At 41.4% G+C, this 72089-nt stretch overlaps 2 protein-coding genes and 1 long non-coding RNA gene across 3 annotated transcripts; all 3 read left to right on the forward strand.

Annotated features, from left to right (window-relative positions):
* Positions 1-21595: 21595 nt before the first annotated feature.
* On the forward strand, positions 21596-45420 carry LOC124265377 (thyrotropin-releasing hormone-degrading ectoenzyme-like). Its single transcript, XM_046700151.1, has 16 exons — positions 21596-21906; positions 22828-22989; positions 23331-23448; positions 25143-25263; positions 27280-27425; positions 29452-29565; positions 30541-30648; positions 30831-30896; positions 32084-32149; positions 32449-32627; positions 34034-34140; positions 36070-36215; positions 39275-39330; positions 40396-40543; positions 44630-44709; positions 45309-45420. Exons 1-16 carry the CDS (start codon positions 21596-21598, stop codon positions 45418-45420), a joined length of 2040 nt encoding a protein of 679 aa, XP_046556107.1.
* Positions 42659-43421, forward strand: LOC124265381. Its single transcript, XR_006895444.1, has 3 exons — positions 42659-42668; positions 42940-42992; positions 43367-43421. It is a non-coding gene; the product is annotated as an uncharacterized LOC124265381 (long non-coding RNA).
* Positions 45421-46506: 1086 nt separating the features above from the next.
* On the forward strand, positions 46507-53192 carry LOC124265380. Its single transcript, XM_046700153.1, has 4 exons — positions 46507-46675; positions 48004-48132; positions 50606-50678; positions 52620-53192. Exons 1-4 carry the CDS (start codon positions 46548-46550, stop codon positions 52773-52775), a joined length of 486 nt encoding a protein of 161 aa, XP_046556109.1. The 5' UTR covers positions 46507-46547; the 3' UTR covers positions 52776-53192.
* Positions 53193-72089: the final 18897 nt, after the last annotated feature.

Genomic DNA, 72089 nt, shown 5'->3' on the forward strand with positions numbered 1-72089 from the left:
TCTTACCTGCATCTTCACGAAGTATGACAAGCATGGGTTATTGAAGATCAATTCTTACCTACATCTTCACGAAGTACGACAAGCATGGGTTATTGAAGATCAATTCTTACCTGCATCTTCACGAAGTATGACAAGCATGGGTTATTGAAGATCAATTCTTACCTGCATCTTCACGAAGTACGACAAGCATGGGTTATTGAAGATCAATTCTTACCTACATCTTCACGAAGTACGACAAGCATGGGTTATTGAAGATCAATTCTTACCTGTATCTTCACGAAGTACGACAAGCATGGGTTATTGAAGATCAATTCTTACCTGGATCTTCACGAAGTACGACAAGCATGGGTTATTGAAGATCAATTCTTACCTGTATCTTCACGAAGTACGACAAGCATGGGTTATTGAAGATCAATTCTTACCTGGATCTTCACGAAGTACGACAAGCATGGGTTATTGAAGATCAATTCTTACCTGCATCTTCACGAAGTATGACAAGCATGGGTTATTGAAGATCAATTCTTACCTGTATCTTCACGAAGTATGACAAGCGTGGGTTATTGAAGATCAATTCTTACCTGTATCTTCACGAAGTACGACAAGCATGGGTTATTGAAGATCAATTCTTACCTGTATCTTCACGAAGTACGACAAGCATGGGTTATTGAAGATCAATTCTTACCTGCATCTTCACGAAGTACGACAAGCATGGGTTATTGAAGATCAATTCTTACCTGCATCTTCACGAAGTATGACAAGCATGGGTTATTGAAGATGAACCTGCATCTTCACGAAGTATGACAAGCATGGGTTATTGAAGATGAATTCTAACCCGTATCTTCACGAAGAACGACAAGCATGGGTTATTGAAGATCAATTCTAACCCGGATCTTCACGAAGTACGACAAGCATGGGTTATTGAAGATCAATTCTTACCTGCATCTTCACGAAGTACGACAAGCATGGGTTATTGAAGATCAATTCTTACCTGCATCTTCACGAAGTACGACAAGCATGGGTTATTGAAGATCAATTCTTACCTACATCTTCACGAAGTACGACAAGCATGGGTTATTGAAGATCAATTCTTACCTGCATCTTCACGAAGTACGACAAGCATGGGTTATTGAAGATCAATTCTTACCTGCATCTTCACGAAGTACGACAAGCATGGGTTATTGAAGATCAATTCTTACCTGCATCTTCACGAAGTACGACAAGCATGGGTTATTGAAGATCAATTCTTACCTGCATCTTCACGAAGTACGACAAGCATGGGTTATTGAAGATCAATTCTTACCTGTGTCTTCACGGATTATTTTGGGTACTAGTATTCATCCCACTTGGCATCAACATGCCATCTTTAGACTGACATATTTCATATTTTCATCATTCCTGATATTTATTGTCGGAGAATACGTAGATCAATTAAATAAAACGCGATAGAAGTCACAAAAACGTGCTCCTTTGTATTCCCAGTTGCAAAACGGCGTGTGCGTGTGTTTTTTTACATTACAACGTGACTATGTCGCAAGCAAACCACCTCCCAAGTTTACTTTTTTCTGTTTTAATCAGGGGCAACAGACTCTTCTTGATAACACTTAACGTACTTAAAGCAATCGATGGATGGATGGAAGGATGGATGGATGGATGGATGGAAGGATGGATGGATGGATGATGGATGGAAGGAAGGAAGGAAGGGTGGATGGATGGAAGGATGGAAGGATGGATGAATGGATGATGGAAAGATGGATGGAAGGAAGGGTGGATGGATGGATGGAGTGATGAATGGATGGAAGGAAGGAAGGAAGGAAGGGTGGATATATGGATGGATGGATGTATGGATGGAAGGATGGATGAAGGGATGATGGAAGGATGGATGGAAGGAAGGGTGGATGGATGGATGGATGGAAGGATGGATGGAAGGAAGGATTGAAGGGTGGATGGATGGATGGATGGAAGGAAGGAAGGAAGTTGTTGTCGTGTGTTGTTTTACATTACAACGTGACTATGTCGCAAGCAAACCACCTCCAAAGTTTACGTTTTTTTCTGTTTAAATCAGGGGCAACAGACTCTTCTTGATAACACTTAACGTACTTAAAGCAATGGATGGATGGGTGGAAGGATGAATGGAAGGATGGATAGAAGGAAGAATGGATGGATAGAAGGATGGATAGAAGGAAGAATGGATGGATGGACAGAAGGATGGAAGGATGGATGAATGGATGATGGAAGGATGGATGAATGGATGGATGGAAGGATGGATAGAAGGATGGACAGAAGGATGGACAGAAGGATGGATGGATGGATAGAAGGATGAATGGAAGGATGGATAGAATGATGGATAGAATGATGGATGGATAGAAGGATGGATAGAAGGATGGATGGATGGATAGAAGGATGGACAGAAGGATGGATGGATGGATGGATGGAAGGATGAATGGAAGGATGGATAGAAGGATGGATGGATGGATAGAAGGATGAATGGAAGGATGATGGAAGGATGAATAGAAGGATGGATAGAAGGATGGATTGATGGATGGATGGAAGGATGGATAGAAGGATGGATGGATGGATAGAAGGATGGATAGAAGGATGGATGGATGGAAGGATGGATGGATGGATGGAAGGATGATGCATGGAAGGATGGACGGACGGACGGATGGAAGGATGAATGGACGGATGGATGGATAGAAGGATGGATAGAAGGATGGATGGATGGATGGTTATTTTATGTGTATGGTATTTATGTGTGTACATTGTGTATGGCTGTATATGTTTGCATGTATAAATTATATTTATTATTTATGTATTATGTATAATGTGTGTGTTACTGATTACACAGTGTCACATAGGTCAACCTTGACCGTATGTTATACAATTGGTGTGTCATTTGTCCACGTCGTATGTACGTGTATATAACTGTCGACACTTTCACGGTAAACAATCGTCCCTCTATTGTCTCCCAATTGTCTCCCTCTCAGTATTAAATCTCCATTCGTATTTACAATCCCTACATGAACGACATCAGAGGTTATGAATCTACAATCAGTAAAGATTATGTCCTCATTTACAGACTCGAAAACGGAGGAAAGAGGTTGGGCAGTGAGTAGTTTACAATGTGAAATGTCCACGGAACAGTTTGTATAAATCACAAGAATTGCTGCCACGCCGCAATTCGATCTCCAGGAACAACAGAACCAGATTAACAGCTACAATAAAACCGACAGTCACCATAAGCGGCCCTCTTCACTGGCAGCGGCATATCCCTAATTTCTTTCTCAATAAAACAGGGCGACATGCCCATTGTGTCTCAATCGTTCTTTCTTCACAAACGTCACAGGGACGTCAACTGCATCGTCAACACTGGCTGATCATTGCGTCGTAAACTTCGCCGACTGGCGCTCGTCAAACGAGAGTTATTGCGTCTTGAAACTAGGAAAATGGGCTTGATAATTAGTTGCCTCCGAGAGACTATTATGTTGAAGGAGGTTTTGGCCGATTGCTTCCACTGGCCCCATCTGTTGGTATCTGAAAACACTAAAGACAAGTTTCAAAAATTACCTTCATTCTTAAAAGCTAGGAATAGACCAACGTTCTGGTTAAGCAGTTACGATTTGAGTCTTGCAAACAAAGCTGCTTTGGATGGGTGTATCGAACATTCTGGAAAAATAGATTAATTGGAGTGTATGTTGACATTTTTGAAACATCATTGTGATATACATGTTCACAAGACATGAGTCACAAGACAAATTATGCATGAGTGAGTGAGTTTAGTTTTACTCCGCTTTCAGCAGCAATATCCCAGCAATATCACGGCGGGGGGACACCAGAAATGGGCTTCATATGGGGAATCGAACCCGGGTCTTAGGCGTTACGAGCGAACGCTTTAACAACTAGGCTACCCAGCCGCCCAATATTTTGCACGGACGGTTTTATAAAATTTGTTAACTATTTTCAAAACCGTTTTGAAGAACCATATATACCGACATAAAGCTCAGGTTATGACAATATGCTTCTTTTCATTAATCACACTTATGTTCTGCAATACCTTATACATGTATATATAGGTCTTGTATTTCACATAAACATATTCAGTTCAGTTCACAATATGCCACGAAATCCTGATCTGTCCAAGAAAAGTTTCAGGAAAACATCTTAAAGGCACAATGTCCCACATTTTCGACAATATTTTGGCCTGTATTTGATATATTGGGGGCATATGCCCTCACTTTAGCTTCCTATTGATGCAATAAAAGACTTATTACCCCTTACGATTTGCCTGAAATCGATAATTGAAACTTCTAGGCGAACAGCTTCCAAACAGAAACACTTGCCATATATGGAATGTTGTGCGTAGGATATTCGTAAAGAGCGCTCTAAGGGACATAACTCTATGGGGTTCGCTTCAAATAATGTTCGCCCGGTAGAGGGTGCGAGAGTCGAGTTAATGCAACGTTGCATTAATTCATTCGAACTTATCAATTTAATATTGTATTCTAAATACGAATTTTTGTTTGGAATAAATTATATGGTAGCTTCGAGGGCTGATAGTTAGTATTATTGAGAGAAATGCATTTTGTATTTTTAGAGAAATGTGGTGTGACATTATGCCGTTAAAAGAACAGTCTCAGAAAACGAACATAATCAAGGAAGGGTCCCTCGAAAACATATCCAGAAAAAGGACTAAGTCCATATTTCCAGTAAGTTGGATATTTCACAATGTGTTGCCGCATCTTGTACCCTGGGAATACATCAAAAGTTCAATGTATGATTGAGTGAGTGAGTTTAGTTTTACGCCGCACTCAGCAATATTCCAGCTATATGGCGGCGGTCTGTAAATAATCGAGTCTGGACCAGACAATCCAGTGATCAACAGCATGAGCATCGATCTGCGCAATTGGGAACCGATGACATGTGTCAACCAAGTCAGCGAAACTGACCACCCGATCCCGTTAGTCGCCTCTTACGACAAGATAGTCGCCTTTTTATGGCAAGCACATGGGTTGCTGAAGACCTATTCTACCCCGGATCTTCACGGGTCCAATGTATGATTGAAACCCGTTCTTCTGAGACATTCCAATCGGTTTTCGACACAAAATCAGCAATGGAAACAAACTTCGCCATGATGTACAATAGTTGGTAGAGCTGCCCCATGTCTCTCTCTAGTTGTGGGGGCGGTGGGGTCGCCTAGTGGTTAAAGCGTTCGCTCGTCACGCTGAAGACCCGGGTTCGATTCCGCACATGGGTACAATATGTGAAGCCCTTTTCTGGCGTACTCCGCCTTGATATTGCTGGAATGTTGCTAAAAGCGTCGAAAGACCACACTCACTCACTCATACAACAAACTAGTGACTAAAACAATGAGCATCAATACGATGACATGCATCAAATAAGTCAGCGAGTCCGGTAGTCGCCTCTTGTGAAGATCATGGGTTGCTGACCAATCTTTACCCCGATCTTCAAGAAGGGACTGCTGCTTATATCTCGAATGAATGGCGTTCATTACATCAGGAATTGGCAATTTTATTCACTGATTTTGTCGTGTGGACAGTAGTGTTGGGAATTGGTTGAAATCTCACAATTGATGATTGCTTCATTACCAACGAACAATCATCTAAAAAAATTGGTTAGCGTCATTTTTCAGATTTTCCTATCCAGGTTGTTACTGCAGAAAAGTATAACATGCTGCAACTTGCTACATTAAAGTGATGACTAGTATATCATGAACATAAACTTCCTGGAGTCTTAGAGAAATATTCAGTCATGACTTTTCAGTTAGTGAAGTGAGTTTTCTAAGAAATAAACATGTTTCCAGGCCCTGACAACTTCTAAGATATGTCCATTGTCAAGTATTTCAAAGACTAAAACAGTAGTTCCAAAATCGTTTATGTTCGATTATGAGAAAATGTGATCAATTGCTTGGTCATTTGGTCACAGCGACCAATTTTCGATTACTTCAATTAATCGGAACACCACTAGTGGACAGTGCAGGCTATTGGTGCCAGTATGTTGGCCCGGTAGAGATGCCTAGTGATCCTTCTACAGACAACATGCAGTAGCGTTCTCAGTGATCAGTCATAGTGATCCTGTCTCAAAACATTAAAGTAAGTGAGTTAAGTTTTACGCCGCACTCAGCAATATTCCAGCTATATCGCAGCGGTCTGTAAATAATCGAGTCAGGACCAGACAATCCAGTGATCAGCCGCATGAAAACACAAACACACACACACACACACACACAAGTCAAAACATTGATTACACAACAGTCTCGTTTCCTGTTGACTGGGTTCGGTCCTATTGCGCAACTTAGTACAATAACCAGTCCAGACTTTTGAGACCAATTCATTTAACTAGATACATAATTATTAATCAGCAATATTTGATACATCTAAGCACTTGTATATTGCAACACTACGCTCCTTATAATACTTGCAGACATGTCGTGCAGCGTACTCTGTCGTACAGCGAGCACTGACAAACAGAAACCTGGAAATCGTGGAAATCTCAAAACGAGGCTCTGCCGCTGGAAATGTTTGGCTGTCTGGTACGGACTTGATATTATAGCAATCACATTGTGCGTTACAGAACTACGCTGAATAAGCGCAAAAACACATAAAAGGTGTAACCAGTGAGCCAGATGCATTGTGAATCATTTTACGACCTTATCAAACTGGGGCAGCCTGTAACGTCTTAGTTAAAGTCATGCTGCCTACACCTCGCCATAAAATATAGAAATACGATGTTATTAAAGTTTAAAATTAAAGTTCATTTGTAATTAACATTTTCTTATGAAACAAGAAATTACCATTCAGTGTAACCATAGTTGTTTGTAGTGTCTCTTTTCACTTTCACACGAGAAAATTCGGGATCGGCTGAAAAGTAGGTCATTGTCTGAATAGACTCATGTTTCGGTTGGACACACACACTGTCAAAAACGCAGTCTGTGAAGTTATCATGGCTGACTTGTTAAATGAGGTTGACTTCAGTATTCATTTTATTTCTGGAGACATAAATGTAAAAAAAATAATACTTAGCTATATCTGCTTCACTACGCAGATTTTCATGGTTTACTTATTGTGTACACGTTTATATGTCCCTAAATGAAAACAGCATTTAGGTCAACACACCAGATGACAATTAACAACTTCTGTTCTATTTCTGTAGGAAGATAATGGACAGAATATAATAACTCCTCAAGTGCGTTATAAAAAAAGACGATCTACTGCAAGCCGTCTTCGGTTGATTTAAATATTCAACTGTTTAATTTGATTTGATTTTAATATGCAACGCTTAACAGCATCAGCTGATACTGTGTAGGTCAAGAAATGTCAAGCTACTAGAAGATCATTATGTGTGAAGATCATTATACCTTGCCTAGGCCTATTTTCATAGTTTGTGTCTATAATGCTGTAATCACTGCTAATATTGTGTAGGTTCATACAGCATAAAAGACAATTGTAGTCACACTATTCACTTATAATGTATACCTTTTACATGAAAAGAAATCGATTCATTGTAAAAATGAGTTTGCAATGAAGAAACGATCTTGGCAAACACGATCGCCCTCTAACGAACCCTTTCTATTTCGTGTTTAGCAGTTATGCATGTTTTCAAAAATAACGTCAACAAGAAATCTTGAATCATTTGTTATGTGTCAGTATGTAACCATGTTACAATGTTACAAGTGTAATACATGGTATACATATAGAGAATCCCACCCGAGTGTCTTCTGATATCATATATATCAACGTGTTATGATATATTTGATATTAGGTGAGGTAAAATTGAGTATTACCTCGTGCTTGAGAATATTTCGCTCATATGACGACGTGCATGCGTGTGTATGTGTATGTGCGGCTGCTTGTACTAGCCCAGGCTGAAGCTGGTTTTATAGTGCTAGCCCACTGAGATACCATGCCGCAGTGAAGCATGAATACCCCACTCAGACACATTATACTGACTCTGAGCCGACCAGTCCTTGTTGTACCCATTAATGCCGAACGCCAGGCAGGGATCAACAAGTACCATATTTTAACGTCTTTTGGTATGACGCGGTCGGGGATCGAACCCGCGACCTTCCGCTCTCCGGGCGGACGCTCTAATCACTACACCACGGAGGTGGTCATATTTGATATTAGAAGACACGAGGGTGAGATTATAGTTATCATCCAAAATCATTCTTCATCAGTTATCAATAAAAGAATGAATTAATCTGAACACAAAAATGCCATTAGGCTTCTTAAGCAGTGATCTCAGTGACGTCATAGCATTGTGGTGTCATCATCTTTGTGACGTCATAGCATTGCCAGCTGTGTGTTCTTAGTGATGTCAAAGCATCGCGAGGTCATTAACTGATGATGTAATAACATTATTACAAATCAATTGTTGCGATATCTACAATGTAGATATCACTCTTAGATGTCGCTTGATCTCACCCAAGCGATATTGACTGTGAGAGCCAGTTTTGGATGATAAATAGAGAATCTCACCAGAGTGTCTTTTGATATCAAATATATCACCGTATATTTGATATCAGAAGACACGAGGGGGTGAGATTCTATTGATCACAAAAATCACTCTTCATTAGTTTTCAATGAAAAATGTACATCTCTGAACACGGTACTGCCATATTATAGCATTGTGACGTAATCAAGTTCATGACGTCATAGTATTGTCAGGGCATTGTACAAAATCTACTGTCAATGCGATATTCCCAGGAGCGGTACAAGCAATATCTCCTGTGGAACACAGTTTTGGATGATAAAAAGATAGTCAGTCAGCTATTTTTAGACTTGCATTTGTTTTAGAAAGAAAGGTCTGGAAAGTGCTACAAGGTGCTGATTCAACTGTCATAGAGAGTATTGTAGAATTTTATTCTGGCACTAAGTATATATTTTATATATATACATGAGGGGAGCTAACTCTTGCCTGTATTCACACATGACATATCAAGTTACCAGAAGACCAGGTTCCTGTGGGATGATGATTATACCCTGCTTAGGCCTAATTTCACCCGTGAAGATCCGGGCTAGAATTGATCTTCAGTAACCAATGCTTGTCGTAAGAGGCGACTAACGGGATCGGGTGGTCAGGCTCGCTGAGTGGGTTGACGCAAGTCATAGTATCCCAATTGCGTAGATCGATGTTGATCACTGGATTGTCTGGCCCAGATCCGATTATTTACAGACCACCGCTATCTATCTGGAATATAACGGAGTGCGGCGTAAAACTAAACTCACTCACTAGGCCTATTTTCCAAGTTGGATTATTGTTGTTGTGAGGTTAACATTACCATCGCTGTCTTTGTTGCTGTAATCAGGGGCGGTGGGGTAGCCTAGTGGTTAAAGCGTTGGCTCGTCACGCCGAACACCCGAGTTCGATTCCCCACATGAGCACAATGTGTTAAGCCCATTTCTGGTGTCCCCCGCCGTGATATTGCTGGAATATTGCTTAAAGCGGCGTAAAACTAAACTCAGTCAGTCAGTCAGTGCTATAATCACTGCTCTTGCATATATTGTATTACGTTTGAATTGGTACTACCATTCTATTGTGCACTGCAATTGGGATGCTTTGTAGTGATTTAGTTAGTTAGTTTTAGAATACAATACTTCTAAACTACGTCAGATTTCTTTGTTTTTTGTTGGTTCCACTTTTGGTTCTCGAAGGATTAATTCCCGGTCAACGTTTTTGTTTCAACTTGGGATTCCACACGTAGCACAATAGAGAAAATAATAGTTGTGATATCACTAGTTGAGTGAGTGAGTGAGTTTAGTTTTACTCCGCTTTTTAGCAATGTTCAAACAGTATCACGGCGGGAGACATAAGTTGAGTGAGTGAGTTTAGTTTTAAGCCGCACTCAGCAATATTCCAGCTATATGGCGGCGGTCTGTAAATAATAGAGTCTGGACCAGAAAATCCAGAGATCAACAGCATGAGCTTTGGTCTGCGCAATTTGGAACCGATGACATGTGTCAACCAAGTCAGCGAGCCTGACCACCCGATCCCGTTTGTCGCCTCTTACGACAAGCATGGGTTACTGAAGGTTCATTCTAACCTTGACCTTCACGGGTCACATAAGTTAAAACCTTCAGTTGAAATGATAATTTTCAAAGGCGCTTGGTGCTGTTCCTTTTAGATCCAATAGCCACTATAGTTACAAGATTATCTAGGGGTATATTTTTTTCACAATCACAGCCACAAAGAAAGAATCACATGGTTTGTACCGAGGCTGACAGACCACGAGGTAATTTGAATACTGTTAATTCATCGTTAAATCCCCGTCGTGATATAGCTGGAATATTGCTAAAAGCGGCGTAAAACCCAACTTGCTCACTCACTCGTTAACTCAGACACACGCTGGATTAAGATTTCGAAGTTGATAGGATTGGATAAGATGTCGCGGGTGCAGATTTTCCTAGTGCTTCGAACAGTTCAACACGTTCACCTCAAGTGTAAGTCATGTAGAGCACAAAGGGTAGCGTTGTTGAATCAGGTCAACTATCTTGTATGCAGACCTGTGTGTGTCATGTATTGTGTATAGTATCTGCCAACAGCCCTGTGTTTGTCATGCATTGTGTATACTATCTGCCAACAGATCTGTGTTTGTCATGCATTGTGTATACTATCTGCCAACAGATCTATGTTTGTCATGTATTGTTATAGTCATGTATTGTGTATAGTATCTGCCAACAGACCCGTGTCTGTCATGTATTGTGTATACTATCTGCCAACAGATCTGTGTTTGTCATGTATTGTGTATAGTATCTGCCAACAGCCCCGTGATTGTCATGCATTGTGTATAGTATCTGCCAACAGACCCGTGTTTGTCATGCATTGTGTATACTATCTGCCAACAGCCCTGTGTTTGTCATGCATTGTGTATAGTATCTGCCAACAGCCCTGTGTTTGTCATGCATTGTGTATAGTATCTGCCAACAGACCTGTGTGTGTGTCATACATTGTGTATAGTATCTGCCAACAGATTGTCATGTATTGTGGATAGTATCTGCCAACACCCCTGTGTTTGTCATGTATTGTGTATAGTATCTGCCAACAGCCCTGTGTTTGTCATGTATTGTGTATAGTATCTGCCAACAGACCTGTGTTTGTCATGTATTGTGTATAGTATCTGCCAACAGACCCGTGTCTGTCATGTATTGTGTATAGTATCTGCCAACAGCCCTGTGTTTGTCATGCATTGTGTATAGTATCTGCCAACAGACCCGTGTCTGTCATGTATTGTGTATAGTATCTGCCAACAGCCCTGTGTTTGTCATGTATTGTGTATAGTATCTGCCAACAGCCCCGTGTTTGTCATGCATTGTGTATAGTATCTGCCAACAGCCCTGTGTTTGCCATGTATTGTGTATAGTATCTGCCAACAGCCCTGTGTTTGTCATGTATTGTGTATACTATCTGCCAACAGATCTGTGTTTGTCATGTATTGTGTATAGTATCTGCCAACAGACCCGTGTCTGTCATGCATTGTGTATAGTATCTGCCAACAGCCCTGTGTTTGTCATGTATTGTGTATAGTATCTGCCAACAGACCAGTGTTTGTCATGTATTGTGTATAGTATCTGCCAACAGACCCGTGTTTATCATGTATTGGGTATAGTATCTGCCAACAGATCTGTGTTTCTCATGCATTGTGTATAGTATCTGCCAACAGACCCGTGTTTGTCATGTATTGTGTATAGTATCTGCCAACAGACCTGTGTGTGTGTCATGCATTGTGTATAGTATCTGCCAACAGACCCGTGTCTGTCATGTATTGTGTATAGTATCTGCCAACAGATCTGTGTTTGTCATGTATTGTGTATAGTATCTGCCAACAGACCCGTGTCTGTCATGTATTGTGTATAGTATCTGCCAACAGACCTGTGTTTGTCATGTATTGTGTATAGTATCTGCCAACAGCCCTGTGTTTGTCATGTATGGTGTATAGTATCTGCCAACAGATCTGTGTTTGTCATGCATTGTATATAGTATCTGCCAACAGACCCGTGTGTGTCATGCATTGTGTATAGTATCTGCCAACAGCCCTGTGTTTGTCATGTATTGTGTATAGTATCTGCCAACAGCCCTGTGTTTGTCATGCATTGTGTATAGTGTCTGCCAACAGACCTGTGTTTGTCATGCATTGTATATAGTATCTGCCAACAGACCCGTGTGTGTCATGTATTGCGTATAGTATCTGCCAACAGACCTGTGTTTGTCATGTATTGTGGATAGTATCTGCCAACAGACCTGTGCTTGTCATGTATTGTGTATAGTATCTGCCAGTAGACCTGTGTTTGTCATGTATTGTGTATAGTATCTGCCAGCAGCCCTGTGTTTGTCATGTATTGTGTATAGTATCTGCCAACAGACCTGTGTTTGTCATGTATTGTGTATAGTATCTGCCAACAGCCCTGTGTCTGTCATGTATTGTATATAGTATCTGCCAACAGACCTGTGTTTGTCATGTATTGTGTATAGTATCTGCCAACAGACCTGTGTCTGTCATGTATTGTGTATAGTATCTGCCAAAAGACCTGTGTTTGTCATGTATTGTGTATAGTATCTGCCAACAGACCTGTGTTTGTCATGCATTGTGTATAGTATCTGCCAACAGACCCGTGTCTGTCATGTATTGTGTATAGTATCTGCCAACAGCCCTGTGTTTGTCATGTATTGTGTATAGTATCTGCCAACAGCCCCGTGTTTGTCATGCATTGTGTATAGTATCTGCCAACAGCCCTGTGTTTGCCATGTATTGTGTATAGTATCTGCCAACAGCCCTGTGTTTGTCATGTATTGTGTATACTATCTGCCAACAGATCTGTGTTTGTCATGTATTGTGTATAGTATCTGCCAACAGACCCGTGTCTGTCATGCATTGTGTATAGTATCTGCCAACAGACCTGTGTTTGTCATGTATTGTGTATAGTATCTGCCAACAGACCAGTGTTTGTCATGTATTGTGTATAGTATCTGCCAACAGACCCGTGTTTGTCATGTATTGGGTATAGTATCTGCCAACAGATCTGTGTTTCTCATGCATTGTGTATAGTATCTGCCAACAGACCCGTGTTTGTCATGTATTGTGTATAGTATCTGCCAACAGACCTGTGTGTGTCATGCATTGTGTATAGTATCTGCCAACAGACCCGTGTCTGTCATGTATTGTGTATAGTATCTGCCAACAGATCTGTGTTTGTCATGTATTGTGTATAGTATCTGCCAACTGACCCGTGTCTGTCATGTATTGTGTATAGTATCTGCCAACAGACCTGTGTTTGTCATGTATTGTGTATAGTATCTGCCAACAGCCCTGTGTTTGTCATGTATGGTGTATAGTATCTGCCAACAGATCTGTGTTTGTCATGCATTGTATATAGTATCTGCCAACAGACCCATGTGTGTCATGCATTGTGTATAGTATCTGCCAACAGACCCCTGTGTTTGTCATGTATTGTGTATAGTATCTGCCAACAGCCCTGTGTTTGTCATGCATTGTGTATAGTGTCTGCCAACAGACCTGTGTTTGTCATGCATTGTATATAGTATCTGCCAACAGACCCGTGTGTGTCATGTATTGCGTATAGTATCTGCCAACAGACCTGTGTTTGTCATGTATTGTGGATAGTATCTGCCAACAGACCTGTGCTTGTCATGTATTGTGTATAGTATCTGCCAGTAGACCAGTGTTTGTCATGTATTGTGTATAGTACCTGCCAGCAGACCTGTGTTTGTCATGTATTGTGTATAGTATCTGCCAACAGACCTGTGTTTGTCATGTATTGTGTATAGTATCTGCCAACAGCCCTGTGTCTGTCATGTATTGTGTATAGTATCTGCCAAGAGACCTGTGTTTGTCATGTATTGTGTATAGTATCTGCCAACAGACCTGTGTCTGTCATGTATTGTGTATAGTATCTGCCAACAGACCTGTGTTTGTCATGTATTGTGTATAGTATCTGCCAACAGACCTGTGTTTGTCATGCATTGTGTATAGTATCTGCCAACAGACCCGTGTCTGTCATGTATTGTGTATAGTATCTGCCAACAGCCCTGTGTTTGTCATGTATTGTGTATAGTATCTGCCAACAGCCCCGTGTTTGTCATGCATTGTGTATAGTATCTGCCAACAGCCCTGTGTTTGCCATGTATTGTGTATAGTATCTGCCAACAGATCTGTGTTTGTCATGTATTGTGTATACTATCTGCCAACAGATCTGTGTTTGTCATGCATTGTGTATAGTATCTGCCAACAGACCCGTGTCTGTCATGCATTGTGTATAGTATCTGCCAACAGCCCTGTGTTTGTCATGTATTGTGTATAGTATCTGCCAACAGACCAGTGTTTGTCATGTATTGTGTATAGTATCTGCCAACAGACCCGTGTTTATCATGTATTGGGTATAGTATCTGCCAACAGATCTGTGTTTCTCATGCATTGTGTATAGTATCTGCCAACAGACCCGTGGCTGTCATGTATTGTGTATAGTATCTGCCAACAGACCCGTGGCTGTCATGTATTGTGTATAGTATCTGCCAACAGATCTGTGTTTGTCATGTATTGTGTATAGTATCTGCCAACAGACCCGTGTCTGTCATGTATTGTGTATAGTATCTGCCAACAGACCTGTGTTTGTCATGTATTGTGTATAGTATCTGCCAACAGCCCTGTGTTTGTCATGTATGGTGTATAGTATCTGCCAACAGATCTGTGTTTGTCATGCATTGTATATAGTATCTGCCAACAGACCCATGTGTGTCATGCATTGTGTATAGTATCTGCCAACAGCCCTGTGTTTGTCATGTATTGTGTATAGTATCTGCCAACAGCCCTGTGTTTGTCATGCATTGTGTATAGTGTCTGCCAACAGACCTGTGTTTGTCATGCATTGTATATAGTATCTGCCAACAGACCCGTGTGTGTCATGTATTGCGTATAGTATCTGCCAACAGACCTGTGTTTGTCATGTATTGTGGATAGTATCTGCCAACAGACCTGTGCTTGTCATGTATTGTGTATAGTATCTGCCAGTAGACCTGTGTTTGTCATGTATTGTGTATAGTACCTGCCAGCAGACCTGTGTTTGTCATGTATTGTGTATAGTATCTGCCAACAGACCTGTGTTTGTCATGTATTGTGTATAGTATCTGCCAACAGCCCTGTGTCTGTCATGTATTGTGTATAGTATCTGCCAAGAGACCTGTGTTTGTCATGTATTGTGTATAGTATCTGCCAAAAGACCTGTGTCTGTCATGTATTGTGTATAGTATCTGCCAAAAGACCTGTGTTTGTCATGTATTGTGTATAGTATCTGCCAAGAGACCTGTGTTTGTCGTGTATTGTGTATAGTATCTGCCAACAGACCTGTGTTTGTCATGTATTGTGTATAGTATCTGCCAACAGACCCGTGGTTGTCTTGCATTGTGTATAGTATCTGCCAACAGACCCGTGTTTGTCTTGCATTGTGTATAGTATCTAGACTCATGTTTCGGTTTGATACGACGAATGTGAGTCAGAAATATCGTCAATATTGAACCCAAGTTCAAACAAGCCGTAGGTGATTGAACATCAAGAGTTTAGCTCCTTATGAGATCACCTAACAACGGGCATGATAATGGCCCGTCGTCAAGCAATTTGGGGGCATTATCAAATTACAGTGGCCCGCTCATGTCTGATACATGTGGGCGTTTTAATGGTAATTCTATCAATTTTAGCTATAATGCAGTGTAATATTTTTACGGCAATATTACACTAGTATAATACCGCTTGACGCATGACGTTACAATTATGACGTCACAATACTAATACCTCTGTCACAATGGTATTAGACTTTGCTTGACTCGCGGAAAGTTGAGGGAGTCATCACACTGATGGCAGTTTCAATCAATGTATGTTGGAGAGTAATAAACAGAATACTAAACTCGCTTCCATGAAAAACCATTTTTATTAATCTCGTTAAAGATTTAGTATTGGTATTACACGGAAGGTCTTTTAGTATCCTCTATGTATCCTGTCTTAATGCCTGAGTTTGTTGTGCATCGTTTCTTATATATACCTCCAGCTATGTTCTTGTCAAGCAATCTGTCTTCAGTCCGTTTGTCTCCTAATGAGAACGATAAATTGCAAAATAACTATCGGCATTAGTCTAGTAAATGTCAATACGTTATGAATACCATGTACCTAACACTGTCCGCTGTTAGCAGTTTTATAGCCAACACTTGAAACGCTGTTAAAGAGAGAGAGAGAGAGAGAGAGAGAGAGAGAGAGAGAGAGAGAGAGAGAGAGAGAGAGAGAGAGAGAGAGACAGAGAGAGAGAGAGAGAGCAAAGAGAGAGAGACAGAGAGAGACAGAGAGGCAGAGAGAGAGAGAGAGAGAGAGACAGAGAGAGAGAGACAGAGAGACAGACAGAGAGAGAGACAGAGAGAGAGGCAGAGAGAGAAACAGAGAGAGAGCGAGACAGAGAGAGGGAGAGACAGACAGAGAGAGAGACAGAGAGAGAGGCACAGAGAGAGAGAGAGAGAGAGAGAGAGAGAGAGAGAGAGAGAGAGAGAGAGAGAGAGAGAGACACACAGACAGACAGACAGACAGACAGGATGTTTATTCACGCACACAACTGCGATCGACTAGACAGCCTAGTATGTCGATGATAACAAATGATAATTACAGAAATCGCCTTGGCTTAATTCGACAGGAATGCGTGTGATTAGGATGTCAACTTAATGAGGAAAGACAAACACTGCACTATGTATATTCATAAATACAGAGCCGACATGAACTGACATGATTCACTCCTCTGTATAAATCTCCCAAGAGTACTTCCAGTACGTACCTGCGTGTTGATATGGAGGCCATGGAGTTCGATTTCAACGAGATCGAAAAACCGGAACCGGAAACTATGACCCGGAAGGGGAAGAGAACCTCTGTTTCCGGTCCTTTTATCTGTGCGTGGGTTCTGATATCGCTTGTTTTATGTGCTGTGATTGGTGGCCTCCTGTATGTGATATTCCAAAAGGATGCATACTGTACGAATAGAGTTCAGGGGTCAGCATCGACGCTTGTGGAAGACTTGAACAAGACGATTGGGGAGGATGTGGGGGGCCCTAATTGGAACCGTGAGTATAACCATTTAACCCAAACCAAGCCCGATATGAGTACAATAATTTATCCACGCCCCATGTTCAAATATGATCCTATTGGGGAACATCAGTACAAACCTTTATCATACAGGCCCTCGTGTCTTTTCGAGGATTAAAGATGTTAAAATAATATTAACATTTGAGATGACCCCCGACTGGAAATGCTACACAGTACAATACATTATGACAAGGCCGGACACTTCGGTGTACCCTACCCGCCTGCTTTGTCGATCGCTACGCTACCATCGCATGCAATCGATTAAAACTTAATTTGAACATAATCATGGATGATTGACCTATCGGTTACAAGCCCACTAATTGGTCAACACTTGTAAAGCTGCTCATTCTTTATGAATTTGCGTGAATTCTTCCTTTCATCGACTGCTTATTGTAAGAATATGTTTCGAGCAATGGCCTCTGAAAAGAAAGCATCAGTTGTAAATGTATCCTTAACAAGGATCAACCAACCAGAGGGCTTGCTTCGACCAGACACCCGTTTTGTGCGGACATATCGTCATCCATTTGTGTCAAGATCGTTTAGTTGAGGGTCAAAATCGGGTTTCAGTCGACTTGCAGAAATAACAATAAAGAATTGGTAGGTGTCATGTGTGGTGATTGATAGTCCAATCATCCATGATTATGTCTACATTAAGTTTTAATCGATTGCATGCGATGGTAGCGTAGCGATCGGCAAAGCAGGCGGGTAGGGTGCACCGAAGTGTCCGGCCTTGTCATAATGTATTAACTGTGAAGCATTTCGAAGAACTAAAAAAAGTCTTTAATCTTTGCAAAGACACGAGGGCCTGTGCTTTATCCCCGTCCTATGTTCAAATATGTACATAATAGGGGACAATTACTACAAACCTTTATCCCCGACCCCATATTCCCGTATGAACCCCTTAGGGGAAGATTAGTACAAGCCTTTATCTACGCCCCCTTATTCCAGTATGAACCCTATATGGGAAGATAAGTACAGGACTTTGTCCATATTCCATATTCCAGTAGGAACCTATATGGGAACATTAGAAATTGCATTGGGCATAATTTTTTTAACTGATGCATCAAATGTTGACATGTTTTCTACATGTCTACCATGAATCCTCGTGGTAGTGATTCCACAATGATGTAATGTCAGAAAGAATATATGCATGTGCTCTTGATGTGAAAATGTGTCATGCCGCTTAATTACAACAAATAAAAAACTATAAACTAAAAGAAATATTCACAATACAGACAGTATAATCACCCATACCTTAACAATCAGGATACAAAAACAACATACTGTATTATTACCACTGATTGGAGCTCGTGAATGAGTTCAGTTTTGTGCCGCTTTTAGCAATATTCCAGCAATATCACGGAGGGAAGGATAATAATATATGGATGAACAACTTCTTTATTGCTGTGAGAGCGACGTTTTGGTGTAGGTTCTAACACCGTTATCAAGCATATATTGTTATCCTTCCCTACTGCTCCAATTTCTAAATGCCTCTCAAAGAAGAACATATCACGGAGGAGGACACCAGAAATGGGCTTCACATTTTGTACAAATGTTGGGAATCGAACTCAGGTCTTCGGCGTCACGAGCAAACGCTTTAACCACCATGCTACCCCAACGCTCCTGGAGCTAGTGGAAGACAACATAGATAATTAAATTAATGTCCCAAGCACAAGACGGGTATGTACCCTGGTCTCAGTTGACGGTCATCTGATGAAGGGGTAGGAATATACCCCGAAACATTGTGTTTCTCATAATAAAGGACCCGTGAAGACTTGGTTAGAATTGATATTTCAGTAGACCATGCTTGTTGTAAAAGGCGACTAGCGACTTCAGGTTTCCTGACTTAGATGACATATGTCATCGTATCCCAACTGCATAGATCGATGCTCATGATGTTGATCACTGGATTGTCTGGTCCAGACTCGATTATTTACAGACCGCCGCCATATAGCTGGAATATTGCTGAGTGCGACATTAAACGAAACACACCCATAAAAAAGTTGACATCCATAAGGTCTCATCTTTTATGTGTATCATTTCTAAATGCCGTTCAGTTGCAATGTGACAGCAAAAATATTCCGCTCAAGACATAATAAAAAACAAAACAAACAAAAACAAAATACCGTCTCCTTTTCCCTAAGATGACTTAAAGATCATCCGTTCTCACGATGCTATTTCCATGAACTCATCGGTTTATGACATCCTCATATTGATTAATTAACAGTAATTACTTAATCAACATAATTACAATTATCTATGATAACGTTAATTAGTGTGACTTTTAGAAGCAGTAGTGTTGACATAATTATGATAGAGCAAGCTTGTACAATGGCCCATATACATGGTGTCTGACTCTGATGCAGATAAAAATGTATCTGTGGTGATATATCTTGGAAGGGAAGGGATTTAAAAGAAAAACTTTAAAATTAGAGTGAGTGAGTTTAGTTTTACGCCGCACTCAGCAATAGTCCAGCTATATGGCGGCGGTCTGTAAATAATCGAGTCTGGACCAGACAATGCAGTGATCAACAGCATGAGCATCGATCTGCGCAAGTGGGAACCGATGACATGTGTCAACCAAGTCAGCGAGCCTGACCACCCTATCCCGTTAGTCGCCTCTTACAACAAGGATGGGTTACTGAAGATCAATATTCTAACCCGGACCTTCACGGGTATTTAAAATTAGAAGAGTTTATAATTTTAAAACGTTTCGAGAATATTTTAAGATGTTAAAATGTATCAAAACTACATAAACTATACCTCTATCGATTTGGTCATTTTTCAGTTTCATCTGAAAATATCTGACCTTATTATTTTTTTAAATACAATGTGTTTTAAAACTTCGTTTACATGTACTACACATCACCAGACCTTAAATATCTTATCTTTGAAATTTGCCAAATATAGTAGGGATTATGTAGCTGCAATTCATTCTTTACCCAAGTTTTTAATAAAACAAATTAATTTACACAAAATTACGGATGACTTTTTACAATCTGTTGCAGGATTGAATCATGGATGATACTTAACTACACATTACCAAATTGAAAAATGTTCTTTTAATTTCCAATTACATTAAAAAGTAACTCGGATAATATTTTCTTTCGTCCTAAAGTTTATGTCTTCCTAAATTTGTTTCTGGTATTCGATATTCGTTCCCAAGAAATATCTTTGGAACCTACCGCATACGATCAGCACATGAAGGATGGACTGGTTTGCCATTACATCAAAGTGTCGCGTGGCCGCAATGTGGCGCTTATATTCATTACATACTTTTTGTCAACATGTTTACAAATAATGACAACGCGAAATTCATCGGCATGCCACGGTCACATGATCTCGCTGTAGCACTTTTATCATCCACGGGTTGTTCTTGAGCATTTAACAAAGCATGATCTGTATTTATACATGAAGTCTGTCAGAACTACTGTACAGACTGAGCCAAGTCTGTGGATTAACGGTTTCATGTGTTCAGTACATGTATATCCTGAATAATATTTATAGCGCAAAATTGAGCTTAATTTACCAATGTCTCTAAGCGTCTTTTCGTTTCATTATGAACGAGTGAGTATTGTTTACTGCCGCAGTATTTCAGCGACAAATGAAGCACAATTGGGCTACATTTGAGATTCGAACCAATGTTCAAATGTTTATGGCTCCCCAGGGGGCGCCACCGAAAACAGCAATTGGGCCGCTAAGACTTTTGTGCCGACTGTGGCCTCTCGTCGATTTGAGACCGGAATTAAACGTAATAAAATTATACAACACTTTTGTTTCTTGCTGTCAATACACGTTGGATATTTAGGTCAAATATCAAAGAATTTGGTTCTTTTCATAAAAGCGATTCAAATGCCATTGGTACTTTTGTCTCAGAATCTTTGGAACAAAATAAGCCAGGAGTTTTGAAAGGAGAGAAATCACTTTAAGCTTGCGTCGATCATTTCGCTTATTACATTACGTGTGCAAACATTAATATATAACAGTGACATTGTGACGTTATGAATCTGTCGCATTATTGTTCATTTTAACCCTTTGTCACACATTTTGGATTTTGGCATTACAAATATTGCGTTGTCGCATAGTAGTCCTTTTCTAAACCCCATTTAAATGTATTCAAAGCTCAACAACCCGACACTTGGTTAAAACGGCGGAGCTTTGATAACTTTTGACGTTTTTTGCTTGATTTCGTAAAGGCGACAATGCGATGTATATCCCATCTAGAATTCCTTACTTATTAATTATGTTTGTTTTACAATTCCAGATAACGAGACTGACGTCACGACTGTGTGTCCCCCTGGAGCTGGCTCGTGTTCTTCCAGCCCGACTCTGTCAACCCCAGAATTAAGTACCCATGACAACACCCCTCTCGTCCTTCCTAATCTACCAAGAGTGATCTCCCCTTATCATTACGACCTTGAACTTTTACCGAACATTTACGATAGTGTGGAAGAGATGGCAGCGGAGGGGAAAGTGTCCATCTTGTTCACGGTGCTTGACAAGACAGATGCTATAACCGTCAATGCCTTAGAGTTGGACATCGATAAGGAGTCTGTGAGGTTAGATCCCGTTGCACCCACCAAAGACGTTCCTGGTGTTCGCGGCATAAGCTACAAGAACCAGTCACAGCTGCTCGTCATCCAACTCGATACAGAATTACCTCTCCTTGGGAAGTTCAAAGTTCAAATAAAGTATCGCACTCGTGTAGACTTGGAGCCCCGTGGGATTTACGCCTTTACTTACGCCAATGCTGACGGGAAGATATGGTAAGACTTCAAATGATTTTATTATTGTGTTGCTGTTTTTCTAGTATATGTTCTGCGATAATAGCAAGCGATTTAATGATGTTAGCTACATCCAAGAACTGCTGATTGGCTGATGATATAGTGGGCGGGGCTTGCGTGTATGATTGATCACTGATTTCGAGCTATGACTGACACTGACTGACTGACTGAGTTTGGTTTTACGCCGCTTTTAGCAATATTCCAGCAACATCACGGCAGGGGACCCAGAAATGGGCTTCACACATTGTACCCATGTGGGGATTCGAACCCGGATCTTCGGAATGGCAAACCAACGCTTTAACCACTAGGCTACCCCACCGCCCCTCGAGCTATGAATACACAGTGCCAATTAGATAGTGGTCAAATATAGTACATGTTATATTTTATATTGCAATGTCACAGTAAAGTGCAGATTCTAGTACTTTTGTTGGATTGAGTTCCATTCGGGATTCACAACGTCTATGGTCTGGACAATCAATCGTCCGACTTCCATTTTTGTGGAAACGCGATGGCTGAGTGGGTTAGATGGCTGATTTTGCGTGCTGGCGATTAGGTGCCTGAATCTGAGATAATGTGTAAGAATCTCAGATAGGAATCAACCATCAAAAGTATTAGAATCTGTACTTTACTGTGAAAGTGCAATGTCAAATATAACATGTTACATTTGACCACTTTCTAAATGACATTGTGTATTCATAGCTTCCGGTATGGGAAACGTTCCGGTTTATACTTGCACTACTTGCAGTGAACGATCACTGATTACGAATTGTTCTCATCTTTTTCTCTTTCGTCACAAAACGAAAATTTCTGGATCATATTTAGGAATATTTTGTGCAAGAAATAGGATACACTTCAAACTTAGCGGCTAATGTATCAAATTACTCTCGCCCTTTTTTAATTCAGGAAAACGGCAGCAACGTACTTCAACAATGGTTTGGCCAGGAGAGCATTTCCCTGTTTCGACGAATTGTCCTTCAAAGCGACCTTCAACTTGACCTTGCTGTGGAAGGCTTCAGAGAGCTTTAGCACGTGGTCCAACACTGAAATCTGGTACCAAGAACCACGGTACGGAGTCAATTGTCACTACTCGTCCTTTTCCGGAACCTGTAATCGGCTTATCCCTGAGTAACACGAGCAGGTCACACATGGGTATGGAGTTCGTCCCTTTCCGTAACCTGTATTCGGCTTGTACCGGAATAACACAAGCAGGTCACACATGGGTGAGTGGCGAAAGTGGCGAACTCCATGTTCGCCACTTTCCGTAACCTGTATTCGGCTTGTCCCGGAATAACGGGTGGGTATGGGGTATGGACTATCTAGATCTACAGAGTATACAAATGGAGAATGTTATGATTGAAGATTAAAACAACATATTTACCCCATTTCGGATTTGTTGATGTTTGCAGTGAAAATGGAATTATTGCCGATGTCTACAAACGAACACCGAAAATGTCCACACACGACTTGGCCTTCGCTGTCGGTAACTACGCCTACATTCAGAACGTGACGTCATCAGGAGTCAAGGTCAGTAAGGGGTCAAATGATCATGTATGTCCAAGTATGTACGGTATTCCGATCACCTTCCGGGTTACACTTGATGTCCAGAAACTCATACCGCGGTCAGTGTCAGTGACAATGTTCGTTCATGTTATCGCCAGGCTTGTCCCCCGTAAGAGGCGACTAACGGGATCGGGTGGTCAGGCTCGCTGACCTGGTAGAACATGTCATTGTATCCCAATTGCGTTGATCGATGCCCATGTTCTTGATCACTGGATTGTCTGGTCCAGACTAAATTATCTACAGACCGCCGCCACATAGCTCGGATACTGTGGCGTTATACAACAAACAAACATGTCATCGTATCCCAATAGATCTAATTTTAGGATGGCAATCAACGGCTTGTCTGGTCCAGACTCCACTACCGTCATATTGTCTGGGATATTGTTGAGTGTGGCAAAAAAACAAACACATTTTCAAAAGCATTAAAGGTCACATGCAACCAAAAAATCAAACATAATTAAAACACAATTATCTCTTATTCATGACATATAATATACATTGCTGATTATGAAAAAAACATATAAACAAAATTATAAGCGTACAATCGCAAATCAAAGGTGCAATATTTTGTACTTGGGCTACTTCCCTCGAAACGAAGCACTCGGGATACCGAACCCAGTCAGAGCGGGTGGGTGTGCACTCAAGTATAACGAAGGCTTTCATTGGCTGGTTCATTTGCCAATGCCCTCACGGCTCATGTGTGTGTATATAGAGATGTTGGGTTTTGTAAATGCATGCTCTTTTTTGTGTATAACATTTTGCAATCAACAGACATGATAACATGTCATGTGTATAATTATCACACCTGCCTGTCTGTGTAATTACATTATGTGACAGAGACCGAACTCGGGCCATAAATCAATGCGTTTTGTTTATTGTGTATAGCCTGATAGGTGTTAAGTTCAAATGCTGGTCAGTGATCGATGTTGTGTATTGAATATTGTCATTAGCAGACAGGCAGGCAGACACATAGGTGTCAATAAAACAGACATTGATTTTTGTCTGTGACAACGACATGTCTATATAACAGTTAGAAATTCTGTCAACGCTAAATAATGACATTGCTTTTAAGCATCGAACTGAGAAAATGACTCGGTAAGAAGTACGTGTGGTGAAATAGTCAAATGAAATTATATAAACAGTTAAATCGGTAATCTACTGTCATAACATATAAAAAGCTCGCGCCTGTGAAATATCAACAAAACATTAGAAAAATAGCTCACATCAAAGCCTTCACCGAGTATTCACCGGACAACCCGCTTCCAAGCTCCGCGAACCTATTTCACTGCGCATGTGCTTATAATATGAGCGCAGCCCAGCTGTTGAAACAACTTCAATTCCCCAAGCGCTGGGGAAAGTTAGTGAATCGCTTGAACTACGATTTCGCGCGTTTTTTTTATCGCGTTATTTTTCAACTTTATAAGATGAATTTGCATTTTGATGATTTGTTTCGGTAAGTCCATACCGAAAGGTATCAGAATCTGCAAAGTTGTGTTTTACGTTGCATGTAAAAAGAACGCTGCCGGGACCCAAAAAATATGTCGGAATTCACAGATTGTCGGATAATTCAGATGTCCACTGTATAGTTGTTTTGCGCGGCAGTGTATCTACATGATTATCTCCCTCTCCCTACAGTGTATTTGTTGTGTGTGTTTCAGTTTCGTACAGTTTCGGCACCAGGCGACCTGCGCAGACTACAGTTGTTCCACAAGCATGGTCCAGCTGTGTTTGATTGGTTTGAGAACACGTTCGGCTCACCTTATCCTCTCACCAAATATGGTAGGGTCACCTTATGCTCTCACCAAATATGGTAGGCTCCATCTTATCCTCTTACCAAATATGGTAGGCTCACCTTATCCTCTCACTAAATATGGTAGGCTGCACCTATCCTCTCACCCTTTTTGTAGGCTCATCTTATGCTCTTACCAAATATGGTAGGCTCACCTTATGCTCTTACCAAATATGGTAGGCTCACCTTATGCTCTTACCAAATATGGTAGGCTCACCTTATGCTCTCACCAAATATGGTAGGCTCACCTTATGGTCTCACCAAATATGGTAGGCTCACCTTATCCTCTTACCAAATATGGCAGGCTCATCTTATGCTCTCACCAAATATGGTAGGCTCACCTTATGCTCTCACCAAATATGGTAGGCCCACCTTATACTCTCACCAATATGGTAGGCTCACCTTATGCTCTCACCAAATATGCTAGGCTCACCTTATGCTCTCACCAAATATGGTAGGCTCACCTTATCCTCTAACCAAATATGGCAGGCTCATCTTATGCTCTCACCAAATATGGTAGGCTCACCTTATGCTCCTCACCAAATATGGTAGGCTCACCTTATGCTCTCACCAAATATGGTAGGCTCACCTTATCCTCTTACCACATATGGTAGGCTCACCTTATCCCTCTTACCATGGTAGGCTCACCTTATGCTCTCACCAAATATGGTAGGCTCACCTTATGCTCTTACCAAATATGGTGTAGGCTCACCTTATGCTCTCACCAAATATGGTAGGCTCACCTTATGCTCTCACCAAATATGGTAGGCTCACCTTATGCTCTCACCAAATATGGTAGGCTCACAATAGCAGATTCCGTGTAGACAAAACAGAATGACGGTATTTATTATAAGAGATAACCGTTTAAACTGTAACAATACATAAATTATGGTGTTTCAATCTCTAATCAGGTGTTACAGCCAGCATGGTACAAAGCGATAAACGGGGGTTCGAATCCCCACTTGTGGCATCTGCATAGTTTACGAATAAATCTTCTGGACATCTTCTTAAGTAAAGTTCTTGGAAGGCATTTACATGAGTGAGTGAGTGAGTATAGTTTTACGCCGCTTTTAGTAATATTCCAGCGACATCACGGCGGGGACACCAGAAATGGAAACATTGTGCCCATGTGGGGATTCGAACCTGGGTCAACAGCGTAACGAGCCGACGCTTTAACCATTAGGCTACCCCACCGCCCCGGACGATGACTGACTGACTGAGTTTACGCCGCTTTTAGCAATATTCCAGCAATATCGGCGGGGACAGAAATGGGCTTCATTGTACCCATGTGGGGATTCGAAGGTCTTCGGCGTGACGAGCCAACGCTTTAACCATTAGGCTACCCCACCGCCCCGGACGAACATGAATACATTGACACGTTTGATTGATAACAACTTTTTATTCTTTATCACGATGTACTTATACGAGCTAAATCTCGCTCCTTCATCAGGTGAATGCTGAGTCAGTGTACGGTGTGCGTGCGTGCGTGCGTGCGTGCGTGCGTGCAAAGATAACAATGTAAAGACGAAGCCGATGATCATAGCACATTAACAGTATAACAATGTAAGACGAAGCCAGTGATTATAGCACATTGGAGTACACACTTCATTCACCTGATGAAGGAGCAAGATTTAGCTCTGAAACGTCGTGAGTGAGTTTAGTTTTACGCATCATTGAGCAATATTCCAGCAATATGGCGGCCGTCTGTAAATAATAGAGTCTGGACAAGATAATCCAGTGATCAGCACCATGAACATCAATCTTCGCAATTGGGATACGGTGACATGTGTCAACACAGTCAACGAGCCTGACCACCCTGTCCCGTTAGTCGCCTCTTATGACAAGCATGGGTTACTGAAGATCAATTCTAACCTGGAACTTAGCCGTAGTATTGCTGAAGTTTGCTGAAATATTGCTAAAACCGGCGTAAAACTAACCCCACTCACTTTGCCCCTTCAACCCAGAGGTCCATTGTTGGATGTGTAGAGGCACATTTGCTCCTTCAGACAACGTCGTGGTGAGGAACGCGGAACACGGCGTCGTGGGACACTTGGGCATGACGACATTCCGGGAGTCATTAGTGTCCACGGAGGAAGGAGTCATAACGGAGCAACGACTTGCACGACTCATAACTCAAGGAGTCTCTCACCAGGTATGTGGATCTGCATCATCCTCTACTGTATTACATCACTTCCGGTATGATGCATTCAATACGTCTATTTCCACCGGAGCATGGATGTAATGTAACCAGTCAACCCAGTCTCCGATCCAGGGATAGATTTGCGAAGCTCTCTTAGCGCTAACATAGTCGTAAATTAATGTGAATGTATGGCACTTACGACGTTCTTAGCGCTAAGAGAGCTTCGAAAATCTAGGCCCAGCAACACATGTCTGATGCCTGACCTAGGCATCGTATCCAAACTGCGTAGACCGATGCTCATGATATTGATCACTGGATTGACTGGTTTATACTCGATTAACTACAGACCGCCGCCATATAGCTGAAAATGTGCTGAGTGCGGCGTAAAACAACAAGCAAAAACACTAATATCACTGTTAACCCGTTAAGATCCGGGTTAGAATTGGTCTTCAGCAACCCATGATTGTCGTAAGAGGCGACTAACGCGACCGGATGATCAGGATCACGGACTTGACACACGTCATCGTATCCCGAATAAGTAGATCGATGCTCATGCTGTTGATCACTGGATTGTCTGGTTCAGACTCGATTATTTACAGACCGCCGTCATATGACTGGAATATTGCCGATCTTCATGGATCAACGTGCGTAGTGTACACCATTTATCAGTCAAATTAGGAGATAATCCTATTGTTTTAACTGTTAACATTTAAAACCGATAATTGATGACTGAAGACGACATGTTGCTTTGTAAGGGTTAATGAGTGCAAAATAAACTCAGAAGTGATGTCTAAAATGTTCAAAAATCTGAAGTTTTCCCTGATATCAATGTCAACATCTGTGTGTTCCCTGTCAACAACATATATCAGCCTATAGTTTTAATTACCAGTCACAACTCTCATCCCATTCTCAGTTATAGCAGTCGCCTGGTTTAAGAAACATATGGAATCCTAGAAGGGACATTGTCGCCTTGTCGCGTCGTCGCGTCATTTTGTCTTATTGCTTTTTGATACTTATTGCTTGTTTTTTAACCCTAAAGGAGACTAAAATGTCCTTCTGGGTGCAGGATTCCATCAGAAACATATTCGCCTCAATAATAATTAGTTTTCGTTAACCTCGGCCATTATGCATATTTCGCATGTGACCTTTCCGCTCGAGACGTCAAATGTGCCTTGAGTCCGCCATATATCGCCCAATATCTCGGCTTGTAGGCTGGTCTGTTTTGATATGGTCGTTGGCATACTTGACCAAGGAGACCAGGGACCGCTTGCACAAAGCGATCTTAGCGCTACGACTATTTTTAGTGCATGATTGGAGTATTGGAGATAGGATCTTCGTAGCGCTAAGATCGTTTTGTGCAAGTTGACCCAGAACACTCTCCAGGAATTGATGAATACTAGTGCTGTAACGATGCATCGAACTATAGATAGATTGCTGTTAGTCTCCGATAGCCATTAATGACTGACTGGCTGACTGAGTTTAGTTTTACGCCGCTTTTACAATATTCCAGCAATATCACGGCGGGGACACCAGAAATCGGCACATTGTTGAATCGAACCCGGGTCTTCGGCGTGACGAGCCAACGATACCCCCACCGCCCGCCATTAATCGATGGTAGAAACCAAAACATATCGATGCATTGATAGTATGTGTTACCATCGATAGTTTAGTAATTGACCTCCGTTGATAAATGCGCAGCGCAAAGTACAGGATGTTTTGGTGCAGACTTGCAGCTTTACTGAGTTTATGTTTTAACTGTTTACTTGATCTGTGTTTCAAGTTTCTTGTCAGTAATTAAAAGAGACTGAAATTACTTCAGATTGTTTTTATTTCATATAAACTATACATTAATTTGGGAAATGACTTCAAATGAGACAATTCAAGGAGGAAAAACTATTGCAATATATTGCAATAGTTAATCGCAGTAGACGATCGCTGTCGCAATAGTTGTTTCCCCTCAATAGTCAATAGTGAATACTAAACCGATGAGATTTCTCTTAGATCTTTCAGTTATCGCAAAATCACCTTCGTTTTACAGTGGTTTGGAGGCCTGGTGACCCCTGCCGGCGAGGAGTGGGCGTGGCTAAGTAGAGGCATTGCCACGTTTCTGGATTCGTATGCACTGGCTAAGATCTACCCTGAGTGGCGTGAGGTATTAGTGAGAGTAACACTAGAACGCTGTGATACATTACTGATTATCACATGGGATGAGTGTGGGTGAGTGAGTGGATGATTGGTGAGTGAGTGGTGGATGTATGTGCGTGACTGTGTGGATATTAGTGAGTGAGTGACTTATGGGTGGATGAGTGAGTGAGCGATTGGTCGATGATGGATGGATGTGCGTGAGTGAGTGTGTTATGGGGAGTGGATGAGTGAGTGATTGGTCGATGATGGATGGGTGAGTGAGTGAGTGGATGATGATGGATGGATGGATTGATATGAGTGAGTGAGTGACTGAGTGAGTTATGAGTGGGTGGGTGAGTGAGTGAGTGAGTCAAATAAAATCATGAGTTGATCTGACGCCACCTTGACCAGCATGTCAGTTAGGTCAGGGAGTGTCAGCTTCATGAGGTGAAAAAGCCCGTTGTAATGTAGATCTGTGCTCGTTTAAACACCAGCGGATTCGAACAACGTTGAAACAATGATCCCACATTGACAATTGCTGAATATAATCAGGAATTTACCTGGAATTCCGAACAAAGTGCCCATGGCAGCAAATCTATTCTCTCCCTAAATTGAGAGGCATTTACAGGCATAATACAAACTATCTGCCCAGCCCCTTCCTCTTCGTTTCTGCGTTTGTCTCTGAAATGTATATAATCTCTAAAAAGCCATAACATTATGATTCTCTCAGGCGCGTAGCAAGCCTCTCTTTTCGTGTAAGCCCGATAGGTTGCAAAGCTTCATATTTGACAATATTGAGGGCTTGCCTTCCCTTTTAACAACAATCTTGTGTAAGCCCGGGTTTTTTTTCATAATGGTTGCTACGCCCCTCTCTACGAAAAGAATCAGGAATCTGTATTCAGATTTAGGAATGAATTTCCAGTTTTGTAATTTGTTATAACGTTGAATACCCCGGCATCGTAGTAGGATAGATTAATATATTATCAGCTATTTGTTATTTCAGATCGAGATGTTTGTTGCAAAGGTACACACTAGTATGAAGATGGACGTGGATATATCTCGGCCCGTCAGCATCACGTCAGACAGACATGATCAGATCACACGCGAGAAGGTAGGATCTTGATTAGTGAATTAGTGGGGAGGTGGGTGTAGCCTTGTGGTTATTTTTTAAAGCGCACGCCGAAGACCCTGGATCGATCGTCCGCGTTGGTACAATATGTCCGTGATATTGCTAGAATACATGTATTGGTAAAAGCGGCGTAAATTAACACTCGCTCTTGTATCTATTGTCAGGGTGGAAGTATATTCCGCATGTGCTTCTACACACTGGGAGAAGAAGCAACTCTGAGGGGTCTAAATGTGAGTGTTGATATCTTTGGTACGGTAGCTGTGACATTGTTGTTTACCTTACCTTCATGTGAAATACTTTAATTTCATTGGTCAACGCCGCTTTAATTAGTTTCCGTGACACCCCTCCCAGGAGGGTGAGAACTGGAAAAAATATTACCCGCTGCCAAGGTAACCGCCAAACTCTCTGCCGAGAAGCTGTACGATAACACCCAACTTAAACATAATTAACCATATTTATAGCAGTGTTACGCTTGTCAGAATATGTTTCACTGGTTTAAAAATTCCAGTCGAGAGGTAGACGCCATTTTGTTTACATGTCATATAGTCAGTAGCGATCTTTAAAATAAAATTAAATGATATTTTGTACATTTAACATGGCGGTAAGATAACTACGTTGTATGCTTCTCTCGAGGGTAATACGGTCTGATGTACGCCTCTTTGTAACAGTGTCATCCCTCGCCAACCGTCTCGGGTAATACGGTCTCGCCTACCGGCTCGGGTGACACTGCTACAAAGAGGCGTACATCAGACCGTATTACTCTCGAGAGAAGCACACAAGTTATTAAATTGAAGTGCAAAAGAACACCTTCACAATGTTTGTGACTTTGTCACAACGAGTCACAATGAAACAACTTTTCAAAATATGTGTTGGCAAAGAATTCCCAAACAACAGGTGCGTACTTTCTTTTGCGCGTCAGTTTAGTTAAAGTTCCATTGGGTGTAGCTACCCATGTCTGGTGACAATCACCCCCATATGATGAAAAGAATCCGCGCCAAAATAAATATATGAACATTCTTTGAGGCAAGTTTACAACTAGGCAAACGGTGGAGTTTAAAACGTCATATTCTGTGGACACTCTGAAAATATAAACGTATCTTTGTCTTCCAAGGAGTACGTTCAGCAAAATTTGTCCAGGGTACATACGCCTTTGACTGAACGTGTCTGTATTGTTGCGAGAATAAAGCTTAATACCCGGGTTAAAACTGGTTTTCAGCAACCACTTCTTGTCGTATGAGGCGACTCAAGGTCAAGGTCAGACCCACTGTCTTGTTTGACATAGGTCATCATATCCCATTTGGGTAGATCAATGCTCATGATGTTAATCACTGGATTATCTGTCACACAGCTGGAATATAGTGTGGCGTTACATAACAATCAACCAAACATGGCTTATTTCTGTTTTATCGGAACCCAGACGTTTCTACGGCGGCACCAGTATGGGAGCGTGACCTTCACTGACCTATGGACAGTGCTGGACGAGGTAAGGATGGTTAGAATTGATCTTCAACAACCCATGCTTGTCGTAACGTTTCGACTAACGGAGTTGGATGGTTCAGGCTCGCTGTCTTGGTTGACACATGTCATCGTATCCCAACTCCGTAGATCGATGTTCATGATGTCAGTCACAGGATTGTCTGGTCCAGAATCGATTATTTCCAGACCGCCGCCATATTGCTGGAAGATTACTGAGCACGGCGTTAAAGAATACAGAAATAAACAAACAAACAAACAAGCAATTGTTTAAATTGTTGGAAGATTAAAACTGTCTCCATGTTGAAGGTGGCGAGGGATGAGAACGTGACAATAGACACCGAGAGTTTTCTGGATCCGTGGCTCACACAGAAACACTTCCCCATGGTGACGGTGCAAAGGTCAAGGTCAGGGTCAGTGCATATCAAACAGGAGTTGTTCAGGAAGGATATGTCCAGCCAGATAGACAGCGGCTACGCACCTTATGGGTAAGTATAACTACAGTTACTGGCAAACAAGGATAAATTGAACCGGCGCAGAGAACGCGTTTACGAGAAGTAGACTGTGCACGGCAATGAGCAAACCCATTTGATTTGTGAAAGGTAGAGCAGATGTAGGCTAGTGCACGTGCATTACATGACGTTGGAACTGATTCCGCGCGTAGCTGCACACGCCTTGCTCATTTGAGCAAGTCGCACTACACTTGATCGCGGACAACATGGGGCCCCTTCGCTAACAATGGCAAGCGCCAGTAGGCGGCACCTGTACATGCTAATACGGGTCAGTTGTCAGGTCGGTGCTCAACTTATCCTTGTTTGCCAGTAATTGCTGTTCGAACGAACTCAACGAGACCACAAATAGAAGTTCGTTATAAGCGTAGTTCGTTGTACTCACTTAAACTGGAATATAGGGTAAATGTCCTGGACCATAAAAATAGTTCCTTAAAACTGCCAGTTCGTGATAACCGAGTTCGTTATAAACGTAGCTTACTGTATTAATTACATGGTAACATGGGTAAATGTAACTATCAGTTCTGGGTGTGGATGCAAGATATTGATAGATATTACTGTCAGTGGATACACGACTGAGAACAGTTATCTTGTGGAAAATATGACTTCATTATAAATACAGTAAATAACTTTTAAATCGAAGTGGGTTATGACGAACTGCGGATGTAACGAGCTGTGTTTTGGTCCAGACACTTGCTATAATTTTTTGTCGCACTGCTTATAACGGACTGAAATTAATCGTCCCTTTGATCTCGTTATAACCACAATTTAATCCAATCTGACTGAGTTTAGTTTTACACCGCTTTTACCAATATTCCAGCAATATCACTACGGGGGACACCAGAAATGGGCTTCACACATTTTGCCCACGTGGGGAATCGAACCCGGGCCTTCGGCGTGACGAGCGAACGCTTTAACCACTAGGCTACCCCACCGCCCCTAATCCAATCTGAAAGTGGATCATGTCTAGCAGGTACCACGTGTAACTGAACATTATCGGCCGAGAATTGTGCTGTTGGTACGACAGGCAATGCATTCAGTAGTTCCGAGCCATACGCCATCAGACCAAAGATACCGCCATGTTATGTCTATTGCGGTTGGGTAGCCCAGTGGTTAAGGCGTTCGCTCGTCACGTCGATCTCCGGATAACTCGATCTTTTCCAACGTGGACAACACAAAGAGGTTAGACAGTGTATAATGTTTTACTTTCCTTCACGGGGCGGTGGGGTAGCCCAGTGGTTAAAGCGTTCGCTCTTCATGTCACAACCCGGGTTCTATTCCCCACATGGGTACAATGAGTGAAGCCCATTTCTGGTGTCCCCCGTCGTGGTAATACTGGAATATTGCTAAAAGCGGCGTAAAACTAGACTCACTCACTATTGCAGATACATGTGGGATATCCCCATAACAATTACATCGAGTGTGAAGACAGTCTGGAACACGGCCTCCCAGCACCGTGATATCCTGTGGCTGAGGAAGAGCGAGCCCGAAGGTAAGTGCACATCTTGGCGTAGTGGCAAGAGAAAGGTATGCATAATGATTTCAATCTTTGACAATAGCCGTAAACATTCCGAGAAATACATACATGGTTATCTGTAGATGACACACGTTATAAGAAAAACGGAATGTGAGTCAAGTGAAGCAATTTGTATTTTACACATCCGAAAATAGTTCGTTTTAAGCGTAAAAATTTATGCATAGTTTTGTGATCCCAGGGGCGCATTAATACATAACCCACATAATTAATGACGTAATCAAACAGTGTGTTGTGCTGACGTCATGCATTGGGTTGGGTGAATATGGAGTGAGTGAGTTTAGATTTACGCCGCTTTAGCAATATTCCACGACGTCGCTTTGTAAAATATATTTTGGCTACAAAAATAACGGGCGACGTCGCGGGCGACGTCTGACTATATCGAGTGGTGTAGCCTCTGAACGTGGTTGACCCAGATTACGTCAAAAAGAAGAATCGTTAAACGAAACAGAATTTAAAACGCAAAAATGCTTCAGTCACTCCCGATAAACTTTTCTGTCAACCCGAAAATGTTTTTACACCTATATCCAATCAAATACCACCCTAGAAGGCCACTGTTCATTGTATGTAAGGCATATCCATCTGCAAATGAAACGATCCCTTCACCACACTCTAAACATAATCACCGCCACTATTGTTCGGTCCGGCATACCTCGGGCCGTCAAAAGCAGCTTAAACCTCACACATGTATCTTGAATTGCGTTTTAATTCACAGATTGGTATTACATCTACCTATATATCACTGTTCCAGCCCTTTTCTCTCTCCATTTTCACCCGTGAAGGTCCGGATTAGAAAGTGACTTTAGTAACCCAAGCTTGTCGTAAGAGGCGACTAACGGGAGCGGGTGGTCAGGCTCGTTGACTTGGTTGACATATGTCGTCGGTTCCGAAATGCGCAGATCAATGTTCATGCTGTTGATCACTGGATTGTCTGGTTCAGACTCGATTATTTACAGACCGCCGTCATATAGCTGGAAAATTGCTGAGTGCGGCGTAAAACTAAACTCACTCACTCACTCACTCACTCACTCTCCATTTTCAACATAGCCTCAGTCAAAAGTGTTAAGTCTCTGTTGGCCCCACTTGGCCCGGGCTGTCAAAAGCAACTTAAACCTCACACATGTACCTTGAAGTCTCACAGATGAATCCTAGATTCTGTTTACATCCAATGAATATAGTTATATCTATCTAAATACCACTTTATAGACCCAGTTGTAACATCACAATGTGGCATTTAGGTAGATATACTACTGATCTATGGATTTAAACACATTTCAAGATACATGTGTGAGGTTTAAGTTGTCTTTTGACAGCCCGAGCCAAGTCGGGCCGAACAGACTGAACACTTTTGATTCAGGCTATTTTGAGGGTGGGCAGACAAGGGCTTCACTTTAACGGAGCAGCTACCTTTACATGTGGCATTTTGTAACATTTCAATGTGATATGTAGGTAGATATAATACTAATCTATGTATTTAAGCACAATTAAAGATACACTTTTGAGGTGTTAGGTGCTTTTGACAACCCGAGCCAAGCCGGACCGAATGCTTGTGACACAGTGTGTTTGTTGAGAATATATAGAAAAGAAGCCTTCACTTCGAGCAACGTGTTTGCTTGAAATACTATGCTTTGCGACTCTATAAAGAAGTATTTAGGTAGATATAATACAATTTTGCCTTTCATGTGTACTAGCAAATTTAAGCATCTGCATACGCGCTGGCTATCGGATTTGGGCTGTTGTTGTTTACGGTTACGCCCTACGACGTAGTTCTTGTTTTTTACGCGCCACGCGATGGCAATTATAGTACACCATAGTTATGGCCAGGTATACCCTGTTTAAAAGTAATATATTTTATTATAATAATCAAAATCTTATTTTGCAAATCAGCGACCTTTCACAACCTGTCCATTCCTAATGAGACGGATCCCGATGGCTGGTTTCTCGTCAACCCCGACGTCATCGGCTACTACCGCGTCAACTACGACGACAGAAACTGGCAAGCAATCCTGAAGCAGTTGAAGAGGGACCACACGGTAGATTGGGCTTAACGCTGTGTAGATGAGTGTCACTTGGAGTAATATCCCTCCCTTCAATCCCCCAAACCCCGGGAAAGTCTGGGGTAGAATACTGATCTTCAGTAACTCATGCTTGTCGTAAGAGGCGACTAACGGGATCGGGTGGTCAGGCTCGCTGTTGATCTCTGGATTGTCTGGTCCAGACTCGTTTATTTACAGACCGCCGCCATATAGCTGGAATATTGCTGAGTGCGGTGTAAAACTAAACTCACTCAATCACTCACTCACTCATTCCAAGACTTGCCCCCTCCCCCCCCTCACCTGCCCGTACTACCCCTTCCTCCTCCTTCTGTATGTTTGTCGTTTAACGCCCCACCCAGCAATATTCCCGCTGTATTACAGTTGTTTTTTAGAGACAGTTAGACAGATTGTTTATTAACGTCTCACCATATATACATATAAAACATTACATTTAAATAAACGACTCTGGACCAGACAGACCAGTGAATGACATCATGAGCGCCGACCTACGCAAATGGGATATGATGACGTACACCCAAACCGGTATGGTTGAGGCAAGTATGGGTCGCTGAAGACCAACTCTAGCCGGGATCCCAGGGATACAATTTGTTATTATTTTTGGACGTTGGGGTAGCCTATTGGTTAAAGCGTTCGCTCGTCACGCCGAATAGCCAGGTTCGATTCCCAAAATGGGTACAATGTGTGAAGTCCATTGCTGGTGATGTTGCTTGTATTTTGCTAAAATCGGCTTAAAACTTGTAAAAGGTTGTCAGTTCTTGTTCTGCGACCAGGGTAAGGCAGTGATCTTACAAGGAACCACACATGCCGGGCATTCCAGACATCCGATACACATTTGGAGTTTTGGGGACACTATTTTCGTACGAATCCCAGAAGTGATGGACATTTGAGAGTGAATCCTCAAAAACACTGTGCAAATATACTGAAAGCCATTAAAAAATAAATTTGACATTCAGACTTTCTTTACTCACACTAATTTCAACATATATAAACCTAACTGGCAGATATGTTTTAAGTGAACATCTGTGAATAATTTCATCTGAAAATGTCCAGTCAACAACAACATCAGTGACGCAACAACGACATCACACAAAGGAGGGGTCACTTGCAGTCAATATCGTGTGTGTCCACCGTGCGCTGCAAGACATGCTCGCAGTCTTTGGGGCATTGAAAGACACACATTTCTCAGGAACAGCTGTTGGATGGTCTGCAGCCTCTGATGGTCTGTGGTCTGATCATGACACCACCCCCTCCAAAACGATCATGTTCAAGGACACAGTTTGGCGCAAGTCTTTCTCCTTTACGTCGATAAATCTGTTGACGGATAAGTTAAACCTGGATTCATCTGAAAAAATGACGTCCTTTGCACCTTTTGGGCGCTGAAATGACGTTGGCTTGTCCCAATTGTCCTCCTTGCCTAATCGTCAGCTGTTTGGAACCGATTTCGCAAGTGTGAAACTCGGATATTGCGGTTTTGTCGAGCTGTTATCACAGGTGGTGCACCAGGTCGCGGACGATCAGCAACACTTCCGGTAGCCCGAGAACGTTGTCTGAGTCGACTTACAGAGGATGGATGCACATTAAAGTGCCTGGCAATCATCACATCTGAAGCACCTTGGCTGACCATACCGATAACCTGATTCCTGTCGTCTTGTGTCAAGTGTGGCATTTTCTCAAAGTGATTGAGTTCCACAATTCCTTGTGCTTTTACAGGGCCTGGGTGCAGGTAATGCATGTGCACACCGTGTTTCATGAATGTGGTTGTGTTTACGAGAAATGTCAAAGGATCAGTTTTAAGTATCCAAGTTCATGTGAGAGGAATGTTGCGGGACTCGAACTCGAAATGGGCCAGAGTAACAGCCTTTTATCCCTACAACCTCTGTATCGCAGGAAAAAGTCTTCAGTAGAACTTTTGTAAGTTTCAGGACAACAAATACCAATTGGGTTTTTAATGGGTTACAGTATATGTGAAGCAGTACAGATGTTGATTCGATAGAGTGGGTGGGTATAGATTTAGGTCGCTTCAAGCAATATTTTAGAAATATAAAGGCAGGGAGGCCAGATATAAGCCTGAAAAACAGCAGCCTTATAGGGACTCAAACTCGTGCCTTTGGTGTGACGAGCGACACCTTATCCAGTGCACTACTCCAAACCCCCGCAGCATAAACATATACTCTTAAAAAATAGTAGCGGAACCTGAATAAAACGTATAAGCGTTAACAAACTTTTCAAAGACAGACATTTTATGAACCCACCACCATTTCTCTTTATCACCACCCGCCCGGAGAGCGGAAGGTCGCGGGTTCGATCCCGGACCGCGTCATACCAAAAGACGTTAAAATATGGTACTTGTTGGTCCCTCCCTGGCGCTCGGCATTAATGGGTACAACAAGGACTGGTCGGCTCGGAGTCAGTATAATGTGTCTGAGTGGGGTATTCATGCTTCACTGCGGCATGGTATCTCAGTGGGCTAGCACTATAAAACCAGCTTCAGTCTGGGCTAGTACAAGCAGCCGCACATACACATACACACGCATGCACGTCGTCATATGAGCGAAATATTCTCAAGCATGACGTAAAACCCAATTTCACCTCACCTGTCACCACCCCCAAACACAACGTGTGTGGTGCACGTGCACAACGCAGTAGCCATTCTTGATTTTGACGGTTTTCAAGAAGGTCGATAAATCACTGTAGACCATGAATTTTGACAATCATCTTGCATGACACGGTTGTTAGTGTTTGTTTCTTGACGCTTTTTATTTGAAAATGAAAATCGTACACCTGCAAATTTTACTTCATACACCAATCATCTTTCGAGAGCGATTACTGTACAAACATCTATGGTCATAAGGACGTGCAAGTGGTGATGCACTCTCTAAACATTCACTATCATCATACCATCATTGATTGACTCCGATATATCTCCAAATGTTCCAATTGTAAATTAAAAATGAAGTTCCCCTACTTTTTGGAAGTCCGATCGCTTTTCGTACGTGCAGAAAATTGATTAAGTTTGTTTGATTTTTCAATTTCAGGTGTTCTCTGCCAAAAGTCGGTCTCAAATAATCAACGATGCTTTCGCCCTCTATAAGTAAGTAGGTAAATGGTTTGTTCATCATATTCGCAGGGTTATTATGTTTTAGGACCAGTCTGTGTACCCACATTAAGCTCTACAGAGTTGCATCCCTTTGAGACGCAAGGAACCTATGATCAGTGATTCCAATTCTGTTTCGGGGAGAATATCTTTCTGGGTTTGCAGTAACAAACCTCTGCTCATGGGTTTGACCAAACTGATTTGTTTGTCTGTTTGTTTGTTGCTCAACGCCGCACTCTATATGACAGCGGTCTGTATATAATCCAGTCTGGACCAGACATTCCAGTGATTGACATCATGAGCATCGATCAGCACACTTGGGGTGACTGTCCCACACAGCTTAACATAACAACATATACTACTCACACTTTGCTAAGGATCACAAAAATTCGCAACTTTACTTAAAAGTAGATTTATAATTTGAAATTGTATCCTTTTAAAACTGGATAAATAATGATATGGTAACACATCTTTAGGAAAACAGATACTTTAAGCTAACCATATGCACTAGATACATGAGTAACCATAAAAATGGTTTTCATGGCACCAATCAACCATTTTGCAGATCATGGCATGGGTAATGTACACAACACCTGTCAGTAGCAGGTATGGGATCCAGCAGATGAAATGAGATACTGAAATCTAGGATCCATACTTACAATAGGCTTAGGTATTTAAACTAAATTTGACCCTACATCATAGTTTTCTGTTGAATCAATGTTTTGATCCTCTGCAAAGTGTGAATAGTATATAGTTGGTTGGTTTGTTGTTTCACGCCGCGCTCAGAAATATCACATTTAATATTCGGCTGTCTGTAAATAATTGAGTCTGGACCAGACAACCCCATGATTAACAGCATGAACATCGATTTGAGCAATTCGAATACGACATGTGTCAACCAATGTCAACGAGTCTGACCACCCGATCCTGTTAGTCGCCTTTTATGACAAGCATGAGTTACATCAGAGTCCTAATGGAAATAAAAATGGAACATGTCAAACATACAAGTTTTTCAAACTGAACTCAAAATTAATTTTAATATCTTCAACTATATGATTTCAGATCACGGGCTCTGGATGTGACGATCGCCCTGGCGACACTAGATTACCTGCAGCACGAGCTGGATTACCTCCCTTGGCTGACGGCGTTACGTGAGATCGGGGAACTTGATGATATAATGGATCGGACCCGGTTGTATGACGCATTTGAGGTTAGCTGAAATTGCGTAACCTGTCAACTTAGATGTATGAGTGAGTGAGTGAGTGAGTGTGTTGGTTTTACGCCGCTTTTAGCAATATTCCATCAATATCACCAGAAATGGGGACATTGTACCCAGAAAATGGGCCTTGACGAGCCACATTGTACCCAACGCCCTTGGTGCTGGAATATCATGAAAATAATGATTTCGTTGAATGACACGGGCATGTTCTTCAATATGGCAGCCGTACGTCAGTTTATTGACATCTTCGCGATAAACAAATCAGACAGTGGCACTAGCACACTGCCATAACATACCTGACTAGACTGCTCGAAAACTGTTTTCTAATCGCACCGTACATAGGCGTGTACCAAGCAACCGCTCCTTGGATGTAGAACTAGACATGACACATCATATAAGGCGATTATCTCCTCCCGTGCGGTGAGGTAGCCTACACACACACACACACACGTCACGCCGAAGACACACATCATTCACACACACACACACACACACACACACACACACCCCGCCCTCGTGATATAGCTTAACCGTTACAAAAACAGCGTAAAGCCGTACTCACCCACCCCTCCTACTAGATACAGGATGCGCTGGTAGAGGTTCGAATCCCATATTTACCCTTAAATGTTCGTAGGTTTGTCAGCGTGGGTGTCGATAATGTGATAAACGTGTGAGATGTGCATTACTCAGGGATTTCCTCCCAGATTAAACAGACACGCCGTGATATTACTGGAATACTGTTCAAAACTGAGTCAAACCCAACTCACTCACTCATGTACTTATTAGTTATTTCCTCAGTTTTTCCCACCGCGGTTATCTGTGGGTTCTAGCCAGCCAGTGAGTGAGTGAATGTTGTTTTACGCCGTTCTTAGGCAGTACTCCAAAACTGCCCCAGCAGGAGAACACCAGAAATGGACTTTACCCATTCAGCCTTAGACGGGGATAGAACCCGGTTCTTCAGTGTGATCAGCGAACGCTTTATCCACTAAGCTACCCCACCTCTTCCTGATACAATCGAAAACTTGGTAAAAATGATCAAATATTTCGGTATGTTTTTTCATTAAAGCTCTGGGTGCCGTTGTACAAAGTGACCTTAGCGGTAAGGTGACCATAATTCCCATACTTTTACATTGACTTAAAGTAGTCTTAGCGCTAAGGTGACCATGATCCCATACTTTTACATTGACTTAAAGTAGTCTTAGCGCTAAGGTGACCATGATCCCATACTTTTACATTGACTTAAAGTAGTCTTAGCGCTAAGGTGACCATGATCCCATACTTTTACATTGACTTAAAGTAGTCTTAGCGCTAAGGTGACCATGATCCCATACTTTTACATTGACTTAAAGTAGTCTTAGCGCTAAGGTGACCATGATCCCATACTTTTACATTGGCTTAAAGTAGTCTTAGCGCTAAGGTGACCATGATTCCCATACTTTTACATTGACTTCAGGAAGTCTTAGCGCTAAGGTGACCATAATTCCCATACTTTTACATTGACTTAAGGTAGTCTTAGCGCTAAGGTGACCATAATTCCCATACTTTTACATTGACTTAAGGTAGTCTCAGCGCTAAGGTGACCATAATTCTCATACTTTTGCTTTGACTTAATGTAGCCTTAGCGCTAAGGTGACCATAATTCCCATACTTGTACATTGACTTAAGGTAGTCTCAGCGCTAAGGTGACCATAATTCCCATACTTGTACATTGACTTAAGAGTAGTCTTAGCGCCAAGGTGACCATAATTCCCATACTTGGCCACATTGACTTAAGGTAGTCTCAGCGCCAAGGTGACCATAAATTCCATACTTGTACATTGACTTAAGGTAGTCTTAGCGCTAAGGTGACCATAATTCCCATACTTGTGTACATTGATCTCTTAAGGTAGTCTTAGCGCTAAGGAGACCATAATTCCCATACTTGTACATTGACTCTAAGGTAGTCTTAGCGCTAGGTGACCATAATTCCCATACTTGTACATTGACTTATTAGTAGTCTCAGCGCTAAGGTGACCATAATTCCCATACTTTTACATTGACTTACAGGGTAGTTTTAGCTAAGGTGACCATAATTCCCATACTCTGTACATTGACTTAGGGTAGTCTTAGCGCTAAGGTGACCATAATTCCCATACTTTTGCTTTGACTTAGCAGGTGGTCTTAGCGCCAAGGTGACCATAATTCCCATACTCTGTACATTGACTTCTTACGGTAGTCTTAGCGCTAAGGTGACCATAATTCCATATACTTTTACATTGACTTAGGGTAGTCTTAGCGCCAACGTGGCCATAATTCCCATACTTTTACATTGACTTAAGGTAGTCTTAGCGCCAGGTGACCATAATTCCCATACCTCAACATTGACTTAAGGTAGCCTTAGCTTCAAGGTGACCATAATTCCCATACTTCAACATTGACTTAAGGTAGTCTTAGCGCTAAGGTGGCCATAATTCCCATACCTTTACGTTGACGTAAGGTAGTCTTAGCTAAGGTGACCATAATTCCCATACTTCTTTACATTGACGTAAGGTAGTCTTATCGCTAAGGTGACCATAATTCCCATACTTGTACATTGGGACTTTAAGGTAGTCTTAGCGCTAACGTGGCCATAATTCCCATACTTTTACATTTACTTAAGGTAGTCTTATCGCTAAGGTGACCATAATTCCCATACTTTTACATTGACTTAAGGTAGTCTCAGCGCTAAGGTGACCATAATTCCCATACTTTCACATTGACTTAAGGTAGTCTCAGCGCTAAGGTGACCATAATTCCCATACTTTTACATTGAGTTAGAGTAGTCTTAGCGCTAAGGTGACCATAATTCCCATACTTTTACATTGACTTAAGGTAGTCTTAGCGCTAAGGTGACCATAATTCCCATACTTTTGCTTTGACTTAAGGTAGTCTTAGCGCTAAGGTGACCATAATTCCCATACTTGTACATTGACTTAAGGTAGTCTTAGCGCTAAGGTGACCATAATTCCCATACTTTTACATTGACTTAGGGTAGTCTTAGCGCTAACGTGGCCATAATTCCCATACTTTTACATTGACTTAAGGTAGTCTTAGCGCTAAGGTGACCATAATTCCCATACTTCAACATTGACTTAAGGTAGCCTTAGCGCTAAGGTGACCATAATTCCCATACTTCAACATTGACTTAAAGTAGTCTTAGCGCTAAGGTGGCCATAATTCCCATACTTTTACGTTGACGTAAGGTAGTCTTATCGCTAAGGTGACCATAATTCCCATACTTGTACATTGACTTAAGGTAGTCTTATCGCTAAGGTGACCATAATTCCCATACTTTTACATTGACTTAAGGTAGTCTCAGCGCTAAGGTGACCATAATTCCCATACTTTTACATTGACTTAAGGTAATCTTAGCGCTAAGGTGACCATAATTCCCATACTTTTACATTGACTTAGGGTAGTCTTAGCGCTAAGGTGACCATAATTCCCATACTTTTACATTTACTTAAGGTAGTCTTAGCGCTAAGGTGACCATAATTCCCATACTTCAACATTGACTTAAAGTAGTCTTAGCGCTAAGGTGCATAATTCCCATACTTTTACGTTGACGTAAGGTAGTCTTATCGCTAAGGTGACCATAATTCCCATACTTGTACATTGACTTAAGGTAGTCTTATCGCTAAGGTGACCATAATTCCCATACTTTTACATTGACTTAAGGTAGTCTCAGCGCTAAGGTGACCATAATTCCCATACTTTTACATTGACTTAAGGTAATCTCAGCGCTAAGGTGACCATAATTCCCATACTTTTACATTGACTTAGGGTAGTCTTAGCGCTAAGGTGACCATAATTCCCATACTTTTACATTTACTTAAGGTAGTCTTAGCGCTAAGGTGACCATAATTCCCATACTTTTACATTGACTTAAGGCAGTCTTAGCGCTAAGGTTGTTTTGTACAACAACACCCTGGTTATGTACCTATTTTGCTTATACGGCGCCGCAATTCGACGTGTAGAGTTACTTCCCTTAGTTGTAGCGACGTATTATTTAAATGAAATAATTCATCGTCAAATTTACGAGTATTGTCTCTATTTCAGCAATATATGAAGGACCGATTGAAAGCAGCTTTCCAACACTGCGGGCTGTGGGCGAATATAGACGACGTCCCGATGGATATGTAAGGCTTGTCTTCAGTAGGGATCCCGGGTTGGAGCGTAGTCGTTGGGGGTAGCCAGGCGGTTAAAGCGTTCGCTCATAACGCCAGAGACCCGGGCTCGATCCCGTCATGGGTACAATGTGTGTGAAACCAATTTTGGTGTTCTCGCCATGATATTGCTGAAATATTGCTGAAATATTGCATAAAGCGACGTAAGACCATGCACAATCATTTACGCTTGGTTATAATTGTTTTCCATAACTTTATTGTGTGTTTGTACCATGCTCCTTTTTAGTGAGTGAGTGAGTTTAGTTTTACGCCGCACACAGAAATATTCCAGCTATATGGCGGCAGTCTGTTAATAATCGAGTCTGGACCAGACAATCCAGAGATCAACAGCATGAGCATCGATCTGCGCAATTAGGAGCCGATGACATGTGTCAACCAAGTCAGCGAAACTGACCACCCGATCCAGTTAGTCGCCTCTTACGACAAGCATGGGTTATTGAAGATCAGTATTCTAACCCGGACCTTCACGGGTGCTCTTTTTTAAGCAGCCTAATATGCTATATTTATAATTGGGAAACAGATTCCGCGAAGTTTTTCTGTTTCACCTCCAGGCTACAGAGGAAACAGATAGCAGAGTGGGCGTGTCGGTACAGGCTGCAGGCGTGTTTGGATGCCGCGTCTGTCGTGTTCATTGAATGGACCGAAGGGAAACGGTGGGTATAGCAGTCTCACCTTAGTTCCACGCAGACTGGATTCCTGACTATGCTGCGCTAGCGCTTTACTGCCGGAAACACCCGCGCAGCATAGCTAGGAAACCAGGTTGAGTTCCAAAGCAAATCTATTGTGGGTTCGAATCCCTTGTGAAATATTTACCCCTGATAGCTTCATCCAGATAGAAAGATTTAACAGTAATGAATTATACCCCCGCCTCTCCAACCAGTCAAAAAGGGTTTATGTTTGTTTGGAAAACAACGTATCTCCCATGAAATTATTATTTTTGTAAGATTTGGTGACGAAAATTAGCGTACGACTTACTTATTATGTGTGTGCCATGATATTAATGCATAGCAGAAACTTGCAATACTTATTCCAAGCCGGTGAAAATTTCTTGATTTCATGCCGGCTTGCTTTTAATTAAAATACAAGGAGAATAAATTATCCTCATGTACATTCGCATCAATAGTTCAGACTAATGTAGAAAATAATTATTGACTGACATGCCCAGCTGGCAGAATATATCTATATTTTAAACACGTACCTCAAACTATGTACGTGTGCGATATGAGAGAAACATTTTTCGAGCAGTCTAGACAGGTATGAATTATGGCAGTGTGCTAGTGCCACTGTCTGATTTGTTTATCATGTACGAAGATGTCAATAAACTGACGTACGGCTGTGTTCCATATTGTTGTAGTAACATGCACGTGTCATTCAACGAAATCATTATTTTCATGATATTCTTTATCAGCACCAAGGAGCGTTGAGGTAGCCTAGTGGTGAAAACGTTCGCTCGTCATGCCGAGGCCCGGGTTCGATTCCCCATATGGGTACAGTGTGTGAAGCCCATTTCTGGTGTCCCCCGCCGTAATATTGCTCGAACATTGTTAAAAGCGGCATAAAACTGAACTCACTCACTTACCCATTACCGTAAAGGATAGCTGTGGTGTTTTGGCAACATGTACACAATGTTTATTGCTTTACCTGCTCCCTTAGCACATCGAGGTCAGAGTTATAGATGTGGCAACTTTGTATCCATAAGAATCGTATTTTAAGACATTAATTAGGATAATGTATTGTCTCCCAGCACCCTGTCGGCTGACGTCAGGTCAACCGTGTACTGTTACGGCGTCATGAACGGCAGTCAGAACGCCTGGGACGTCGTGTACAACGCTTCCCTCAACAGATCATTGTCCTCCAGTCATAAGAAGGCGTTAGATCGGGCACTGGGGTGCGCAAGTGAGCCTTCGATGATTGAACGGTAGGTTTTGTGTTACAGACATCCTTACAAAGTTGGTTGGTTGGTTGACCCGTGAAGATCCGGGGTAGAATAGGTCTTCAGCAACCCATGTGCTTGCCATAAAAAGGCGACTATCTTGTCGTAAGAGGCGACTAACGGGATCGGGTGGTCAGTTTCGCTGACTTGGTTGACAAATGTCATCGGTTCCCAATTGCGCAGATCGATGCTCATGCTGTTGATCACTGGATTGTCTGGTCCAGACTCGATTATTTACAGACCGCCGCCATATAGCTGGAATATTGCTGAGTGCGGCGTAAAACTCAAACTCACTCACTCACTCACCCCTGGTTGGTTGGTTTGTTGTTATCTCCCAACGCTGTACGTCAGTAATATTCCAGCGTATGAACGGCGCTGTCAGAACGCCTTCGTGTACAATAATAGTCCTCCAGGACCAGACGCAAGTTAGATCTCACTGGGGTGATCAACCTTCATGATTGAACGGGCGGTTTTGTAGCCGAGTGGCCTTATTCATTTTGTTGAAAACGCTGATCTACGCAATGGCGGGGTCTGAAAACCATTGTCTGGACTAGACCATCATTGAGACCCGTCTATTCGGGGTAGAATAGGAGGCAAACAAAGGGGTGGTGGCGTCTGCAGGAAGGGGCGGTCAGGTTTCGCTGGCCAAAACCGTTCGCTCTTCACGCCGATGAGAGACAGGTTCGATTCCCCAAAGTGGGTTCAATGTATGAAGCCAATGTCTGGTTCTGACAATTATGGTGCTATTATTCCCTGTTACAAATGTTTGTTTGTTGTTTAACGCCACACTAACATCTTCCAGCTATATGGCGGTGGTCTTTATAACTCTGTAAATAATTGAACGAGACAATCCGGTGATCAACACATGAGCATCGACCTACGCAATTGGGATGCGATGACATGTGTCAACCAAGTCAGCCTGACCACCCGATCCCGGTAGTCGCCGTTTACGACAAGCATGGGTTACTGAAGATCAATTCTGACCCGGATCTTCACGGGTCTCCTTACAAAGGGTTTTTATTAGCCTTGACATGTGGTTGACACGATATCTGCATTTTCTCTACTTAGTCCTTAGTGTGTGTCACTGATGTTGTGCTGACAATACGGCATGCCTCTTTACTGTAGAGGCGGTGGGGTAGCCTAGAGGTTAAAGCGTTCTCGCGTCACGCCGAACACCCGGGTTTGATCTCCACATGGGTACAATGTGTGAAGCCCATTTCTGCTGTCCCCCCAGAGTAATATTGCTGGAATATTGCTAAAAGCGGCTTGAAACTAAACTAAACTCACCGAAATTATATATTTTAATGTTCCAGGCTGCTGGAACGATTCCTTCCTGCCGGGACGCCCGATCTGGGCCAGAGAGACGCCATCTTGTATACCCTGACCAGATCTCACCGTGCCAGGGACGCCGTGTGGACGTACATCCAGGAACATCCCAACAGGTCAGTCGTCTGGCATTACCATTTATCTTGCCTCACATACAAAATTCGTTTTCTGATTGGCTGAGCGATCTTCTATTATTTTCAATGTACCCAGCTTACAAGCGAGTGACATTTTCTATATACCCCTCTGGGAATACCGAACTCATTTGGTACTTCGTAGTAGTAATTCTTGATCTCGAATAACATTGAATCACGTATGGTGTACGGAAATTACCGATGTTTTGCGAATGCAAATCGATAGAAGGGAGATAACTCTATATTTGTTTTTTCATGTTGTCTTGTCTTCTGGTACGCCATACTGTGATCCGATACCCGTGCTTCAAACAGTTCAAAATTACCATTGAGGTGTTCGGTAAGATAAATACGTTGTTCACAGGGCCCTCGGGGCCAATGGGTTAATGTACCCTCGATGTTTCTTTATGTTCCCCTCGCCCTTCGGGCTCAGGGAACATAAACAAACATCGAGGGTACATCAGCCCATGTCCCCCTCGAGACCAGTGAACAACTTATAATGTAGTCCGTGAATTAGTGGCGCAGAGATGTTGCATAGTGCCGTTACAGCCAGACTCTGCATAGTCGTTGTGCAGAGTTATCTTCCTTAGTAGAGACATTCGCTGCACATTCGTTGTTGGGATGGGATGCTTCTTCTGTCTTCGTATGTGGATTGAATGAGTTTAGTTTTACGCCACACTCAGCAATATTCCAGCTATATGGCGGCGGTCAGTACATAATCGAGTCTGGAATAGACAATCCAGTGATCCACAGCATGAGCATCGATCTACCCAGTTGGGATACGATGACATGTGTCATCCAAGTCAGCGAGCCTGACCACCCGATCCCGTTAGTCGACTCTTACGACAAGCATGGGTTACTGAAGACCAATTCTAACCCTGATTTTCACAGGTCGAACCAGAAAGTCCGCTGACCCCAAGTCGCATTTAAAGTTTAATGTATAATGTCTAATTTCATACATTTCTGGCAATTCATTAGATGGCACAAAAACCAATACAGAGTTGCTATACGCCTACTATGCTATCAACAAATGCAGAAATTCTGCTGCTCATAAATAAGGAACTGTTTGAGAAACCGTATCGTTTTTTTAACACGTGGGATGTTGTGTAAAGATGCGAGGGATCGAAGAGATGAGTTTCAATATATACTGAGGGGAAAAATGAAACGGCAAAGGGCACCACGTCGATGACAGTGTTCCTTTATTTATGCTCAGATTTGCTGCAGATGAAATGCTCATCGAAACTGCTGCTTTGTGAGCTGTGACCCTCCACCACGATGCAATGTTCCAGCTTTGAGAACACGTGTCGTTAATTACACCAGTCAAGCCGTGCTGCTTTGTGAGCTGTAGACAGTTGTGGTGGGTCTTCCGGTCCTGTATCCTGCTGCTTTGTGAGCTGTAGACAGTTGTGGTGGGTCTTCTGGTCCTGTATCCTGCTGCTTTGTGAGCTGTAGACAGTTGTGGTGGGTCTTCTGGTCCTGTATCCTGCTGCTTTGTGAGCTGTAGACAGTTGTGGGTCTTCTGGTCCTGTATCTTGCTGCTTTCAGTCGATTCCTGGTGGTCCTGAAGGAAATTACTGTCTCCTTGGTAACCAATGTTGCCATAGCTATGTGCTTGAGTCACATGAACGGTGCCTACTAAGTTTCAACAGTGCTCAAGCCTTACGGGGTCTGCCAGGTCTTGGAAAATAACCATTTGTTTGTTGTAGAGTCTTGAAATGATGGAAGGATTGCGCCCGACTTGATGTCCAATTTGTCTGAGGAAAATTCCTGCCAAGATTATTGGCCACCTTGAAGCCTCTGACAATTTACGTGTCATGGCAATTGTGGTACTGAATATTCAGTACAAACGGAAAGGAAAGAGTGTCACATGTTATCAGTAAAACCTTCACTTTGACAGTGTTGGGCAAATGACATTTCACGTGCATTGTGCGCCATTACACGTGCATTGAATACCTTCACAATAAAATCATGCTATACAGCAAGATGCAAAAGGTTAATAAATTATTCTCTGTTTGCTTAATTCACTGAATTACAGGTCCATGAAGTAGGTGTTACATAATTAATTTTCACATGAATCTAATATGTAATACGAAACCCCGCCCATTGATCCGTTAATCATGTTAGGCGCACGCTATCGTCCAATCCGTGAAGATCCATGTTAGAATTGATCTTCAGTATCCCGCGCTTGTCGTAAGAGGCGACTAACAGGATCAGGTGGTCTGGCTCGCTGACTTGGTTGACACACGTCATCGTATCATCGTGTCCCAATTGCGTAGATCGATGCTCATGCTGCTGATCACTGGATTGTCTGGTCAAGACTCGATTATGTACAGACCGCCGCCATATAGCTGGGGTATTTCTGAGTGCGGCGTAAAACTAAAATCACTCACGCACTCATTTTCTTCCATCTGTTTTCAGAATAGCTTGGTGATAGCTTATGGTGTTCTTATTTCTTTTACAGGCAGAAGTTCGATTTACGGCCCATTCTTGCTGGAGCTAAACACCTGCATAAATCAGAAGTGTTTACACAACAGGTTAGTTTGCTACTACTACTACTACTACTACTACTACTGCTACTACTACTACTACTACTACTACTACTACTACTACTACTACTACTACTACTACTACTACTACTACTGCTACTGCTATTACTACTACTACTACTACTACTACTACTACTGCTGCTACTACTAGTACTGCTGCTACTGCTACTACTACTACTACTACTGCTACTACTACTACTACTACTACTACTACTGCTACTGCTGCTACAACTACTACTACTACTACTACTATTACTACTACTACTACTACTGCTACTACTACTACTACTACTACTGCTACTGCTACTACTACTACTACTACTATTACTACTACTGCTACTACTATTACTACTACTACGGGTTAGAATTGCCTTCAGCAACTCATGCTTGTTGTACGAGGCAACTAACAGGATTAGTGGATGATGCTCGCTGACTTGGTTGACACATGTCATCGAATTCCAACTGCGTAGACAGATGCTCATGATGTTGATCACTGGGTTATTTGGTCGAAATTATTGCCGAGAGTGGCATAAACAACAAACCAACCAACTACTACTACTACTATTGCTACAACTACTGCTACTGCTACTACTGCTACTACAATGTACTACTGCTACTACTACTACTACTACTACTACTGTTGCTGCTACTACTACTACTACTACAACAATTACTACTACTACTACAACCTCTACTACTACAGCTACTACTACTACAACAACTACTCCTACAACTACCTCTACTACTACTGCTACAGCTACTGCTACTACAACTACTACTACTACTACTACCTCTACTACTACTGCTATAGCTACTACTACTACTACTACTACTACAACTTCTACTACTACTACAACTACCTCTACTACTACTGCTGCTGTTTGATCCCCGACCGCGTCATACCAAAAGACGTTAAAATATGGTACTTGTTGCTCCCTGCCTGACGCTCGGCATTAATTAGTACAACAAGGACTGGTCGGCTCGGAGTCAGTATAATGTGTGTGAGTGGGGTATTCATAGCCTCACTGAGGCATGGCTTCTCAGTGAGCTAGCACTATAAAACCAGCTTAAGTCTGGGCTAGTATAAGCAGCCTCATACACATACACACACATGCACGTCGTCATATGAGCGAAATATTCTCAAGCACGACGTTAAACCCAATTTCACCTCACCTCACAACTGCTGCTACAGCTACTACTACAACTACTACAACCTCTACTACTACAGCTACTACTACTACTATTACAAAAACTACTACTTCTACTGCTACTACAACTACCTTTACTACTACTGCTACAGCTACTACTACTACTACAACAACTACTACTACTACTTCTACTACTACAACTACCTCTACTACTACTGCTACAGCTACTACTACTACTGCTACTACTACAGCTACTACTACTACAACAACTACTACTTCTACTACTACTACAACTACCTCTACTACTACTACTGCTGCTACAGCTACTACTACTACTACTACTACAACTATTTGTTGTACTGTTGCTGCTGCTACTACTTACCCGTGAATCGGCGACCCACGTGATCGGGTGGTTGACAAATGTCATCGTATCCCAAATGCATATGTCTATGCTCTTGATGTTGATCACTGGATTGTCTGATCCAGACATATTTACAGAGACCGCCGCCATAGCGCTGAATATTGCTGAGTGAGGCGTAAAACAACAAGCAAGCATGCTAATCCTTTTATACATCACGTCAGCTGGCCTGACCACTCGATCCCGATAGTCGCCTCTTACCACAAACATGGGTTGCTGAAGACCAAATCTAACCCGGATCGTCACGGGTCCAAAGATTTGAAGAAACAAACAAGATAACTCCATATTATGTTTATAAACACTACACTTGAATCAGATCGAGAACCTCCAAGCGGTAACGGATGCGTCCTTCTCCATTTGCAGCTGGCAGAAATGTTTCTCAACGCCACCGGCGGCGATGCGACACTGCGGGATGAAGCTCTGAGTTCAATAAGAAGCAAGATGGCCGCCTTCAGGGAGCTTGAGTCTCATCTTGAAGTCTGGCTGACAGAGGCTGGATATTCTTCATACATTTCATAGTCCTATGTTTGATTGACGGTTTAATTAATTTATGTATTTACAACGCTTGCTGAAGTAAGTTCTGCAGATTTGATTTTTGTTTGTTTGTTGTTAACGCCGCATACAGCAATATTCCAGCAATATGGCGGCGGTCCGTAAATAATCGAGTCTGGACCTGACAATCCAGTGACCAACTGCAGATTTGAACATACATACGATGTATTGCTCATGTGTAGCTTGTGAGAGTAGCTGTGTTTTCGCCACTTTTAATACCAGAAAATGGCTTCTCATATTTTACCTATGTCGGGATTCGAACCTGAGTCTTCATTGCGGAGAACGAACGCTTTAACTTAGGCTACACAACCATCTCGCTTTTGGCATGGACTTTTTTTATCCATATGAAAAAGCTATCAGTTTTTGTGAATAAAAATTCTAATGAGAAAACACTGCTTTTTTAAATTTAAGGGTCGTTGAAGAGTCCAGTCTAAGTAAACTTAGGCTCAGTATTATTCGTTACACTGCTATACTGAGTCTAACAAATCCTTGTGGAAGATCGCGACCTATGACCGTCCAATCAACCGCGAGACGGCCGAACGGATTTAACCAATCAGACAACGGCTACTATTTAGGGTTCGGCGGGACTTACAAAATGTATTTACTCTTCCCCGGTCGCAAAAATGATCTCACAACAAATGAAAACCCTCATTAAACACAGATATATGACCTGCAGAATATACGCTTTTGGGTTTCTGTTGACATGGTTATCATTTGCTAATATTTCCGCAAGCTGACATCCTTGAACAATGACAAAACGCTATTTTCAGCGACTGTTGACTCACGGTTTTGGTGTGCTCCATGTGCATCTCTCGGAAGCGATCGTACGGAAAATAGCATTCGGAATCGTTCGGGTACAAAACTTTTTCGAGGTAAAAGTTCAAACGGTATGTGCGAATGTCAACTTTCGCGATTTGGTAAGCTGTGTTCTGATTGGTCAACTGAAAAGGTTATCTGACGCGACCTTCCTCAGGGTTTTGTTAGACTCAGTATAGCAGTGTAACGAATAATACTGAGCCTAAGTTTACATAGACTGTTGTACAGTCCTAAAACGGACTTTCTCATGGCGAATAGGAAAGGCTTATTATTCTGCATACATGTTTAAAAAAATCTTGTCTGATCCTCCTGTGGTCCTATAAACCGATGATCTCATCATAGGTATTTGTTTATTGGATAAACGAAATACACAGTCGAACATCGCTGTGTCGAACTTCGTTGTCTTGAAGTAAAAGATTGGTTCTGTGTTGTGTCGAACGTATGATAACGTTTATAAGACATAGGTTCCTCAAAGTCGACACAAAGGTGTTTAACTGTATTTAATTGTGATATCATGCAGGCTGTGGTGTGAGTGAGTGATTTGTTAAGTATATGAATGAGTGAGTGAGCTTGGTTTAACGCCCCCTTGGAGAGTTTTAAAATATTGTAATTATCGCTGTTTTTGCGACCTCACATTCTCATGTTTCATCTACATTTGTAGGCCATATCACGCTCCCCATTATAGTGAGTGTTTATGGTTTATGGTCGCTTTTAGCAAAATATTCTGGCAATATCACGACGGGCAATACGAGAAATAAGCTCCTCACCCATTTTACTGTTGAAACCGGCTGTGGGGAAGGCAAGTGGATAAAGCGTTTACTCGTCAGACCAAATACCTGGGTTCAGTTCCCCACTTCGATGCAGTGGTGACGCTGCTGAAATATTGCTGCGGCATAAAATCATCTTCACCCACTATGTGATAACTGACTTCGTATGACGTGGCTAACTAAGTGACTGAGTGAGTTGTGTTTTACGCCGCACTCAGCAATATTCCAGCTATATGGCGGCGGTCTGTAAATATACGAGTCTGGACCAGACAATCCAGCGATCAGCAGCATGAGCATCGATCTGCGCAATTGGGAACCGATGACATGTGTCAACCAAGTCAGCGAGCCTGACCGCCCTATCCTGTTAGTCGCCTGTTACGGCAAGCATGGGTTACTGAAGACTGATATTCTAGCCCAGACCTTCACGGGTCGGTTAACTTGGAGATGGACAGAGTAGTAATATATTGGCATTAAACACAGACATCATACTCTCAGTAAATGATACGCTTATGTGGTGCCGTGTGGTCCTGTGCATAGAGCCCAGGTCACAAATCAGTTGAAGCTAAGTACCGTTGGGTGCGGAGAGTCCTTGGATGGTTGAAAATGTTTGGCAGGTTGACTCCTGAAAGTTTCAAGGACTTCAGTCCTGCTCCACAACGAAGCACATGTGAGACATGTGGTTTCACCTAGGAAAGGGAGTATGTTGAAAATTGCCTCTGTGCACGAGCACTGAATGGGTACCCGGTGGGACAAGACATATGCCTATTAAGCATCACAGATTTTAGAAATTGCGACTCTGTTGCATCATTTAAATATCCACATGAAAGCAAGATGTGCACCTAGATATTATTTTTATGGAATAAGGAAGTTAAATGTTCTGCACACAACATTAAGATACACGACGAGTACACTTAATTATGATTTATTTACAATAAATGTAAAAAATGTTGTACATATCTTAACCTATGTCTGTCACTTGTGTACATTGTTGTAAGATGAATTGTGTAATTATTGGGAGAGGGATTTTCTCTGTTTCAATCATTTATCACAATCTAACCTCTCAATGACAAACCTGTTTTTATATTTGATAGTAACAAAATTTCTATTTACACACAATCAACAATCAAACTTCTCAGTAACAAACCTGTTTCAGGCTCAATCGACTATACTCACAAGACAGTGGGACCGCCTCCGTGGTGTAGTAGTTAGAGCGTCTGCCCGGAGAGCGGAAGGTCGCGGGTTCGATCACCGAGCGCGTCATACCAAAAGACGTTAAAATATGGTACTTGTTGGTCCCTGCCTGGCGCTCGACATTAATGGGTACAACAAGGACTGGTCGGCTGGGAGTCAGTATAATGTGTCTGAGTGGGGTATTCATGCTTCACTGCGTCATAGTATCTCAGTGGGCTACCACTATAAAACCAGCTTCAGTCTGGGCTAGTACAAGCAGCCGCACATACACATACACACACATGCACGTCGTCATATGAGCGAAATATTCTCAAGCAAGACGTTAAACCCAATTTCACCTCACCTCACCTCACAAGACAGTGGACTGTTCCATTATACCGGTCGGTGTTTCCCTAATTAACCTTCTAGTTCAGTGTCTGTCAATCGACTGTCTGTCAAGTAGGTGTCTGTCAATTGGGAGATAGCCATCGATTAGTCGGACACCTCATTAGTTAGACACTTGAAAAACCCCAATTGCATGGTTGAATGAACATATTTGGGAAGGCTGTCACCCATTGGGGAAATGGACTAATCCAACGCTTACCCTATCAGTGAGACATAATGAGACAACTCAGATCATTTAGAGCAGTTTTATTATCTTTTATAGCATCTTTTGTCATTTTCATAATGTTTGTTACTTTTTCGCAGGGGCGGTGGGGTAGCCTAGTGGTTAAAGCGTTGGCTCGTCACGCCGAAGACCCGGGTTCGAATCCCCACATGGGTACAATCTGTGAAGCCCATTTCTGGTGTCCCCCGCCGTGATGTTGCTGGAATATTGCTAAAAGCGGCGTAAAACCAAAACTCAGTCAGCCAGTCAGTTACTTTTTCGCAATATCACAGGCCTATAAGTAAACTTGTCACATTCTCTAGTACTACTGTCACTGCATGGAGGTACATAGTCAAATTCAGCCAAGCTTCACACGTTTTCCATCAGCATCCAAATATGGCACTGGGGCATGTTCATTTGACCCCCAATGATAAACTAGTGTCACCCCTATGATATAAAAGTGGACTCTTCTAGTTGAAGTAGTTGAAGGACAAAAAGACAGTTTTGAAGAATTTATTTCTAGTATTTGGAGTCTTGCTTCCTTGCTTCATCTGCTCTCTCTATCGGCCAAGTTGGCGTCTGACGAAAGGCATATCACCTAACCATCACAGGCGGTTAACCGTTATAATGTATTTTATGCAGATTGCGCTTACAGCATGCCCGTGCGACGTGGAGTTCAGCGCCACATAAGGGTATCTTCCCATAAGAAAGACTTCCCAAAAGACAGACCGCTTAAAAGAACGCATTTTATGGTTGGTTGCATAAGGCTTAATTAAAGGTCACATGCAACCATAAAATCAAACATAATTAAAACACAATTATCACTTCTTCATGACATATAATATACATTGCTGATTATGAAAAAACATATAAACAAAATTATAAGCGTACAATCGCAAATCAAAAGTGCAATATTTTGTACTTGGGTTTACTTCCCTCGAAAGGGCGGTGGGATAGCCTAATGGTTAAAGCGTCCGCTCGACATGCTGAAGACCTGGCTTAGATGCCCCACATGGGTGCAATGTGTGAAGCCCATTTCTGGTGTCCCCTGCCGTGATATTTCTGGAAAATTGCTAAAAGCGGCGTAAAACCATACTCATTCACTACTTCCCTCGAAACGAAGCAGCCGGGATACCGAACCCAGTCAGAGCGAGTGGGTGTGTCGAAGCCCTCACGTCTCATTGTGTGTGTGTATATAGAGATATTGGGTTTTTAAATACATGCTTATTTTTTGTGTATAACATTTTTCAATCAACAGACATGATAACATGTCATGTGTACAAGTATCACACCTACCTGTCTGTGTAATTACATAATGTGACACAGGCCGAACTCGGGCCATAAATCAATGCGTTTTGTTTATGGTGTATCGTCTGAAAGGTATTAAGTTAAAATTACATGTGGTCAGTGATCGAAGTTGTGTATTGAATATTGTCATTAGCAGACAGGCAGGCAGACACATAGGTGTCAGTAAAACAGACATTGAGTTTTGTCTGTGACAACAACATATCTATATCACAGTTAGAAATTGTGTCAACGCTAAATAATGACATTGCTTTTAAGTATCGAACTGAGAAAGTGACTCGGTAAGAAGAACGTGTGGTTAAATAGACAAATGAAATTATATAAACAGTTAAATCGGTAATCTACTGTCATAATATAAAAAAGCTCGCGCCTGTGAAATATCAACAAACCATTAGAAAAATAGCTCACATCAAAGCCTTCACCGAGTATTCACCGCCAGCGACAGTTTTCCGTCTTGAAATGTCGAACGCCTGGTTGACACATATCTTAGTAGATCTAGATCCTAACAAGGTTCTTTTATGAAATGAGTAGATTATTTACTATTTGTTTTGATTAGACTACTCCTGCTCACGACCTTATAATCCGGACACCCTGCTGCCAAGCCTTGACTAATGGTATGTGCCCAGATAAACAAGACAATATAAGGTATTAAGGAGCCGCGGTAGCTGAGTGGGTTAGGCGGCTGACTTTGTGTGCTGGCCATTAGGTGCCTGACTGTGAGGGTGTGAGTTCGAATCCCGGATAGGGCTCAACTAAAAAAAGTACTAGAATTTGTACTTTACTAAGAAAGTGTAATCCCAAATATAACATGTCACATTTGACCACTTTCTAAATGGCATTGTGTAATCAAGATATAAATACATCAATTTTGAGCACCAACATTGATATTGACTAGAATTTGGACAGTTGGGAGACAAGTCATTCATTGAGTTTGCTGTTAATACATCTAACACTGGTTGGAACAAGTGAGTGGCGAACCCTGTTAGTTCTAATAGTCAGCATTCGCAGTCTGCGTCCAGAAGGTAATGATGAATATTCCGAAAAAGGGGTATGAGTCAGGCACCTGGTTAGATTTTGTACTTTATTAAGAAAGTGTAATCCCAAATATAACATATGTTACATTAGGTATTAAGTATATCGTTTTATCAATTCGTGTAATGAATATTATGGGAGTGAACCCACATAAGGGTAACCTCCCATTACCCCTACATGCCACTACCCCTACAGCTTATAACAACATAGTTTATGGTCTGTTGCATAACTAATCTCCTGCCTGTTACCTATCCATACAGTGGACTGGTCCACTTAAGATGCACAACATGACACAAGACAGATTTTAAAAGTGACTTTAATACATGTGTTATCACAAAGTACCACATCATTGAGATCAATTGTCAAGTTTTTCAGTCTATTTACATTCAGTGTTTTCATATCATCATATAAGGATGAACAAAAGATCACATTATCACAAGTGTTTCATATCAACATATCAGGATGAGAGAAAGACCACATTATTACATTATCACAAGTGTTCAAGTGTCAGTGTTACAGTCTATCCAAGCTTGAGCAGGTAGCCGACGGCGTCAAGAAACTGAAGAGGGGATTTCTGTCCACGCTGAAGCTGTTCCTTGAGTCTGCACAGACGGTTGTCGATCTCTCTATACACTCGTTTTCGGTTTGTTAAGTGGCCTTATAATTATGTCAAGCCCCCCAGCCACCAGCAATACCCAACAAGTTCAACTTTTGACGGAATATTTGCCTTACGCTATTTTCAATACACCAGCCGCATATATCTACATGAGATATATCTTTCGTAGTTGTCGAACCACTTCCCAACAGAGTACAACAAATGCAGTTAGATCAAGTAGCTTGCGGTGCATAATGTCATTCGTGTTCTTTTGTTGTCCGTAATAATGAACCCCGACTCAAAATATTGCTTACCTTTAAACTGCATAGTGATCTCTGGGGCGCAACGACATGGACGACACAGGATCTAACCGGTGCGTTACGACGACACAAAACGCTGCTTGCACTACAGATACAGAGTGAGAACAGGGAACATCCATTGCTCGTACCTGGTAATCTTGAACGGAAAATTGAAGGTGAATTTTCAAGGTGGTTTACCCAAGGTTTTTCAACATCAGATCGTTTGAGGTAAGCTATATTGTACTGTCAGGTTGTTTGACAAGTAGAGGTTGTTAGACAAGTATAGTCCAGATGTAGACACTGTCAGGCTGGTACAGTGAAGACGTTGTTAGACAGGTGTTGACAAGCGTAGACACTGTCAGTCTGGTGTAATTCTGATGTTGACGTTGTTAGACAGGTGTAGTCCTGATGTAGACACTGTTAGACAGGTGTAGTCCTGATGTAGACACTGTTAGAACAGATGTAGTTCTGATGTAGACACTGTTAGACAGGTGTAGTTCTGATGTAGACACTGTTACACAGGTGTAGTTCTGATGTAAACTTTGTTAAACCCGTATATTTTTCAGGTATTTATTGCTACTTTAAATCAAAAATCCATGTGGTAATATTTAATGCTATTTTATTTTAATGATATGACTTCAGGCGAGGAAAACTTCAGTTTCATCCGGTCACATGATAAATTATATACAGTCAAAAACTCTGGAAGCTTGCTATTCCAAAGTTGTCATTTGAACTCTGAGAGTGGGTTTCGGAACTATGTGGCCAAACTTTCTCACAGTCCCGGAACTACACTCTTAATAAAATAGGTGTACTTCATTTTTAATTTCTGATTGAAACAATTGGGAGATATGTCGGAGCAAGTCATTGTTGATATGATGTTAGTGAATGTGTTGAGAGTGCATCACCACTTGCACTTCCTTATGACCATAGTTGTTTGTACAGTAATTGCTCTTGAAAGATGGTTGGTGTATGACGTGAAATTTCCATGTGTATGATTTCCATTTAAAAACAACAACACACACACACAAAACAAAAACCCCGAATAGACAGAAACACTAACAACTGTGTGATGCAAGGCGATTGTCAAAATTAATGGTCTACAGTGATTTATCGACCTTCTTGAAAACTGTTAAATGCAAGAATGACACCCCATGCGCATGTATGGGGCTACTGCGTTGTGCACGTGCATCCCACCCGTTGTGTTTAGGGGTGGTGATAAAGAGAAATGGTGGTGCGTTCATAAGAATGTTAACGCTTACACTTCCTATCCAAGTTACACTTCCTATCCAAGTTAGGGGCGGTGGGGTAGCCTAGTGGTTAAAGCGTTGGCTCGTCACGCCGAAGACCCGTTTTCAAACCCCTGCATGGGTACAATCTGTGAAGCCCATTTCTGGTGTTCCCCGCCGTGATGTTGCTGGAATATTGCTAAAAGTGGCGTAAAACCAAACTCAGTCAGTCAGTAAGTCCTATCCAAGTTGTAGCTGGTCTGGCTGCTTCATGTCTTCTTCCTCTCTGGCGATAATGTAAACATACAGTAATACTGCAAATGTCACGTTGTCATCATCCTCAACTCCTGCCATCATCAGTGGTTGTGGGTTGTAGTGTTCACTCTGTAGAAGTAAAGAAACAATGAAGTCCATGGTCAGTCGGGCTGTATATATGCCCGTCGGGGTCCAGTCGTAGCTCAAATCGTGATCACCCTTGATCGTGATCGTGAAAGACATCGCGAACACAAACGTATCCTATCGCAACAGAGCACATCGGTTCGTAATGAATGTATAGGAACGTACCTGCACGTACCAGATCGTCCCAAATCGGGGACCCTGATCGTGATGAATGTATGGGAACGTACCTGCACGTCCCACGGGACCCTGATCGTGATGAATGATCGTCCCAGAATCGGGGACCCTGATCGTGATGATGAATGAACGTACCTGAACGTACCAGATCGTCCCAAATCGGGGACCCTGATCGTGATGAATGTATAGGAACATACCTGCACGTACCAGATCGTCCCAAATCGGGGACCCTGATCGTGATGAATGTATGGGAACGTACCTGCACGTACCAGATCGTCCCAAATCGGGGACCCTGATCGTGATGATCGAGTCAGGACAATCCTATCACAACGTATGTGTTCGTAACTGAACGGGAGACCAGATCGTGACAGATCGTGCACGTGTCACCTTAAATTTACCAATCATAATATTGCATCCAAATCGTATCAGAACGTATCGACTCGCATCACCTCGTGTCCAAACCAGAAATTTCACTGAAGTTCCACGATCAGTTACGGATGGCCAATCGTGGCGTTCGCAACGGATCGCACGACACTTTAGCATTAAGGGTTAGGGCGTTCGTTCATCACACCTAAGAGTGAGTGAGTATGGATTTACGCCGCTTTCAGCAATATTCCAGCAATATCACAGCGGGGGACACCAGAGATGGGCTTCATACATTGTACCCATGTGGGGAATCGAACCCGGGTCTTCGGCGTGACGAGCCAACGCTTTAACCACTAGGCTAACCCACCGCCCTCAAGCCGAAGACCAGGGTTCGATTACCCACGTGGGTGGAATGTGTGAAGTCACACTTTCAACATATTGTTTAATTATGTTCAACAAAAACAATAAATGGGCTTGATAATGATAATTATGCTTAAGAGGCGTAACATCAAAATCGAGTGAGTGCTTGCGCTCCAGAAAAGGGCTTTGCACATTGTGTCCTTGTTGGGAATCGAACCCGGGTCGTCGGAGTGAGCGAACGCTTTAACCACTAGGCTACTCCACCGTCAATATCAGTTAGAAAGAACATGCCCACGGAAAACTGGATGTGCAGAATTTCAGGTTGTCTCTCACCTATCTACGGTCCTTACGAATTCCTGCTATGATCACTGACTGAGTTTGGTTTTACGCAGCTTTCAGCAATATTCCAGCAACATCACGGCGGGGGACACCAGAAACGGGCTTCACACATTGTACCCATATGGGGATTCGAACCCGGGTCTTCGGCGTGACGAGCCAACGCTCTTACCACTAGTTTACCCCCACCGCCCAATTCTGCTATATGTATCATCATATTTCAAATCAGATTTTCACTTTAATGTTTTAGTCGATCTCCGGATAACTCGATCTTTTCCAACGTGGACAACACAAAGAGGTTAGACAGTGTATAATGTTTTACTTTCCTTCAGGGGGCGGTGGAGTAGCCCAGTGGTTAAAGCGTTCGCTCTTCATGTCACAACCCGGGTTCTATTCCCCACATGGGTACAATGTGTGAAGCCAATATCTGGTGTCCCCCGACGTGATATTGCTGGAATATTGCTAAAAGCGGCATAAAACTAAACGCACTCATTTTCTTTCAGATAACCTCAGGCTTTCAGCATGAGTTGGGACGATCAGCTGAAGAGTATCATGGCAAACCCGCGTATGAAGCAAGGTGGTATATTCGATCACCATGGTACCTCGATAGCGGCAACGCCCGGCTTTACGCCCAGCGTCCAGGAAGTGAAGACGGCCAGGGACGCCATCGTCTCGGGGGATATGTCCGTGACGACGACTGGTATCAAGTTGAACAACGACCCCTACACTGTTCTCGTGTTTAACTCCGAGGAGAATATGTTCCTATTAAAGTCGAAGAATACGAAAGGCCAGGAACCGCTTTCAGGGTGTTTGTGCGTCTCCACCGGTCGTGCCCCACCGTGCAGTCAAGCGGTTACTGGTCATGGTGTAGCCCCACCGTCGTCGGTCGGTATCAACGACCACTCACCGTTCCATAGAACCACACCGTCCCAATCGAAAATATATATACAAATACACCTGTCCAAAACATACTCGTTCTTACACCGTCCGGTCATGCACCGTAACCCGAACATTATCCTCAAAACCCATTGGACTCGTGGAAGATCTCGGGTTAGAATGATCTTCACCACCCAAAGTAAGAGGAGTAACCGATGTGGAGGGGTCAGGCCTGACTTGGCGACACAATACCATCCCATTTGGTGCGATGCTCCTGATGCTGATCACTGACTGTCTGGTCCAGACACGACATTTATGGACCGCCGCCATATAGCTGGAATATTGCTGTGCGGCGCCAAACCACCACTAAACCTATTGATCTGTGTACCTCAGTCGACTTCTGCCAATAATGGTTGTCACCTCTCCCCACCCCAACCCCTTCACACCCCCACCCCAACCCTCCCCTTTCACACTCTACTCCCACTCTCCAGTTCGCAACCATGCTGTACGAGTATACTACCATCGCTATATGCAATATGTCGCATCGGGTTACATCACAATCTAAATGTAAATTGCAGTTGCATCCCAACTTAAATTAAATTTCCACACATAACAATTTAATTTAATCTGGCTGCATCTCGATTTAGATTAAATATTGATGTATCACATGTTGTTTCACTTTCTTAACGCATGGATGGTATATTGATTGATTCAATTTGATCACATTTGGGTTTTACTGATATTTAATCATGTCATGTAAAAATATACTTTCAAAAGGTCATGCGTATATATATGTGGTTGCCATGATTTTATTTTCCACCAACTTTAAAATCAAACTTGTAAACGGCGTAGATAGTAAAGCATATAACGACAGCTAATTTTTGCGTTACGAATTTGTTTCAGTAAATTGCTGAGTTTTCTGTTTGAAGTGGTGGTTATACGGCAGAGTGTTCCAAGATATTTCAGGGTCATGCGTGTTGCGAAGCCATACCCCGACTTTGCATACCCATCTGAAATGAATAAAACAACAAAACTCTGGAATGCCCAATGCCACCGCAACACAGGCCCGAAACATTTAAGCTTTAAACAATGCCTCAAACTGCAACAAACGCACAGAGTCGACGTATTCGCAACAAAACACGAAAGTAATCGATATACAGCATAAAGATAGATATTCGATAAATAAATATCGATCCATAGTCGATAATTATCGGAGACGTAACTGTTAGCAAATAGGCCAAAAATGTCTCAAAGAAATTAGTATAGTTCAGATCATTAATAAGTGATAATTAAAACATAAACGTAATGTTTCCACCAGTGATGTTAGCTGCGTGAAGCAACAGCAAACTAAGAAACTGGATGCAACCGTGTAGTTTACTGTAGGAGGCCGTACGAGGCGATGACAACTGACATGCATCGTGACGTCGCTTACATTGTGACGTAATGTAAAATGGTTCGATTACGAGGGGGCACACTAGAATGGCGCAGTGACGGGATAACGTCATTCAATTGTTACGCCATCAAAAAACTATACCTTTATTGTCTGATAATGTATTTTTTTTTCGATTGTTCTAACCGCTAGGCATCTTAGAATCCATCACACTCCGGCGCAGTGATGACTTAGCATAACATCACTGCCACAGACTAATTTTGCATATCACGTGACCGGACTTTTCTCTTGTTTGTAAACAAACGCGCATATTCATAATAAGAAGAGACTGGCCTTACGCAAGCTTTTCAGCGCTCTTCATATTGTTTTACATCGTTACATATGTATTCTTCCACAACTGCGACAGTAAGGTTTATAAAAGTACATATACTCATGCCAATAATGGTTGTCACTGGGGTAGAACCGGTAGAACCGGAAGTGATGTAGAAGCCAGACCTTTATCACTGTGGTGAAAAAAAAACCCAGCAGAGAAGGTCATGCTCCAGTACTGGCGTCGGTGTAACAACGTATTTACAAACCGTCGTCTTATACCAGGAACATTACTGCGGTAATAGACCGATCCAGTCCCGGCCGATAAGCCCCGCCCACTTAATTCGTTTTTGACGTTTGGGTGGACAACAGACCTATCCAGTCTGTCAATCAAAACTGGCGCATGAGTCAAAATTTGGCCAATCAGCTCGCCGGGCGCGCTGTGTGGATTTGTCGGACTTATTTCCGGGGTCAAACGATGCCTCCGAAGCGATGTGCTTTGAATTATGCCATTTACACTCGCTATATGTATTACATATTGCAGCGATTTGATGTGTACCTTTAACAAACCATTACGGTCAAGTCAACAAAAATGGAGGCGGATCAAGAAACGCGATAGGCCTAACGATCAGTTAAATGTCTGCACCATCGTTCAGGAAACCTACGTCTGCCTCCTGATGAGAATTTGCACGAATTTCCACACGTTTGCACATGTGCAAAATCATTATCAATTGATGACAACAAATAGCAGTTTAAGACTTTGCAAGTGTTATAAACACGAACAATTCTCGTAACTACAAAATTGTTTTTGCTTAACGTGTTTAGTCACTACTAGGCATTGAGTTGGTACACCATAAACCTGAAATGAGACAGGCGAGAAAGCCGTGACACAATGTAAACAAGTCTGACAGCGAGCTGATTTCGGTTAGGGTCGACCGAAATAGCAAAACTTGTTACATTAAAGAACAATGTGGCGGATATTGTCCCCTTCGCTCTTAGATATTCTTCAATTTGTCACACATTTAAGGATGTTTTAAGTTTCATAAGCACAATCTGAAGGCCTACAGTATCTTGTTAACAGAGCAAAATATTCGAGGAGTAATATTTTTTATTCAAACGGAACTATTGTCAGTGTCAGCAGTTGCCTATCATGCAATATCCAAGTATCAAAATTAGTTCATATGAGTGCCTATCAAACCATGCTTTAAATATTTCAGATTTTTTATAAAGAGTTGCATGGGACTTTGAACTGAATTACCTTCCTCCATGTTGATCGAATACGAAAACTATGTGAGAAGAATAGTGACTTTCTGGAGTATTGGACGGAGTGAAATAAAGTGTATATCTTAATTACGAGAACATTATTTGAAGTTTTGTTACCACATAAATTATTCACATATAATGGTACATTTTAGGAGTAATATCACAACTGTAATTTTGATTAACTCACTGGAAATGATAGTAAGGTATGTTTTAAGAATCTTGCTGTTTTTAGTAAACGTGGAAGGGTAATAAAATTAATAATAATCTAATCAATAATAAATAATTATTTAATTGATTGACATATCAGATTTTTTAGATTTTAAGGCAGAACTAGGCAAACAAACACCATACATAATGGCAGGACAATCACTTGGTATTAACTTAGTTTCTTGTCCTGCTTTTAGATGTTTTTTTTAAATACTACATTTACTAATAAGATAATTCTGAAAGAGATTGCGAGTATCATAACTCATTAAAGCTATTTCAACATCCAGAAAATTTGAAAAAGCAAAGGCTACGTTTTGGTCAAACCCTGGTCAGGCATTATCCAGTCCTGGAACAGAATAACTTACAAAAATCTCAGGTGACTTTTCATGTAACGGAATAAAGATTGAAACATATATTTAACCCATATTTGATGTAATTCTTCTGATAAATCATTTTTTAGGAGGTTGATAATATTTGAAGACTGAGCCAAAGCTAGTGTTTATTAAGATGGTGGATTTGGACAAATTGTTCAAGGTTTGTTGATGGTTATTTGCAAACTGAGCTTCATATTAAATTGCACACTGGTTTGTAGGAGGTGAACGCTTCAGGACATTTTCGTGTCTGTTTTCCTAAACCTTTGTTATGACTTTTACCAAATTTTGAATCAACTTTACTATAATTTTTATGACACCAGTAAGTATCCTAGAAAAGGAAATAGATCAAAATCAGTGTTATGTCCTCTAGGGATATGGTCTCAGATCTAATAAAACAAAGATTATCATTGTTTAATTAAGAAGCAATAATGTCAATATGTAATTGTATTGACAGAAGGCTTTGAACATAGGATATATTCTTTGCACCTTATTTACACTAGTAGTTAGCAGTTTAACATCTCTGATGAAAAAACAATAGATCTACATTTGTATTTTGTGTAACATTCTATTTCAATGCTAGTTAATTGTTCGGATAACTGTGGATTCTCTGTTCCAAAATTTTGCATCACATGTTTCCTATTTCTTGAAGATGGGTCAGCTAGTGTACAGGTGCAGATAGTATCTTGGATCTTCTTTGTGTTCTGGTGCTGTGACATACCTGTACATAACGCTGGCAGTTCATGAAGTCCAGTATTGTGGAAGTTTGTATGTAAATTAGGATTCCACAAGAAAGTACATATAGAAAATTTAAATGGAAATGATGATTAAAAATGATTTCCTTACATTCAGTGTCATTTTATCATGGTGTACAGATTTTGAAGAGAGAAACTTTACTGAGAGTTGCTGCAGATCAGCTGTTGAATATTTGCTTCTGGTATAAAACCAGATACATCCATGGAAACATATTGTTTACAAGCCCAATTACTTTTCCAGATTTCCAAACAAGATCAAATAGGTTATGCTGTGATTGATTTGTTTACATTAATTGTACAGACAAATAAAGGTGCATGAAGTAGTAGACGGGAATATTTTCTGCTTTTATTTACCATTCTCTTAATTCATTAAAAGATAGAAACCCATGTTTTCAGATTATTGAACTAAATTTGAACAACGCCCAACGGTAAAGGCGCCACGCTTAGTGTTGATAATCTTTTTATAGATACCGAAACGATCTGCAACATGAACATGTGGCTGTGTTCACGAGTTTTAAGAATTTATAAACCCAAACAACAAAATTCAGTTATCTTCCCCTGCTAATATCTGGTGACGGAGGTGAATTGCCAGATAGATTAATTGATTCGAAAGAAATTACGCTTCCTACAGTCTCAGCAGTTAGTTGAGACGCTTTTCATCGGGCATGTAACTCATTTTCACTCGCCAGTTGTAATCTGCCAGCTAAAATATATTAAAAACACATACGTATAACTTGCCTCTTTAAATAACATTCATTAAACGACGGATACCAAAGTATCACAAGCAGAATTCACCAACAACGTTCGCAATCACGTAACGTTTCGCCGGCGGTGACGCCATTGTGATTTGCCAGTGGTTGACCCCTCTAACGTCAAAAACGAAGTGGGCGGGGCTTATCGGCCGGGACTGGATCGGTCTACTACTGACTAATCACAATGGCGTCACCGCCAGCGATGGGTACGTGATTGCGAATGTTGTTGATGAATTCTGTTTGTTGTACTTTGGAATCCGTCGTTTGTGAATGATATTTAAAAAGGAAAGTTATACGTATTTTATTTTCAATATATTTTAGTTGACAGGTTGTATAATTGGCAAGTGAAAATGTAGTTAGATCTACATGTCCGTTGAAAAATCGTCTCAGCCAGCTGCTGAGATTGGTAAGCGTATTTTCTACCAAATGATATATCCGGTAACTCACGTTCGTCTAAGATATTAGCAGGGGAAAGGTAACTGAATTATGTTGTTTGTTGCTTTTTCTCAAAAATTCCCATCGTAATATTATAAAAACCGTGAACACAACCCACGTGCAAGTTGCAGATCGTTTAGGTATCTATAGAAAGATTGTTAAAACTGCGCGTGCCACCTTATATTTATTTATCCATTGTTCAAATTTAGTTAAATTAGAAGTTTGTGAAAACATGGGTTTCTACCTTTCAAGGAACAACGCAGGAAAACAGTATCCCGTCTACTACACCGTCCCACCTTGTTTGTCTGTGTATATTATCTGGAAAAGTTACTGGACCTGTTAACACAACTATGTTTCCATGGATGTATCTGACATACCCAGAAGCAAATATTCAGCAGCTAATCTGCAGCTATTCTCAGTAAAAAATTTTCTCTTCAAAATCTGTACACCATCTTAAAATGACACTGAATATAAGGAAATTCATTTTTTTAATAATCCTTTCCAATTTATTTTTCTATGTGTACTTTGTTGTGGAATCCTAATCTACAAACCTCCACTATAATGGACTGCATGAACTGCCAGCATTTATCTACAGGTATGTCACACCACCATAAACACAAAGAATCCAAGATACAGTCTGCACCTGTACACTGACACATCTTCCGTACATAGGAAACGTGTGGTGCAAAATCTTTGAACAGAGGATCCACAGTTATCCGAACAGTTAACTAGCACTGAAATAGAATGTTACACAACATACAAATATACTGCTTTTTTCTTCAGATATATTTAACTACTAACTACTAATGTAAATAAGAAGCAAAGATTATATTCAAAGTTTAAAGCTTTTTGTCAATAAAATTACATATTGACATTATTGCTTCTAAACAATGATAATCTTATTAGATCTAAGACCATATCCCTTAGGGACATAACACTAATTCTGATCTATTTTCTTTTCTGAGATACTTACTAGTGTCATCAAAATTATATTAAAGTTGCTTAAAATTTGGTAAAAGTCATAACAAAAGTTTAGGAAAACATACATGAAAATGTCCTGAAGCTTTCACCTCCTGCAATTAAACCAGTGTGCAATTTAATATGAATTTAAGCTTATTTTCCAAATAAGCATCAACAAACCTTGAACAATTTGTCCAAAACCAACATTTTAATAACACTATTTTGGCTCAGTCTCAAATATTGGTAACCTCCTCAAAAGCTGATGATTTCTAAGAAGTATTACATGAAATCGGGGTTGAATATTATATGTTTCAATATCCATTCCAGTTACATGAACAGTCAACTTAGAATTCTGTAAGTTATTTGGTTCCAAGACTGAATAATGCCTGGGTGTGAACAAAACGTAGCCTTTTTTTTCAAATTCTCTGGATGTTGAAATAACTTTATTATGAGTGATGATACTAGTGATCACTCTCTGAATAATCTTATTAGTAAACATATTATTTAAAGACCAAATATATCTTAAAACAAACTAGCTATCTCAGTACCAAGTGATTGTTCAGCCGTGATATGTATATAGTGTTTGTTTGCCTAGTTCTGCCTTAAATTCACATGAATCTGATATGTGAGACAATTAAAGGTCACATGCAACCAAAAAATCAAACATAATTAAAACACAATTATCACTTATTCATGACATATAATATACATTGCTGGTTATGAAAAAACATATAAACAAAATTATAAGCGTACAATCGCAAATCAAAAGTGCAATATTGTGTACTTGGGTTTACTTCCCTCGAAACGAAGCAGCCGGGATACCGAACCCAGTCAGAGTGGGTGGGTGTGCACTCAAGTGTAACGGCTTGTTCATTTGCAGATGCCCTCACGGCTCATTGTGTGTGTATATATAGAGATGTTGGGTTTTGTAAATACATGCTCATTTTTTTGTGTATAACATTTTGCAATCAACAGACATCATAGCATGTCATGTGTTCAAGTATCACGGTGTCCTCCCATTTGTGAGAACTCCCAGTTGTGAGACACATATATTAATGGTTCAGTGTATATAGGTGGTGTTTCCACATCCCTACAATGAAAGTGGGGTCAGCCCAGCCCAGTACCCACAGGAGGCATAGTTCATTGATGAGTTGATTAATGAAATAGATTACCAATTATTATATTTAAACAGAAGAAATAGTTCATTGAATATTGTATTTATTTAGAAGAATATGCAATTATGATAACGCATTTGTATTGACTATTATGAAGTTTGAAAGTCATTTTGGTTTAAACATATTTTATTATTATTTATGAAAACGAATTATCATTGTTTAATTAAGAAGCAATAATGTCAATATGTAATTGTATTGACAGAAGGCTTTGAACATAGGATATATTCTTTGCACCTTATTTACACTAGTAGTTAGCAGTTTAACATCTCTGATGAAAAAACAATAGATCTACATTTGTATTTTGTGTAACATTCTTTTTCAATGCTAGTTAATTGTTCGGATAACTGTGGATTCTCTGTTCCAAAATTTTGCATCACATGTTTCCTATTTCTTGAAGATGGGTCAGCTAGTGTACAGGTGCAGATAGTATCTTGGATCTTCTTTGTGTTCTGGTGCTGTGACATACCTGTACATAAACGCTGGCAGTTCATGAAGTCCAGTATTGTGGAAGTTTGTATGTAAATTAGGATTCCACAAGAAAGTACATATAGAAAAATTAAATGGAAATGATGATTAAAAAAATGATTTCCTTACATTCAGTGTCATTTTATCATGGTGTACAGATTTTGAAGAGAGAAACTTTACTGAGAGTTGCTGCAGATCAGCTGTTGAATATTTGCTTCTGGGTATGTCCAGATACATCCATGGAAACATATTGTTTACAAGCCCAATTACTTTTTCCAGATTTCCAAATAAGATCAAATAGGTTATGCTGTGATTGATTTGTTTACATTAATTGTACAGACAAATAAGGTGCATGAAGTAGTAGACGGGAATATTTTCTGCTTTTTATTTACCATTCTCTTAATTCATTAAAAGATAGAAACCCATGTTTTCAGATTATTGAACTAAATTTGAACAACGCCAACGGGTAAGTAAAGGCGCCACGCGCAGTGTTGATAATCTTTTTATAGATACCGAAACGATCTGCAACATGAACATGTGGTTGTGTTCACGAGTTTTAAGAATTTATAAACCCAAACAACAAAATTCAGTTATCCTTCCCCTGCTAATATCTGTGACGGAGGTGAATTGCCAGATAGATTAATTGATTCGAAAGAAATTACGCTTCCTACAGTCTCAGCAGCTAGTTGAGACGCTTTTTCATCGGGCATGTAACTCATTTTCACTCGCCAGTTGTAATCTGCCAGCTAAAATATATTAAAAATCACATACGTATAACTTGCCTCTTTAAATAACATTCACAAACGACGGATACCAAAGTATCACAAGCAGAATTCACCAACAACGTTCGCAATCACGTAACGTTTCGCCG

The sequence above is a fragment of the Haliotis rubra genome, unplaced genomic scaffold (assembly GCF_003918875.1).
Source record: "Haliotis rubra isolate DU_JTF1 unplaced genomic scaffold, ASM391887v1 Scf976, whole genome shotgun sequence".
Taxonomy (NCBI): Eukaryota; Metazoa; Mollusca; class Gastropoda; order Lepetellida; family Haliotidae; genus Haliotis; species Haliotis rubra.

Excerpts from the sequence above, each read along its gene's own strand:
- LOC124265377 (XM_046700151.1), top strand. The coding sequence starts at position 21,596 with ATGGCAGCGGAGGGGAAAGTGTCCATCTTGTTCACGGTGCTTGACAAG. Across the intron at positions 27,426-29,451 it reads CTCAAGGAGTCTCTCACCAG|TGGTTTGGAGGCCTGGTGAC; the intron begins GTATGTGGATCT and ends TTCGTTTTACAG. Across the intron at positions 44,710-45,308 it reads GACGACGTCCCGATGGATAT|GCTACAGAGGAAACAGATAG; the intron begins GTAAGGCTTGTC and ends TTTCACCTCCAG.
- LOC124265380 (XM_046700153.1), top strand. The coding sequence starts at position 46,548 with ATGAACGGCAGTCAGAACGCCTGGGACGTCGTGTACAACGCTTCCCTC. Across the intron at positions 48,133-50,605 it reads ATCCAGGAACATCCCAACAG|GCAGAAGTTCGATTTACGGC; the intron begins GTCAGTCGTCTG and ends TTTCTTTTACAG. Across the intron at positions 50,679-52,619 it reads CAGAAGTGTTTACACAACAG|CTGGCAGAAATGTTTCTCAA; the intron begins GTTAGTTTGCTA and ends CTCCATTTGCAG.